Genomic DNA, 72,089 nt, shown 5'->3' on the forward strand with positions numbered 1-72,089 from the left:
CTGACGCGCTTACGCGCTAAAGGCCTTTCCTCGATTTTCACGCTGACGTGCAGGATTTTCACGTGCCAAATCACTCCGTATCAAGCTGGCCACGTGAAAACACACGGAAGACCACGCTCCTGCCCAGAAGGCCGAATTACTGCCCCCCAGTGCCCCGAGCAGCCTCCCACATGCCATCTGCTGCTGCCTGCCTGCCTGCTGCCACCGTGCCCTGCCATTTGGTGCCTGCACATCAGCCATCTGCAGGGGTCCAGTTGCTGTGTCACCCCTGCTGGAACAGAAGACTCCCGACTCGGATAACATGGCTCCACAGCCCAGCCCCAGGACCCAGTTGCCCACCCACTCCTGCCCCTGGGGTTGCCATGTCGGGCACATCCACATCTGGCACCAGTGGCAACCCCCGGCCAGAGAGGCAGAGGGGCACCAGCTTCATTGCCACCGAAGTTGGTGTCCTGGTGGAGCAAGTCCTGGGGCAGTATGATGCCCTCTTCGGATCGCACAGCCAAAGACACGCACAAGCCGAAACACGTCCGCCACACGAAGGCAGGCGGTAGCGTCCCTGCGCATTACAAAAGTGGCAACATACAGCAATTGTGCCTGTGCGAGCGGGGCACGTGTATTTTGGGGTTGCGCGGGAAGTTACACACGCGATTGAGCGGGGTACGTGTATTCCGGGGGTGCGCGGGAAGTCACACACGCGATCTGGCCTGGGGGAGCGGGAGTCTTTACTGCAGAAGATGGGCCCAACAGGGCAGACTTCAGCAGAGGACAAAGAGAGTGTCCTACTCTCGAAGGTCTTCGACAACGGTCTGCTAACCAACTTGATGGGCAAGAAGTTGGAAAGCACAGGTTAAGCTGGGAATATGGCCTCTTCGACAGTGAACCCACAGAGTCTACCCCTGGGGACTGCAAAAGAATTGTAGTGCCCCTTGCCAACAGACTCTGGTTCCTGCAGTTGGCCCATGAGATACCTTTGGCTGGTCATTTGAGTTTCAAAAAAACCAAGGAAAGGCTCTCCTTCTACTTCTACTGGCCTAAGATGGGTTCAGAAGTTGACAAATTCTGTAGGAGCTGCCACACTTGCCAAACCTCGGGCAAGAGTGGAGCCAAGAATGTGGCACTCCTGGTGCCTCTCCCAATGATGGGAGTTCTTTTTGAGAGGGTGGGCATCGAGATTGTTGGTCCCGTTGACCCTCCCACATCTTCAGGGAACAGGTTTATCCTTGTTGTAGTAGACCATGCTACAAGATGCCCAGAAGCCATACCTATGAGAACTGTTACGGCTAAGGCTGTGGCGAAGGCTCTACTTTGGTATTTTTACCAGAGTAGGGTTTCCTAAGGAAGTGATATCCGAGAGGGGATCCAATTTTATGTCCCACTACATGCAAGCCATGTGGAAAAACTGTGGTGTCACTTACAAGTTCTCTACAGCCTACCATCCACAAAAAATGGACTGGTAGAGAAGTTTCATTGTACTATGAAGAGCATGATAGGTGCTTTAGAGGAACCCCTTAAAAGAAAGTGGGACCTTCTACTGCCATGCCTTTTCTTTGCTTATAGAGAAGTCCCTCAGGAGGGAGTTGGATACAGTCCCTTTGAACGTCTCTATGGCCATTCAGTCAGAGGTCCATTGGCCCTGATTAAGGAGGGGTTGGAGAGTGTTCCCTCCCCCAAGCCAGTCAGAATGAGTGACTATGTGATAGGTCTCCGGAGGAGAATGTCACACATGATGGCAGAAGCTAGTGATAACTTAAAAGCAGGTCAGGCTCTGGTCAAACATTGGCATGACAAGAAGGCCAGCATGGTTGAGTTTACTCAAGACCAGCTTGTATTAGTTATGGTGCCAACAAGGCAGAGGGCCTTGCAGGACAAATGGATAGGACCCTTCAAGGTTGTGGGCAAACTTGGAGAGGTGAACTATTTGGTGGACTTAGGCAGACCTAAGGAAGCTCCCAGAGTCTTTCACACCAACCTTTTGAAGGCATATGTCTCGAGACCAGAAGTGGGAGCTTTGCTTCTGGCTTCAGCTCAAGAGGAGGAGGAGAGTGAACCGCTACCTGACCTCCTCAGAGGCCAAACTTTGGTTGAGAAAATAGGAGTCAATCTCTCTTCTCAACTGACTTCTGAACAACAGGAGGAGTGCAAAGTTCTGTTAAATCAGTTTGCCTCCCTGTTTTCACTATCATCAGGCTTGACCCCTTGGGGTCAGCATGATATTCTCACTGGTGACTGTCTACCTGTGAAAAGCAGAGGCTACAGAATGTCAGAACATGTGAGATCCCACATCAAAGGAGAGGTCAACAAGATGCTTGATCTCAGGGTTATAGAGCCCTCTCCAAGTCCATTGTCTAGTCCAGTTGTTCTAGTACCAAAGGCAGGATCCAAGGAGTTGAGATTCCATGTGGACTATAGAGCTCTAAATGCAGTCACTAAGACTGATGCCCACCCTTTGCCAAGGACAGATGAACTAGTGGATAGACTTGGTTCAGCCAAGTACCTCAGTACATTTGATCTGATGTCAGGCTATTGGCAAATAGCCCTGACAGACCATGCCAAGGAGAAAACTGCATTCTCAACCACAGCAGGCCTCTACCAGTTTAAGGTTATGCCTTTTGGACTAAAGAATGCACCTGCTACATTCCAAAGGATGGTCAATCAAGTTCTGAATCGGATGGAGGACTTCTGCATGGCATACTTGGATGACATCGCAGTGTTCAGTCCTACATGGAAAGAACATATTGATCACTTAGGATATGTTTTACAGGCTCTTGAGCAGGCCCATCTGACCACAAAGGCAAGCAAATGTCAAATTGGTCAGAGCAAAGTGGTCTACCTTGGTCATGAGGTAGGAGGAGGTGAAATAAGGCCATTGTCCTGCAAAGTACAAGCTGTGCAAATCTGGGCCACCCCTACTGCTCAAACCCAAGTGACAGCTTTCCTAAGCCTCACTGGGTACTACAGGAATTTCATAGCTAACTATGGGACCATAGTTTCTCCCTTGAATGTAATCTCCTCTCAAAAAGTCCCTAAAAAGGTTAGATGGAATGAGGAGTGCACTCAAGCCTTTGAAAACCTGAAGAAAGCCCTTTCTCAATCTCCAGTTCTAAGAGCTCCTGATTATCACCAACCCTTCATTGTGTAGACAGATGCCTCCAATACAGGTATAGCTGCTGTCCTTAGTCAACTGGATGAGAAAGGTAGGGCGCACCCCATTTGCTTCATCAGTAGGAAACTGAAGGAACCAGAAACAAGGTGGGCAACCATAGAGTTTGAATGTTTTGCTATTGTGTGGTCTCTGAAGAAGTTTAGACCATACTTGTATGGATCTACTGTTGTGATTCAGACAGACCACCAACCCTTGAGATGGTTAATGCAAATGAAAGGGGAGGACCCAAAACATCTGAGATGGTCAATCTGCCTGCAAGGGTTTGATTTCACCATTGAGCACAGAGCAGGATGTCAACACCAAAATGCTGATGGTCTCTCTAGGATGTTTTTAACTGACTAGAGGTAGAGATTCATCCAGGAGTGGATTAAATCCTCGTGTCCGTTAGTCTTGGGGGGGGGGGGTTTAGGGAGAATTCTTAGGAATGGCTAATTTTCCTTACCTACTGATTCCCTCAGCAACTTCGCTGGATTTCTAGGATTTTTCTTTCACCTGGTAAGAGTGTGAGCCCTTTTTTCCCACTCTTACATGTGTTTTGCTGTGTGTGTTTAACATTTGTGTGTTCATAGACCGTGGAGCCTCACCTACTCCACAGGGATCATTTTTTACTATGTGTTACACAGCACCTTCAGTGCAGTGACAAAGGGTTGTCTTTTAGACTTCCCAACTCAGACTCCATTTTCTGGGACTGACTACTGTCTCCCAGAAAATGTAAAGTGGCCATTGACTTTATTAGTCTTTTTAAGTGCACGGACCCAGTACAAACCATCTTATATGGAGTACTGGACAGGGTTAATACTTATCCCTTTTCAGCAAGACTTGGCTGGTGGCAGTGGTAACTACCCTATTTTTCCTACTGCGGTTATCTTAAATAAACTTAGTATTGTTTTAGGCTATCTTGGTAGCCTCGAACGTAAACCCGCTATACCATATACGTTCTTATACGGTTCTGGCTGGGTTTATTCGCCATTTCTTTTTGAAAATGTCTTTATCATGTTTTTCTCTGCGCATTAAACCATGTTTGGTTCCTTTGTTCACCGTCTCTTCACAGGCTTCTACACGGAAGCCCTCCATAGGCACCTGAAAGTCTGGGTGGGCAGGATATGAGGGAGGGGTTTTAGGACCCCTGCCATGGGTTCCCTTGGTAACCCAAGTCGCACTCCTGTTTGATTGGCTAGGTGACTGTCCAGCCAGCACAGCCACCCTTCTGTGTGATTGACAGCCAGGCTGTGTGAATGGGGGAAAACTGCATAAAAAGCAGGTCTCTGGGTCTGGAAAGGCAGAGTCGCCACTGGAACGAAAGAACCGATGAGGAGCTGACGGAAGAGGACCCCTTCCACGACTGAACCGCAGGGTGAAGCCCTGCTGCAGGTCCGAATCCTCGAACTCCAATGACAGAGAAGATCCTCCCGGAATCTTCTTCCCCTGAGCCGGTGGGACCAACCAGTTTGCCCAAACTGCAAGCCAGGACTCCCTCCTCTGGTCGAATTCACTGTACAGAGCTACAGTGGGCCGGATAGCCAGGAAGGTCGGACCCTGCTTGGGTTTTAAGGAGAGCATCTTTTAGTTGTTATTTTGCTCTGCTGCTGGTTTCTTCCCTGGGCAGTGCAGAACCCTCCAGTCTTCCTACTTCGTGTCAGTCCGACAGTCGCTTCAGGAACTGTGAGCCTGCAGGAACTGCCAGGAACGTCCGCCTCAGCTCAGCGTTTCATCCAGCCACGGTGAGGGTGTGTGAAACCTTTTGCCAATCCGAGGGCTTGTCCTTCTCTACTCTTTAAACTAACTTTTCTGCCGACCAACTTCGTCCGGAACTCTTGGCAAAGACTTAACCGCAAATTACCCTGAACTGTGTGATCTTGAGCAAAAGAGTTTTGTCCTATTGTCTTTGGCCCTAAGCCTATTTGATTTGATTCCATCACTGTAGTTCCTCTTTCTAGATTGCCCTGCTTACTTACCTGGTGGTGCTGCTCAATTTCTGCCTAACTTTGTCTTTCCCTCCCTTATTAATTACTAGTGTGCCATTTTTCTCCCACTTCTTATTGTGAGCTTAACTTGTCTGGAAACTATTGGGAGTGGTGTGTTGTATTAAGAGTGTGATTTTTCAACTGCTTTACTTTAGTGAGATGTTATACAACTGAGGTGTAAATAAATGTATATTCTTTTATTCAGAAACCTTGAGTCAGTGTTTGTTTGCATCATAGTAATTGCTGTCCTTTACTAACTATTGATGCTGCTCACTTGCTCTTGGGATAAGTCTGGCTGCTCAGCCATCGCTTCCACTTTTACTGTGTAGTACAGGCTTGTACCAAAGGTGAATTTGTACTGTCACTTGTAGTCTTAATTGTTTGTGGTGTTCCCAAATGGTACTGCATATAATTCTGCCTAACAATCTGCCAATACTAAAAGCTGTCATAAGATTATTGGTTTTCTTTCACATGCATTCTTTGTGAATTTAGTTACATGAATGTGAATACTATAGAACATGTGGCTAATATAGCTACATATGTACATAGATTATCCTTATTTTAATGAATGGTGCATCTTCATAGTTTACTTCAGCAGATCGGCTCAGAAAACTATCATTCAGACATGAATAGTTGTGCACAGTGAAGGTTTTCTTGTGCAGAAACGTTTGCATGTATGTTAGAGGAGGTTACACATCATTTGAGCACAATTCATCCTGCACTAGTGGATCTCTTAAATGCACACACACACACACACTTGCAACGTCATAAATCGATTTGTCTAGATGTGTTCCAGGTTAGTGAATCAAATTCCAGTACTCAAAAGTCTCCACTGTGAACTAACGAGAGACCCTACTCAGTGCAAAGACCCCCTCCCACCCTCTCTTGCGCTAAATGTGCTGCTTTCAGTGTAGCCCTGTAAAGTTGCCAGAGAAAAACAAACATATTTTCTGCTTTAGAAAAGTAGTATTTTTCTCAATGTGTATATTTCAGAACTTTGAGAAAACGCTACAGTAAAATGTCAAAATAGTTTTCATGTCTAGGTTAAATAAAGTATTGTAATCGCAGAAGTCAGAAGAAAGACTCGAATTGTGGTGTCTGTGGGCACTTTTTTCCACAGCTGTGGAGGAGGGGAGGAGCAGTTCCTCCTGACAAGTCAGTCCCTCACGGGGCTTTCGCCACAATCCGTAGTTTCTTTCTAAGTGACAGTCGATCGACATTCTAAAATGCAAACCATGTTTCTTGCAGAACTGAATGGGGTTTTAATTCCAGTTATCGTTCTGACATCTCTTTTCCTAGGTACCTATTATATCATGTATTACACATATTGATGCGACCGTGTGTCTTTGTATAAATATACCCAAATACATTTATAGAAATGATCGAATGACAATAATTCTCATAAATATTGATCATGTTTGTATGTTTTATTTCTAGCAGGTGCAGAGACCAGTAACCAGGTTATTCAGCCTTCAATGGTAGAATCTTCAGAAGGAGACACCGTGGAGATAATTTGTAACCACACCTTCACCACCTCTAACATTTTGATCTGGTATCAGTTTCTGCCAGGGGGATTCCCAAATCTCTTGATTTCGGGGGTTACCACTGCTGAAGACAAAGGACGCTTTTCGATGGTCATTGACAGGAAAAGCTTGACCACCACCCTTCTTATCCGTGGAGCAGAAGCCAGTGATGCTGCCGTGTATTACTGCGCCGTGAGGGACACGACGAGAGAAGCCCATGTTAAACTTAGACAAAAAGATCCAAACTAGCAAAGGGACATGAACAGCAAGTTCTCCTCACATCACGTGGGTTTACTGCCACCTGCAGGATTTTTGTATAGTATATCTGCAAATATTCTATGTACCTCTACTCCTAGAAAAGCGTCTGCCAGAACTTAAAGGAAAGTGAAAGGCCAAATGTGTATTTGCAAATGTGAATTAATTTCTTTGACAATTGCAAATGCATACTCAACAAGTATTGGCAAAGTCAACACATTTTACTTTTTTGTAGGCATGGGAAAGGCATTTTCAAAGCTCTGCTATAATGTAACTGCAAGGCCATAAGAGGCAAATATTTGGCAAACGGTGTTATCACCTCGATACATGAGAGTGCCTAGAAAATATTTAGCTAATGCCTATACGAGAGCAAGAACTGTTGGTGTTGCCAATTCGTGTTATTAACAGGAAATAAGTTCATGAGTAAATGTGGAAGAACAAAAGTATTGTTTATAAATCAAGTGGCACACTTGGTTGAGACATTTTTATTACACCAAGAGCTTATTAATAGCTGCAAATTAGCCATTCCCTTTCTGAAGAGTGCTCAGCACAGGAACAGTGTGGTCAGCATACCCTGTTAAAAGCACAGAGCTAGCTCAAAAAGAAACTGTGGGGTGGGTATTTTTCACTGGGAGGGGCAGATTTTGGTTGAGAATGACCATAGGGAATAGCATGGTCATGGGCAGTTAATGGGTGGCTACAAATCTAAACAGCAACCACAGGATATGTGTCCTCCCTCATGTCCCATCATCCTCCTTGCTTTGTTTCCCATGCCAATAGTTTTGGCTTACAGGCAGCACTTAAAGCACCAACTACCTGCCAATACTTTAAATATTTGCCGAATCATATTATAAGTCCTTTATATTATTGTTGTCCGACTTTACAAACTTGTCGTCTGCCTCCCTGCCACGTCAGGAGACTTAAACATTTGAGCTCGAACTTCCATGTTATCTGTGAGCTCAAAGGTACTTCAAGAAAGCATTTTGATTTACCTCTATCTAAAATCCAGTGGACAGGGCGGTGGGAGCACAGCTATATTGTAATTATCCCCAAGCCACCCGTCCACTTCAGCCCCCTCCCTCACTCCAATCTCTAAAACAGGGCGAACTGAAAATAAAAGGAATCATCATAAATATTTCAGGAAATGTTATGGAAAATTCAAGGATATGGAAGTTGGGAACTCAAAAAGCAGTCACAGAGAAACCTGTGCATAGGATTAGACAAACTGGGAAGGGATCACACAATACTCTGAAGACACATTTAAACTAAACTTTCTCTAGCCAACTATTTATTCCTCAATTCATTTGGTTTCTTCATCTGATATTCCAGGGATAACTCATTTATTTTGCTCTCCCCTACCATGCGGCAACGTAAATGGATTAACCCTGGACTATCAGATCCAGAAACCACATGAATTGTGGATTTTGGAAATATATTGGCAAAAAGTCTGAATTGATTGAAAAGTTGTTAAAGAACCAAAGTCTTGGGAGTGCGTCTGAAATACCTGACTCTCCAGAAAATGTGGAAAATAAGGAGGAGGATAATGTGTCTATTATTGATGAGTTAGAGGAAGTAGATTTGTCTCCAAATGTAGGCCTCACTGCTCCCTTGTCTGCCCAGCAACCTCAACCTTTGTCCACTGGGACCCCATAAGGTCCTACACTCTGTCCTGAATTCATTGCTCTAGATAAGATGAGGCTTGAATTGGAATTCAAACGTTTCAATGCTCAAACTGAACAAAAACACCAAGAACTTAAACTCAGAGAGATGGAGTTGAATCATGAACTAGAAATGAAAAGGTTAGCTCTTGAAAATGCTTCTCTCCCAGAATCTTCTTGGTCTTCCAGTCCTAAGAGACCCTGTATGCCTAAAGTCATTGCGGGTATGTATGAGGTTAAGCGTGATATTTTGGATTGGTTGGCAATGTTTGAATATAACCAAGGCATTCAGGGTCTTATAGGCTACCCACTGTTGCATCTGATGGTGTGATGGAGTTGGGGGAGGTGGATAGGATGGATTATGAGTGTGTGAAGGTAGCTTTAATTGTTAGATTTGGGAAAACCCCAACCCAGTACCTTAAGAGCTTTAGGACCCCCAAAAAGCATGATGGTACCCCTTGGGCTACCTGGGCATGTGAATCTTTGAAAAACTTAGATGGTTGGGTTAAGGGTTACAGAGTGAACACTTATGAAGGTATGAGAAATCTTTTTATGTTGGAGTCAATTTATGATGCCTGCACTCCTGAGCTCAGACAACACTTGGCTGATTCTAAGGAGATCGATCCAAAGAATTTAGCTAAGGCTGCTGACTTGTGGATTGCCAACAGGGCTACTCACAAGGATTCTGGGGAAACTCAGAACAAGGATGAAGGAACGCAGCCAAAGAAAGATAACAAGGAGAATTCTAATACCTCCCATCCAAAAGAGGGCCACAAACAGCAACATAAGGGTAAACCACAAGGGAAACCAAATCAGGCTAGTGCACCATCTGGACCCAAACCGGAGGGAGGTTAGAACAAACCCCATTCATCTAAACCTTTGGGAAATGTTATGTTTGTGGGTCAACTGACCATGCGAAAGGTGATCCCAGATATAAGGGTAAACCTTCAGAGCTCCACACTGTCTCCTTCTCCCCAGAGGAAGAAGTACCTATGGCAAGTGGAAACTTTCACCTACTGGCTGATGAACCCATGACAGTCTCAGCTAGTGTTTCTTTAGTGTCCCTGGGCTTGTGGGAACAACAGAATTTAGATGTCTATAATTCCAACGCAGATAATACTAAAGGGTATTATAAATATAGTGTTCTTGTGAATGGCAAGGAGAACCCTGCCATCAGAGACACTGGACCCAGCATAACTGTTGTGGATGAATCATTTTTCAAGGTGGATGATGTTACTAAGGCACCCAAATGCCTCACCAAGTTAGCTGGAGGCCCTGTGCAAATGCTTCCCCAGTTACCAGCTCTCATCCATTGTAATGATATGACTGTCAAAATACCTGTTAGTGTGCAGAGTGAAGTGCCTGGGAGAGTTCTGTTGGGTAATGACCTGAAAACACTTAGAGTTGTGCCCAGCACCCCCAGGCCTCCCAGTAAGAGGAGACAGGAGCTCACTAGGCCTACAAGGGAGAGGACCTTTGAGAGGCTCTCCAGAGGAGTTGATAGAGGAAACTGTCACTCCCACTCCACATGAGTTGCTCACTGCTATTTCTAGGAAGAAAGAGGCAAAGGGGAAACCCAAGACCTGTAGGGTATTTAGTATAGATCTGGGGCCTAGCGGTATTTTATTACCGCCAAAATGAAAATAATTCAGTAATAATCACTCTTTGCATTCAGATTAGATTTGGTACATAGTACTATAGTATACATAAATTATTTCAGCACACTGATACATTTAGAGGTATACATTATGTTGGTATGCGTTATTGGTGGTATTTATGGGTGAGCATAAATCCTTTGTTTTATATATGTGGCCACAATATTCAGAACCCCTTATTTTTGTTTAGTTTGTTCGTGTGTTCACTAGAGAGACCTCAGGCTTGCATTTCAGAAACACCACATTTCCAATTGAAGTGCCACCATGGGCTGTTCTCACTGACTTATCTACGACAGCAAGCTATATGTGGTATGTATCACCAACTTATTTACGTTTGGTGAGCTATGTCCAGGGCCTCTCTTCCTGCCGACTCATAGACCTTCGGCAGCCGGCTATTTCATCTTGTTATTATTATGTTCCATTCAGAAAACACACACACACTCATATACTGAATGGATTCATGTGTACACAGATACTGCCATGTCTTATCTTTTAGAAACTTTTAAAAATGACAATTGCACTGTGCAAAGATCTTCCCATATTCCCAGTGTTATAATGATAGATGCACAAAGGACAAGATAAAATGAAACACACTTCCCGCCTACTTTCAGGTAACTTTTTTGTATTATAAAACTTGCATTTCAACACGGGCTTACTTTTTTTTTTTACAGAAATAAATGGAAAGCTCACAGTAACAACATTATCTGTAACACAATGAAAGGAGAGTGGTGAGGAACAAGAATTCAATTTGCAACATTAACATGTAGTTAAAACCCAGGAATCTCCTCTCCTACTCTGACCGGATATTTTCGCACACATACGCACAGCTCCCACACTTCAGCGAGATAATTACCAGGCTTATTCAGCATGTAACTTCTTTGGCTGGTCGCCTTCTGGAGGGGTTCACCCAGCAAGGAAAAGCATTTGCTGTCGCTCAAACTGGGGCTTGTTGACTGGAAATCCCAGTCTCTCTAGCAGTATTGAATCTGCTTTAGGAATCAGGCATCCCCAGCTATCAACCCCGTCCTTCTCCGAGCTGTGTCAAGATGTCCTCTCCTAGGTTCTTCCCCGAGATTATACAAGAAAACTCTGGTTACCTCCTACCAAATGATCCTAACCAATGAAATTTTATCATGCCCTATCCACCCTCTGCGCACAATAGAAATCTTTTACAGTAAGCAACTGTAACAAAACTGATTTCCTGCTATTCGAATCCTTGCTTCCTGCAAAATACTGTGGACAAAGCAGCACAGAAAAACCAGAAGAAAAAAAAAAAATCTGCACACAGTCTGAAATGAGTTTCAGCCTGCCTCATTTTGCAGTGTAGAACACATTATATTATTAAGAAGTTAGAATCATGTTAGTACGGTTAATTATATTAGTTCATTAATCTTCAAATGTGTCTCTTGCAACATAGGCATTTCAGATGAAAAGAAAAAAAAATTGTGTGCATTTTGAATATGAAAAATAAAATGCGCTTTTAAATGAGAAAATGGTTTGTTTTTAACCTGTGTAGCCTGTCTTCATTTACATATCCATATGTTGCACTGGCAAGACATAGCTTGAAGCAATTGCATTAAACCCATGCAGTGGCGCTGCATAAATAAAAAAGGTCAATAACACTTGTCTTGCTGTACCACATTATATCAATGCATCAAACCCATGCAGTGGCGCTGCACTTCAAAAAACATGCTATACATTGATCCTGTGCAGTGGTGCTGCGCTCTGTGCTCCCAAAACACGCTAAACAATCCTACATATACCCTCCTTTTTTTTTTCGAACTTGGCTACGATCCAAGCCAATTTTAAAAAAACAACCTGCTTCTTTTCTTCTTTTCAAAATGTAACAATCCAATACAATTAGCATTCTTGTTGTGAAGATGAAAATTGACAAATCACTGTTCAATCAACATAATATTAAAATTCATCTGAATTCATCAATTCTTATAAAATGTTCTACATTTGCCTTCCCAATGGAAGTGTCCATAGTCCAGTGTTTCAATTTTATACTTGAAGTCAATTGAAAATAATAAAATAAAACAACTAACTAAAACAAATAATTAACATAACAGATTAAAACAATTAATTAAAATAATAAATACGTGGAACTCCATATGCCAGGACACTTGTCTGCCTCTTTTGGTTCATTCGGGTACTCTTTCATCTTGGTACTCTTGGATCCTTTTCTATAGAAGTCATCTTTTCTTTGGCATTCCGGTTATTTTGTCTTCACCTCCACCCGGAGGCAGGCATCTTTTGGTCTTCATCCAGGGGACTCCAGGACTCCATCGTCTCCCGTGACCTCCGGTACAAATATGTTAATATTCTAAATCAAATAAAAAAGAAACAGATTAAGTATATAGCACAATACCAATTTCACCCTTTTGCCAAAATAAAACACGCTCTGTAAAATATTTCGCTCTTTTTCTTTCGCCTTCTGAAATTAAACACAGGTTATAGAGAACAAGCATACATAAAACAACATTCAATGTTTAATGCATTTTCATTCTGCACACCGACCATGAGCTTCCATTATATATTTTTTTATTTATACTTTTTATATTATTTATACTTTATATATATTTACATATATTACAGTGTTTATGTACTATTTCAACCATCTTTTTTTTTTTACTTCTCTGTCACTGCCTTCTGACTAGACATAATCACTCCAACTTTTTATGTTCAAGGGACTTTATCTGTTTCTACATGCTCAAGCTGCCTGATCTCGTGTCTGGGATGACATGGCTTAATCTGATTTACATGCACAAACTGTTCAGTTACTATTTCACCTTCAGTCTTTAAAATTTTATAAACTACAGGAGAAACCTTATCTATAATTCGAAATGGCCCCATCCAGGCTGCTAGAAATTTAGAATTTTTCTGTTTACTTTTTCCAAAATGAAACCTATACACCTGATCCCCTACACTGTATTCTCTCACTGATGTTCTTTAATCGTAGTATGACTTTGCACTGTCAGCAGCCCTTTCTAGATTTCTCTGCACAAAAGCAAATGCATGTTGCAAATGCTTCCTCAATTCATCAATGTCATAAACTGTGGATGCACTCACAAGTGTCTGCTCATGTGTTCTGTATAGTAGGTGTTGTGGTAACACCATTTTCCTACCTGTTAAGACTTCATGTGGACTAATACCTGTTGCTTTGGCAGGAGTTGATCTGATTGCCATCAAAACCAACAGTAAACATATAATTCCACATCTTGGGACATATGTGGCCAGTAAACATAATCTTTTAGTATTGCCAATGTTTTTTGTGAACCTCTGTGGCCTGCAGTTATTGCATCATGTGCATGTTGTAGCATTAGCCCTCTGAATGAAAGGGGTACCACCCACTGTATTTGTCCTGTTATGGACTCTCTAATCATGAGTCCATCCTGCAGTCTAACTCGTTTTATGTTATTGCATCAATTTGTATTTCACCCAGTAAATCATCTATAGGTAGCAATTCTCCCATCACAGCCCCAATTTTAGCCAGGTGTCTGCCTTATCATTCCCTCCTTATCCTCTCCGGGTATTTTTAAATGCCCACACATTTTTCTCCAGTATATTGTCAAATCATTTTCTGACACCAATTTGTCTATGGCTTGTATCATTTTTCCATGTTTAAGTGGCTTTTTGTTGTATGTAACCATGCCTCTCGCTTTCCAGCCAGGTAAATACTCCACAAAGCTATTTCGTGCATAGTCAGAATCAGTCACCAGGACAATTTCACTGAATTTATTATCAACTGCAGTAGCAATTGCTTTATAAATGGCCGCCAATTCCGCCACTTGACTGCTTCTAGCTCCAATCCTCATCCCTACACTGGGGACGCCTTCACATTTCAACCAGACATTCCCTATTCCTGACACTAATTGTTTATTACTGTCATTTTCAATGTGAAAAGCACAACCATCCACATATACAGTTGGCAGATCCTTGCATGTTTTTTCATCAAAAGCTTTGTGTGGTGATTGTTCAAATTCCTGCAAACTAGGTTCCACTTCCATTTCGTTTGATACTTGTTCAGCTGCACAGTCATGTAAGTCAGCTAACCCTTGAGCAATTGGGCTCTTTTTATTTTGTCCATATCTCACTTCTACAAGAAAACCTTGTAATGCCAGCGTCCATGAAGTGATTCTGGACTGCGCTAGATTACCTGACCTAATTCTTTTACTCTCTATAAACTGCAAAGGTTGATGATTTGTTTCAATAATCACCTTTTCTCCCTGAACAATAGGGCGGAAAAGTTGTAGCGCCCACACAGTGGTTAATAGAGCCTTTTCACATTCATTGAATTTCATTTCAACTTTGGAAAATGCTTTACTTGCATATGCAATGGTTTTGTGATTCACATCATGTTTTTGTGATAACACTGCTGACATACAATGTTCAGAGAACCCTATTTCTATAAAGAAATCCCTATCCTTTATGGGGTATGCTAAACATGGTGCCTTTGTAAGACATTCCTTCAATTTAGCCACTGCCTCAGACTGCTCTTTTTCCCATATCCAGGGTGTATTCAGTTTAAGCAGTTTAGTCAATGGTTGAGTGATTTCAGCATAATTTTCAATTAACTTTCTGTTATAGCCTGTCATCCCTAATAAACTTTTTACCCCTTTCACATTTTTAGGGTCCTTTAGTTTTTGTATGGCCTCTATTTTCTTCTTTTGTGGATTTAGTCCATGTTCAGTCACTTCATGGCCTAGAAAGTTCACTTTTTTCTTGCACCATTGTGCTTTTTGTAAAGACACTTTGGCGCCTGCTTTCTGCAATTGGCCAAGCACATGTCTTATTTCATCAAAATGGCTTTTCAGGCTTTCATTTTTTATCAGGACATCATCCACATAACCTATGGTTCCTCTTTCCGCTGCATCTGGCATGGCCTTTCTCAAAAATATGCCAAATTCACTCCCACTATTGATGTACCCGAACGGAGCTCTAAGCCAGGCGTATTGAGTCCTGTCAAATGTAAAGGAAAATAAATTCTGTATCTCCTCCGCCAATGGCACGCACCAATATCCAGAGGTGAGATCTAATGTGGCAAACACTTTTGAACCATGTACCTGAGCTAGGCCCTGATCAATGAATGGCAGTGGCCATCTGGATACTGGCACTCTTTTATTTAACTCTGTACATATCCGCCATTGACCATTTGGCTTTAACACACCTAAAATAGGTGTATTGGATGTGCTATGAATGGGCCTGATGATTCCCCGAGCTTCCAAATTCTTTATAATCTCTGCTAATGATTCTAAACATGCCAGCGGTAATCTGTAGTCTATACTGGCGTACAAATACTGGACTTCTGCTACACCCTTCCGGAAGTGTGGCCACATGTAAATCAGTTAAACCGCAATCATAAGCATCTTTTGCAAATACATCTTTATTTCCATAAATATCTTTCTCAGTTTGTTCCTATCCTCATCGTTGTCACACGCATCCGCTAAGGAGATCTGTTCTTCTACCATTTTGGAAAATTCTGGAAAATCTTCTGGTAAGGGAATCTCAGCGCTTTCCTCTAACTGTGTGGCTGTGTCTTTTTGTAAAGCTGCCACTTTTAAATATTTTGGCATATCAGCTTCCACTTCAATGGGCTGATTTTCTGTTTTATTTTCATTTAAATTAAATGTTATGCGATCCTCTTGATGGCAGCACACTGTCTCATTTGAATCATAAGGATAGACAGAATTAATTTTAAATATTCCTTTGGGCTGAGAGTCCAGGTGTTCTGGCAACTCACCCTTGGCATCTACATACTTTTCAGGGATATTTCCAATCACCATGTTATTTAAATCTGCCGCATAATGTGATTTTTGTATGGCCATTCCTAATGGGGAGTTTTCCTCTAAATGAATATCCTGTAAACCTTTATTATTTACCATATATTTTACAGATCCTTCACCAATATCTAACAATGGAATGTATTCATAATCCAGGCCTTGCTGTTTTATGGATTCATTCAGGCATATAAATGCATCTGAGTCTTTCATCTGCTGTCCATTTTTGCATTTCAGTGTTATTGCAAACTGTTTTGTAAATGCAGGAATAATAGTATCTTTCCTCATTTGTAATTCGATTGCATAAGGAACCAGTTGTGCACAATGACAAGCCCTTCTTTTGTCTTCAAATTCAGGTGCGGGCCCACCTAGGCGCGCCCATATTTTTTGATTAAGGAAATCTAACACCATACACATTCTGTGCATGATGTCATTGCCCATGTAAAAGTCATTTTGTACTCCACTCACTATCCATACATTATGGTAAATTGTTTTCTGCCCAATGCTAATTTTAAGCATGCATCTGCCTGCAATTCGGTTTTCAAAGTCTGGACTGTCCAACCCAGAAACATATTGGTTTTTAATCCTAAATTTCGGAATCTCTTCCCTCTCCAATACCTTTTGCAACAATTTCTCATTAATGAAGCTCCTCTCCTGTTCAAGCGCTAAAGTGGCTTTTATTGTTTTAAAACAGTCATGTATACCAACATGAACCCATGGTTGCTCATCTTCCATGTGTATTTCAGCAAGAGTGGTAATGTGTTTTTCTGAATCTGTTTTAGGAGCAATATTCTGTTTGATTATTTTCTCTTTTAAATAAAAACGTAATGTGTGCTCATCTATGGCAGTCTGCCAATTTTTCCTTGGGTCCGAGTATATTTGTACAGGTAGTTTTTCATTGTCGCTCTGCATTTTGTCTTGACTATTCTGGAGATATACCTCCACAGCATCATTTGTTTTGGCAACGGTGTGACATTCATTTATGTTGCTGTTTTGTGATTTTAGTTTCTTAGGTCTCAATGGTTTTTTGGTTAAGGACCACAGCACTCCATTCACCCCATCTATGAGAGGAGACAATCTTTTCAGGCAATCTGTCCCCATCAGAAATGAAATTTCACAAATAGATGTGATCAATACCTCTTGTTTCATTCTGTGCTTTCCTATTTTTATGTCAACCTCAGTTACACCTATGATGGGCACCTCCTCCCCATTAAAGTTATGCACTGGACCTTGATTTTCCTTCACTGTGATCTGATTCTGTGGGGGTCTCCCTTCATTGATACTCTTTACCAGCTCCTTGGACATAATTGTGGCCTGTGCACCAGTGTCAATCATAGCAAATGTTTGGCATTTTTCTTCTACAGTGATGGGTGCATAATATCTGTCCTCAACTTCCTCTAATACACATAAGAAGTGTGAATTCTTACTGATTTCAGGGCTCACCTTTCTCAGGCCTTTTTCACTTTTGGCTAAGCACATTGGTAAATGGAAAAACATTTTTCCTACCTTTTTACCCATTTCTGCACGAGAGACTTTATGCATTTCTCCATGTTCAGTGGTTTTTTGAAGTGTGGCCACTGTTCGCCCACCCATCTGGGTATCATTAGGGACCACATTACAACTTTCCAACTGAACATGTGTAACAACATCATTTAGTAATTTGTCATTGTTTAATTCTGTGCATTTGTGATCATTTAGGGGCCGATTCATGGAACAAACGTGCGCCGAAAATCTTCGCGCAAGCAGGCGCAAGCAGGCGCAAGCGGAAAAAAACAGGCGCAAGCGATTCATGGAAGTCCCTGCGCGTGTTTTCCTCGGGATGTGCGCCAAACCCGTGCATGGCGCACACGTCACTGCAACATCCCGAAAGACGTGCGCGACGCGCACAGTGAAAGCGCACAACCTCTGCGCATACACTAGAAAGTGGGCGGAACACGGGGCGTAACGCGCAGAATGGGGAACAACACGCGAAAATAAGGGCGTAACTGGGGATGTACTGCAGGGAAGCAGACGGAATGCCCACACGCAACCGAACCACACGTATTCATGGAATCGAATAGGGCAAAGCCACGCACAGCCAAAGACACGCACAAGCCGAAACACGTCCGCCACACGAAGGCAGGCGGTAGCGTCCCTGCGCATTACAAAAGTGGCAACATACAGCAATTGTGCCTGTGCGAGCGGGGCACGTGTATTTTGGGGTTGCGCGGGAAGTTACACACGCGATTGAGCGGGGTACGTGTATTCCGGGGGTGCGCGGGAAGTCACACACGCGATCTGGCCTGGGGGAGCAGGCTACGTGTATTGCAGGGGTTCGCGTGAACTTTTTCACGCGATCGGCCCTGGGGGAGCGGGCTACGTGTATTGCAGGGGTTCGCGTGAACTTTTTCACGCGATCTGCCCTGGGGGAGCGGGCTACGTGTATTTCAGGGGTTCGCGTGAACTTTTTCACGCGATCGACCCTGGGGGAGCGGGCTACGTGTATTCCAGGGGTTCGCGTGAACTTTTTCACGCGATCGGGCCTGGGGGAGCGGGCTACGTGTATTCCAGGGGTTCGCGTGAACTTTTTCACGCGATCAGGCCTGGGGGAGCGGGCTACGGCGTGAACTTTTTCACGCGATCGGCCCTGGGGGAGCGGGCTACGTGTTTTCCAGGGGTTCGCGTGAACTTTTTCACGCGATCGGGCCTGGGGGAGCGGGCTACGTGTATTCTAGGGGTTTGCGTGAACTTTTTCACGCGATCGGGCCCGGGGGAGCGGGCTACGTGTATTTCAGGGGTTCGCGTGAACTTTTTCACGCGATCGGGCCCGGGGGAGCGGGCTACGTGTATTTCAGGGGTTCGCGTGAACTTTTTCACGCGATCGGGCCCGAGGGAGCGGGCTCCGTGTATTTCAGGGGTTCGCGTGAACTTTTTCACGCGATCGGGCCCGGGGGAGAGGGCTACGTGTATTTCAGGGGTTCGCGTGAACTTTTTCACGCGATCGGGCCCGGGGGAGCGGGCTACGTGTATTTCAGGGGTTTGTGTGAACTTTTCCACGCGATCGGGCCTGGGGGAGCGGGCTACGTGTATTGCAGGGTTTCGCGTGAACTTTTTCACGCGATCGAGCCTGGGGGAGCGGGCTACGTGTATTTCAGGCGTTCGCGTGAACTTTTTCACGCGATCGGGCCTGGGGGAGCGGGGTACCACTCACCGTCTGCCTTGCGTGTAGAAGAACGCGTAGCCAACACCCGCTGTGAAGTAATAGCATGTGAACCCCAACGGATGGAAAACACACGCACCGCACGAAAAGCACATACAGAACAGTGTAAAGGCACGCGGTATCTCCAAGCCCTGCCAGGGCAACGCCCGTGCGCAAAACGTCACAGACGCGCTTACGCTGTAAGGGCCTTTGTTCCAATGAAATCGCGTACGCGTGCTGACGCGCTTACGCGCTAAAGGCCTTTCCTCGATTTTCACGCTGACGTGCAGGATTTTCACGTGCCAAATCACTCCGTATCAAGCTGGCCACGTGAAAACACACGGAAGACCACGCTCCTGCCCAGAAGGCCGAATTACTGCCCCCCAGTGCCCCGAGCAGCCTCCCACATGCCATCTGCTGCTGCCTGCCTGCCTGCTGCCACCGTGCCCTGCCATTTGGTGCCTGCACATCAGCCATCTGCAGGGGTCCAGTTGCTGTGTCACCCCTGCTGGAACAGAAGACTCCCGACTCGGATAACATCGCTCCACAGCCCAGCCCCAGGACCCAGTTGCCCACCCACTCCTGCCCCTGGGGTTGCCATGTCGGGCACATCCACATCTGGCACCAGTGGCAACCCCCGGGCAGAGGGGCACCAGCTTCACTGCCACCGAAGTTGGTGTCCTGGTGGAGCAAGTCCTGGGGCAGTATGATGCCCTCTTCGGATCGTCCCGCGCCAACAAGGAAGGACGGGAGAGGATCTGGGCCGACTGTGTGGTTGCCATCAACGCGGAGGGGGTGGCAACCCGCACCATCCAGAAGGTCAAGAAGCGCTGGGAAGACTTGAGGTCCAGGACCCTCATAAAGGCCCGGCGCCTCGTGGAGGGGGGCCGGGGCCGCATGAGTTCCATCCAGATGAGGGTCCTGGAACGCGTACACCCAGCGCTCCACGCCCAGGTCCTTGAGAGGGAGACCCGTCTGGAGTTGAGCGGTAAGTGGCCAAGCATTGCTGTGTGAGACAGGGCATGTTGCAGTGTGCTGGTTGTCTGATACTTGCCTGTATGTGTGACATAGGCCATGTACGCATGTATGTGTGCAGGGACATCATGGTAATGCATGTGCGACCAGTAATGTGTGAACCGCACGGTTGTTGCATGTGTTTAAATGCGACATGGGGAGCCCTATGCAGATTGTACACATGAGAGCATGGCAGTCTCTGTTCCTGGACATGGGTGGGGGTGAGGGATGGGTGCTGATGCCAGGTACATATATGGTATCCATGTCTGTGTGCCTGACCTGCGTGTCTGTGACTTGTGAATGCCATGGATGCATGACACATGTCTGTGACAATGAACAGATTCACTGATGCAGCCTAGTCATCCTTGTATCCACTGTGATTGGGGTGTACGGGTCCAGATGGATGTGACTGAGGTGAAGTGTGTGCATGTGATAGGCATGACCCATGATGTATGTGAGTTCCATTACATTGTATGTTTCGAGAGTCCATTGGACATGTATGGAAATGTCCATGGCATGCACCATGACTGTCACTGTGTGTGTTTTGCCTGACTGACACATGTGTTGTGGAGGGACATGATGGAAGTGTACTTTGACAGTGGCACTCATCTGCTATTGCTTCCTGTCTAGGGGACCATTGTACAGTACCCTGATGCTTGTGTTCTATGTCTCCCTCTACGCAGCGGCTAGTGAAGAAGAGGGCGGAGACGGCGCTGTGGAGCAAGGCGGCGGGGATGCCCCCACGGCTGCAGCGGAAGGGGTGGGTGAGCCCCCACAGGGGCCTGCTACGGCGGAAGACGGTGAGGAGCCATCCAGGTTGGTGGTTTCCACAGAGGAGGAGGAGGCCGCCACTGAGGCGCACATGGGGCCTGTTGGGGGCATCCCTGCTGGTGCAAGTGGTGCAGTCCAGGGGCAGGGGCAGGAGGCAGCACAGGTCACCGTGGAGGGGCCTGTGCATGTCGCTGTCCCTGACCCTGTGGGTGCACCACCATGCACCAGCAGGGATGCCCCGTCCCAGGCCAGTCCGCAGGTAGAGGGGATGTCCATGTCATCTGACTCCCCTCCACCTGCGGACGAGGGGACCCCTGGCCGTATGGAGAAGGTCCTGATTGGGGTCGCGATGCGCACGGCTGTGATTCGTGATGCCGTGGGTGCTTCCCAGGAGGAGCACGCACGTCATCACGAAGAGCACCGTGCCGACGTGGCCCAATTGGGATCGTCCATGTTCGGGGGTTTCCTGCATGTGTCGGCCAATCTGGCGGCCCTCTCCTCCTCTGTGGAGACTATACGCCAGTCGTTCTCCTTGCCGTCTTTCGGCCCAGATGCCACCAGGGCCCCCTGTGGACCTGCCCTGACCAATGCAGCCAGCTCGGTGGGGATCCCATCCCTGCCACAGTCGGGAGTCAGAGGTCCAGCAGGGGTGGACACCACAGCAACTGTACCCCAGCAGATGGAGGATGTGCCGGCATCATCAGGCAGGGCACATGCACAACGGCGTCGGTGGATTCCATCAACCTGGATGCCGTCGTGCTGGCAGAGGCAGTGGCGTCGGAGGCAGCAGCGGAGTCAACGTGGGAGGCATCATGGCTCGGGGCCATCAACATCGGAGGGGCAGGCATCGGCCGGAGGGCAGGAGGACCCAGGACGGGAAGTGTCTTCCGTGTGGCAGCGGTTGGGCCATCAGATAGGTGCGGAGCGGCGGCGGGCGGAAGAGGCGCGGCTCACAATGGTCAGGGCGGAGAACTCCATGCGGAGGGCCCTGAGGCGGGCCGAGTGCCTCGAGGCAATCCGCAGGAGGTTGGAGGAGGAGACGGCGTCGTCCCTGCGGACCCTCAGGGACATGGAACAGGACCACCTCCGGGACATCGAACAGGTGTTCGATGATGCCCTGGCCCGGAACACCACGGAGTGAGCCGCTGGACTTGCCCTCCGCCTTTGTATATAGTTATATAGTTAGTGTTAGGTTTCCTTTATTTTATTTTTTATTTGGTTGCGATTGGACAATGCGCCACATTTTTGTATGTAGTTCAGTTTTTAGTTAGTTGTCATAGTTAGGTTTCATTTGGTTGGGCTCATGGACCCGGGATTATCTTGTAAATTGTTCTTCAATGGATTTTTCTATTTTTTGGATTTTTTTCATCCCCATGGAGCAATGGTTTTTGTTTATCATTTACACTTGGATTTCTTTTCAGACTGTGACTTTGGACACCATTTTTCTGGATTGTGCTGTGTGTTTTTGATTTTTTTCATGGACATTCTTCTTCTTTTGGTTGTTTTGCTTTGTGGTTTTTCTCATTTCATTTCCATTCAAGTTGATTTTAAATACATTTTTATTTTCATCCTTCAATGTGTCGTATCATCTCATTGCTTTCATGCATGTCATGTTGGGTGTTTTAACATTCACTTGCAGCCATTGTGTGTGACAGACATGTGTTCATTTGCATTATTTACATTGGGTGTGTAACATGTCATGGGGCCTCATTAGGACCCAGGCGGTAAGTTACCGCCTGGGTCATACCTTTACCACCATGGCGTAAACTACGTTTACGCCATGGTGGTTGGCGGACTTACCGCCCCATTCCACAGTGAGTGGGGCGGTAAGTCCCCATTTACCCATTTACCCTTCCCCATTCCCATTTTTGCCCCATAGGGCATAATGGGAGTGGGGAAGGCGTTAATTACGCCACCGTAAATTACGGTGGCGTAATTAACAACAAGGTCCCTTAGCGCCATGGATTTTAACACATGCTAAAAGCAGGTGTTAAAACCTCCATGGCGCTAAGGGACCTCGGAATCAGGCGGTAAGGGTCGGCGCTGTTTACGCCGCCGTAAACCCCTTACCGCCTGGGTCCTAATGAGGCCCATTGCCTTTGATATGTGGGTGGATGTGATAGTTGGTTGGGCTTTTTGGCAGGGGAGGATGGCCATTACGGACATGATTGGGGATTGGGTGGACCCAGGTGCAGGGGGGCATGGATGGGACATGGGTGGGGGCCTGTTGGTGGGTGCCCCACAGTGCTGGGGGGTGGGGGGTGGTGGGAGACATGAGTTGGACATGGGTGGGGGCCTGCTGGCAGGTGCCCCACAGTGCTGGGTGGTGGGGGTGGTGGGAGACATGAGTTGGACATGGGTGGGGGCCTGCTGGCAGGTGCCCCACAGTGCTGGGGGGTGTGGGGGTGGGGAACATGAGTTGGACATGGGTGGGGGCCTGCTGGCAGGTGCCCCACAGTGCTGGGGGTGGGGGGGGTGGGGAACATGAGTTGGACATGGGTGGGGGCCTGCTGGCAGGTGCCCCACAGTGCTGGGGGGTGGGGGGGGGTGACATGAGTTGGACATGGGTGGGGGCCTGCTGGCAGGTGCCCCACAGTGCTGAGGGGTGGGGGGGTGGGGGACATGAGTTGGACATGGGTGGGGGCCTGCTGGCAGGTGCCCCACAGTGCTGGGGGGTGGGGGGGTGGGGAACATGAGTTGGACATGGGTGGGGGCCTGCTGGCAGGTGCCCCACAGTGCTGGGGGGTGGGGGTGCTGGGAGACATGGGTGGGGGCCTGGTGGAGGCTGCCCCTGGTGGCTGGGGGTGGGGGTGGTGGGAGACATGGGTGGGGGCCTGGTGGTGGGTGCCCCTGCACTGCTGGGGGGTGGGGGTGCTGGGAGACATGGGTGGGGGCCTGGTGGAGGCTGCCCCTGGTGGCTGGGGGGTGGGGGTGGTGGGAGACATGGGTGGGGGCCTGTGGAGGGTGCCCCTGGTGGCTGGGGGTGCAGGGGGACATGCGTTGGTGGGCAGTAGTGCAAGTTGACATGTGGGTTGGCTGGGGGGCATGGCCATGGTGGATGGGGTGCCTGCAGGACATGTGCAGGTTAGGCCCCTGTGGTGTGAGCCACCTGCAGGGTCCGTGGAGGGTGTAGAGGGAACACCTGGGAGGACCCACACGTGCAATTCACGTGTGGTGCTCCCCGCGCACCCCTGTAATACACGTACCCTGATGGAATCGCGTGTGGAACTTCCCGCGCACCCCTGAGATACGCGTACCCTGCTCGCACAGGCCCAATCGCGTGTAGAAATTCCCGCGCACCCCTGAAATACAAGTACCCTGCTGATATCGCGTGTGGAACTTCACGCGCACCCCTGAGATACGCGTACCCTGCTCGCACGGGCCCAATCGCGTGTGGAAATTCCCGCGCACCCCTGAAATACAAGTACCCTGCTGATATCGCGTGTGGAACTTCACGCGCACCCCGAAATACACGTACCCTGATGGAATCGCATGTCGAACTTCCCGCACACCCCTGGAATACACGTACCCTGCTGATATCGCGTGTGAAACTTCCCCCGCACCCCGAAATACACGTACCCTGATGGAATCGCGTGTGGAACTTCCCGCGCACCCCTGAGATACGCGTACCCTGCTCGCACGGGCCCAATCGCGTGTGGAAATTCCCGTGCACCCCTGAAATACACGTACCCTGCTGAAATCGCGTGTGTAACTTCCCCTGCACCCTGAAATACACGTACCCTGCTGATATCGCGTGTGGAACTTCACGCGCACCCCGAAATACACGTACCCTGATGGAATCGCATGTGGAACTTCCCGCGCACCCCTGAGATACGCGTACCCTGCTCGCACGGGCCCAATCGCGTGTGGAAATTCCCGCGCACCCCTGTAATACACGTACCCTGATGGAATCGCGTGTGGAACTTCCCGCGCACCCCTGGAATACACGTACCCTGCTGATTTAGCGTGTGAAACTTCCCCCGCACTCCGAAATACACGTACCCTGATGGAATCGCGTGTGGAACTTCCCGCGCACCCCTGAGATATGCGTACCCTGCTCGCACGGGCCCAATCGTGTGTGGAAATTCCCGCGCACCCCTGAAATACACGTACCCTGCTGAAATCGCGTGTGTAACTTCCCCTGCACCCTGAAATACACGTACCCTGCTGATATCGCGTGTGGAACTTCACGCGCACCCCTGAAATACACGGACCCTGCGGAAATCGCATGTGTAACTTCCCCTGCACCCTGAAATACACGTACCCTGCTGATATCGCGTGTGGAACTTCACGCGCACCCCGAAATACACGTACCCTGATGCAATCGCATGTGGAACTTCCCGCGCACCCCTGAGATACGCGTACCCTGCTCGCACGGGCCCAATCGCGTGTGGAAATTCCCGCGCACCCCTGAAATACACGTACCATGATGAAATCGCGTGTGGAACTTCCCGCGCACCCCTGAAATACGCGTACCCTGCTCGCACGGGGCCAATCGCGTGAGGTACTTCCCACGCACCCCAGTGATACACGTAGCCCGCTTGCTGTGCTGGTACAGGGTTAGTGCAGCCCTTTGCGCTGGATTGGGTATATTGATGGCTTTTCCCTGCGCGAGAGGCGTTCTTGGGGGCGTAACTGGCGCTGCTGCAGGGTCGCTGCGCCTCTGTGCGCCACAGCTGGTTTTGGTGGCTGGAATCCATGAATACGCTGTGCGCGGAAATGGATTTTAGCGCACGCGGCTGGCGCAGGGATTCGCACGCGCACACTGTCGCCAGCCGCGTGCGCCACTTGTGCGCTGAATTCTATGAATTACCCCCTTAGTGTTTTACCAGCCCTTTCAGTTTCTTCAAAAATATGTGGCTCAAGGAATTCTTCAGGTGATTGATTTGTACCCTCCTTTTGAGTATTTCCTTTTTTTGTCTGTGTTTGTTCACCGTTTTGACTGTCCAGGGAAGGAGCTATAGCATCCCCACTTACTCCCTGTTCACTGGTATTCCCCATGCATGAGTCATTTTTCTTAAATCTGTCTCTTTGTTCTCTTGGAGTTTCAGGTTTTCTTATTTCAATTGTACAAATCTCCAATGTTTGATTTAGCTCTAGGTTAAACCGTACCTCTCTTTAAGAATTATTTGCACTTTCTATTACATGTTCATTCATTGGTGCTTTCACTTTTACATCATTAGGCATATCAGAGTCATTATGCAAAATTACATTAGGGCAATCTGTCTTTTCAGCGTTGTAGGTATCATGAGTACTTAGTCACTTTTCAGAAGAAGCCCCCCGGTCATTGCTATGGCCATCAGCCCCCTCTTTGGATGGTTGTTTTTGCGCTGTATAGAGCTTCCCTATTTGCTCAGCTAACATTTTCACTTGGGCCTCGAGGCACTGGAACCTTTCCATCTCTCTAGAATCCTCTTTCTGTGGCCTAGGTCGATATTGGTTGTTTTCCCCCTGACTGGATCTATTCTGATACCTCTCAGGTGAGTGATTTCTATTGGGATGGTTCCTGAACTCTTGATTCATTTGTGGAGAGGAGCGGGGTGCACTCATCCTTTGGTTGTAGTCCCCTGGTGGGGAATCATTGTACTGACGTGGAGTATAATTCATTTTCTGTCTCATGTCCTGTCTCTCATGTTGTGGGTACTGACCCCTATGTTGATTCCCATTATCAGCAAATCGATCCACATATCAGGGTCTATCCTGATTACCATATATCATGGCATTGGGATCAAATCTGCTCTATGTCCCCAATGTCTGGTAGGGACCCTCATTTCTTTGATCTTGATTTTGTCTTTGGTTATTATTCATACCTGAAATATCAGGCCGATATCCTGCCCGGGGTCTATCCCCTAAATACCTAGGGCTGATGTAGCTCTCCCTATTACTAGGATCATGTGAATGGAACATTGGTGCAGAGCGTGATGACCTTTGTTGATTAACCCTTTGTTCAGGTGCCAAATTATTTTTGCCTGGACTTTGAGCAGACTCAAGGGACATTTTGGCTGACCTGATTTCCATCACTGTGGCTGAGGGTTCTTTAGATTTAGGTCTAATATCTTTCATTTTATCACTTTCTCTACCCTGACAATAGAGTACCTCATATAGTTTTGTGCTTTGATGTACAATCCATTCAAGGGACTTGTCACGGTCAAATTCACGGACCAATTGTGATATGATGTCTTTCTGTAGCCCATAGAAGTAGGCAGTTTTAAACTCATTGGAATTGGGGTCAAAAGATACATCAAAGCGAGAAAATGCCCTTTTTAAGTCCTGTAAAAATTGGCGAGGGGATGTGTTAGGCCCAGCAGTGATTGTGTAAGCGACTTTCTTTGCCTCCTGCAATGACTGAAAAGGAGAAAAATGACGCCGAATTTCCTTTTCAAACTCCACCCATGTCATATTCTGCTGTTCATTTAATCCCCTTATGATGCTGGCCGTCGGGGCATCTAAAGTTAAATGAAAATATTGTCTGTACTGTTCCTTAGGTATCTGGAGTGCTTTAAAAATGTCATGAACCGTTTCTAAGTGATCCTCAATGCAGCATTCCCCTCCTTTTTTAAATGGTTTGATCAGGGCTTTAATGGATTTCATTATCTTTATGGGGCTACTTGTTGCAATACATGGAATTGCACCACTTTGTGATTCAATCCTGGTTTCAGGTGTATGGGATTGGTGGCTGCCCCCAATGGGAGTATCAAATCCCCCAAGGGCGCTGCAACCAAGTTCAGTCACCGGCCCAGTCACTGGAGCACTAGCTCTTTGGGCAGAACTAGAATTCATCTCCACTCCATTGAATGTAGTACCCTGCCGCCTCTCCTGTGACCTGGAAATGCACATTTGTTGTTCTAAGTCTTTGCACTTTTTAAGGAGCCTGAGTGCTTCATTTTTCAAATAGTTGTTTTCATCACTCATTTTATTTATTACCTCCTGCATGTCGCACATTTGCATTTGGCATTCATTGAATTCTTTGTTTCTCTTGTCTTTTTCTTGAATAATTTTAACCATTTCTTGCTCTGCACCTTGGAGATCACTTTCATTTTCAAAATGTTCTTTTTGTAAAATCTGCATTTCTGAAACAATCTCATCTTTATCCTGTCTAATGTGGTCCACTAAGGCTTTTAAGAGTACCAATTCTTGCACACTGTCCTCAAATTGTTTCTTGCTTTTGGACAACTGAGCATCAAAGTCTCTGCATTTTAATTTCATGTCTTTTTGGCATACATCCAATTCTGCTCTTAAAATCTCCTCTTTTTTGCTTGCCCCATCTAAATCAGTCTTTAACCTGTTAATTAGCAGGTTATCATTTTCTTGCATTCGCAGTGACCTATTCAAAATAAACCAGATCTTGGCGCATAGCCGTATTAAACAGTCTTTCTATGCAGTTTTATCGGCTGCATTCAATAACCTTGTAAGGCAGAACTGAATTATGCTGCCTTCTGCAAAAATATTGTCTAGTTTTTCTTTCTGCACCTCACCCTGAATGCGGTCATGCCATTCCAAGGTAGTGTTCGATGACCACGTCCCATGTGCAAACAACTTTGCCTCTAAATATTGCACTAGGTCTGAGAATGTGGTTTCCCTTTGTGACATTCTGAAATTCGTTTTTAGTAACACACTATTATAAAATGGGTTCCCTAAATGTACAGATGGCAGTGTGAGACACACTTGCCACGCCCAGTAGGTGCTCTGTGATCACTTTCCCGGCCTGCAAAGCACCATAAATATGTGGGGTATTTAGTATAGATCTGGGGGCTAGCGGTATTTTCTTACCGCCAAAATGAAAATAATTCAGTAATAATCACTCTTTGCATTCAGATTAGATTTGGTATATAGTACTATAGTATACATACATTATTTCAGCACACTGATACATTTAATGGTATACATTATGTTGGTATGCGCTATTGGTGGTATTTATGGGTGAGCATAAATCCTTTGTTTTATATATGTGGCCACAATATTCAGAACCCCTTATTTTTGTTTAGTTTGTTCGTGTGATCACTAGAGAGACCTCAGGTTCGCATTTCAGAAATACCACATTTCCAATTAGAGTGCCACCATGGGCTGTTCTCACTGACTTATCTACGACAGCAAGCTATATGTGGTATTTATCACCAACTTATTTACGTTTGGTGAGCTATGTCCAGGGCCTCTCTTCCTGCCGACTCATAGACCTTCGGCAGCTGGCTATTTCATCTTGTTATTATTTGTTCCATTCAGAAAACACACACACACTCATATACTGAATGGATTCATGTGTACACAGCTACTGCCATGTCTTATCTTTTAGCAACTTTTAAAAATGACAATTGCACTGTGCAAAGATCTTCCCATATTCTGTAAGGATATTTGGCGTGTTACAGCACAGAATACAGCACTACTGCACAGGTAGCATTTTTTTGATGCAGCACCACCACATGGGTGTGGTGCATTGCTATATGTGTTGCCAGAGTAACATGGACATATAAGTAAAGACAGGCTATTCAGTCAAAAACGATTTTTACATATAAGATGCAAATCTATTTTTACAGTTAAAAGCACACATGTGCACATTCAAAATGCACACTATTTTTCACCTGAAATGCCTATGTTGCAAGAGACACATTTGAAAATTAATAACTAACCTTATTAATAACTAACCTGACTAATAAATTTTCATTTAACATAACCCACTAATAAAAATGTGTCTCCACTGCAGAATTAGGCCTACTCTGAAAGTGAACTTTTAAACGCACATTCATTTTTTTTTCTCTGCTGCTTTGTCCACATAACTACAGGAAGCAAAGAGCTCGAAGGAACAGGAAATCAGTTTGTTACAATTGCCACTGTATAAGCGAGCCATTGTGTAGTGAGGGAGGAGATGACATGATTGATTCTGATTGGACGCTTGTTCTCACTGGGGTTGATTTTCAAGGGAGCCAAATTCAGAAAGAGAATAGCCGAAGAAAACTCATGCTGAACAGATAAGGTAATTATAGAAACGAGTGGGAGCTGTGCAAAAGTGTGCGAAACTGTTCAGTCAGTGTATTAAAGGGAGTCTAAGGGCCTCATTACGACCCTGGCGCCGACCCCTTCCGCCTGACTACGAGGTCCCTTACCGCCATGGCGATTTTAACGCCTGCTTTTTGCAGGCGGTAAAATCCATGGCGGTAAGGGACCATGGAGTTAATTACGCCACCGTAATTTACGGTGGCGTAATTAACGCCTTCCCCACTCCCATTATGCCCTATGGGGCAAGAATGGGAATGGGGAAGGGTAAAATGGGGATTGGGGACTTACCGCCCCGCCAAGGTCGGAGTTGGCAGCTTAGCTAATAGCACCATGGTCCTCCGCCAGGGTCGTAATGAGGCCCTAAGTCTCTTATCAGCATATTTAATGTTACCAATTGAATATATTCTCGCAGCTCTCTGTTCATTTTATCACAAATAATGTTGTACCATTTCATTTATTTCTGTAAAAAAAGTTAAACTGTGTTTAAAAGAAATGTCTATAATACAAAAATATTTGAAAACAGATAGCTAGTGTGTATTATTTCTCTCTTTCATTTTGCATGGGGAAAGGTTTAAACGTGGATAGATTTTTAAACAGTGCAATTGTCATTTTAAAACAGATGTGTGCATGATTCTATTCAGTATGGACAGTTGTGAGTGACTGTTTGTAGCATAGCCTGTTGGAGGTACATGAGCCAACGGGAAGAGAGACTCTCTGGACATAGTTCCCTACCGTATATAAGGTAGTGGAAATGACCACAAAAATACCACAATAGCCCATGGTGGCACACAACACTAACACTGAAAATGTGGTATCTCTAAAATGTAGGCCTGAGGTCTCTCTAGTGATCAAGAACAATCTAGATAAAAAACAAGGGATGTTGGATATTGGGGCCACAAATAAACCAACCACTATACCAACCAACCATGCAAATTACCGCGCACATCATCTAAATAGGTCTGAATTCTGAAATAATGCAATGTATTATTGTTATGTGTGACCCAATATGAATACGGAGAGTGATTATTGCTAAGGGTATTTTGGCGGTAATAAAATACCGCAAAGCCGAAAAATATCCACAAAATACCCAACAATTCCCAGTGTTATAACGATAGATGCACAAAGGACAAGATAAAATGAAACACACTTCCCGCCTACTTTCAGATAATTTTTTTGTATTATAAAACATTTCAACACGGGCATACTTTTTTTTTTTACAGAAATAAATGGAAAGCTCACAGTAACAACATTATCTGTAACACAATGAAAGGAGAGTGGCGAGGAACAAGAATTCAATTTGCAACATTAACATGTGGTTAAAACACAGGAATCTCCTCTCCTACTCTGACTGGATATTTTCGCAAACATACGCACAGCTCCCACACTTCAGCGAGATAATTACCAGGCTTATTCAGCATGTAACTTCTTTCGCTGGTCGCCTTCTGGAGGGGTTCACCCAGCAAGAGCAAGCATTTGCTGTCGTTCAAACTGGGGCTTGTTGACTGGAAATCCCAGTCTCCGTAGCAGTATTGAATCTGCTTTAGGAATCAGGCATCCCCAGCTATCAACCCCGTCCTTCTCCGAGCTGTGTCAAGATGTCCTCTCCTAGCATCTTCCCCGAGATTATACAAGAAAACTCTGGTTACCTCCTACCAAAGGATCCTAACCAATGAAATTCTATCATGCCCTATCCACCCTCTGCGCACAATAGAAATCTTTTACAGTAAGCAACTGTAACAAAACTGATTTCCTGCTATTCGAATCCTTGCTTCCTGCAAAATACTGTGGACAAAGCAGCACAGAAAAACCAGAAGAAAAAAAAAAATCTGCACACAGTCTGAAATGAGTTTCAGCCTGCCTCATTTTGCAGTGTAGAACACATTATATTATTAAGAAGTTAGAATCATGTTAGTACGGTTAATTACATTAGTTCATTAATCTTCAAATGTGTCTCTTGCAACATAGGCATTTCAGATGAAAAGAAAACAAAATTTGTGCATTTTGAATATAAAAAATAAAATGCACTTTTAAATGAGAAAATGGTTTGTTTTTAACCTGTGTAGCCTGTCTTCATTTACATATCCATATGTTGCACTGGCAAGACATAGCTTGAAGCAATTGCATTAAAACCATGCAGTGGCGCTGCATAAAAAAAAATGCTCAATAACACATGTCTTGCTGTACCACATTATATCAATGCATCAAACCCATGCATTGGCGCTGCACTTCAAAAAACATGATATACATTGATCCTGTGCAGTGGTGCTGTGCTCTGTGCTCCCAAAACACGCTAAACAATCCTGCAGACCTCAAGGAAAAAGACAGACGTCACCCCTGTGCTACCAATAAGGACATCCCCGAGATTGTACAAGATCACCCCTTTGATCCCTCCACCTGCTGAGGCAGAGTGTAAGGTGCAACCTTGTGTGGTTGAGCCAGTTTCTGAAGAATCAGATCTGGTAGTGGTTGAGCCAGTTTCTGAAGAATCAGATCTGGAAGAAGACACGGTTTTGGTTGGAGATCTTGACCCTGTTGACCATCCTGAGTTGCGGTCTTTACTGCAGAAGGTGGGCCCAACAGGGCAGAATTCAGCAGAGGACAAAGAGAGTGTCCTACTCTTGAAGGTCTTCGACAACGGGCTGCTAACCAACTTGATGGGCAAGAAGTTGGATAACACAGGTTAAGCTGGGAAGATGGCCTCTTCGACAGTGAACCCACAGAGTCTACCCCTGAGGACTGCAAAAGTATTGTAGTGCCCCTTGCCAACAGACTCTGGTTCCTGCAGTTGGCCCCACATAAGTGGGAGCTTTGCTTCTGGCTTCAGCTCAAGAGGAGGAGGAGAGTGAACCTCTACCTGACCTCCTCAGAGGCCAACCTTTGGTTGAGAAAATAGAAGGAGTCAATCTCTCTTCTCAACTGACTTCTGAACAACAGGAGGAGTGGAAAGTTCTGTTAAATCAGTTTGCCTCCCTGTTTTCACTATCATCAGGCTTGACCCCTTGGGGTCAGCATGATATTCTCACTGGTGACAGTCTACCTGTGAAAAGTAGAGGTTACAGAATGTCAGAACATGTGAGATCCCACATCAAAGGAGAGGTCAACAAGATGCTTGATCTCGGGGTTATAGAGCCCTCTACAAGTCCATTGTCTAGTCCAGTTGTTCTAGTACCAAAGGCAGGATCAAAGGAGTTGAGATTCCGTGTGGACTGCAGAGCTCTAAATGCAGTCACTAAGACTGATGCCCACCCTTTGCCAAGGACAGATGAACTAGTGGATAGACTTGGTTCAGCCAAGTACCTCAGTACATTTGATCTGACGTCAGGCTATTGGCAAATAGCCCTGACAGACCATGCCAAGGCGAAAACTGCATTCTCAACCACAGCAGGCCTCTACCAGTTTAAGGTTATGCCTTTTGGACTAAAGAATGCACCTGCTACATTCCAAAGGATGGTCAATCAAGTTCTGAATGGGATGGAGGACTTCTGCATGGCATACTTGGATGACATTGCAGTGTTCAGCCCTACATGGAAAGAACATATTGATCACTTAGGATATGTTTTGCAGGCTCTTGAGCAGGCCCATCTGACCATAAAGGCAAGCAAATGTCAAATTGGTCAGAGCAAAGTGGTCTACCATGGTCATGAGGTAGGAGGAGGTGAAATAAGGCCATTGCCCTGCAAAGTACAAGCTGTGCAAAACTGGGCCACCCCTACTACTCAAACCCAAGTGAGAGCTTTCCTAGGCCTCACTGGGTACTACAGGGATGTCATAGCTAACTATGGGACCATAGCTTCTCCCTTGAATGTAATCTCCTCTCCAAAATTCCCTAAAAAGGTTACATGGAATGAGCAGTGCACTCAAGCCTTTGAAAACCTGAAGAAAGCCCTTTCTCAAGCTCCAGTCCTAAGAGCTCCTGATTATCACCAACCCTTCATTGTGCAGACAGATGCCTCCAATACAGGTATAGCTGCTGTCCTTAGTCAATTGGATGAGAAAGGTAGGGCGCACCCCATTTGCTTCATCAGTAGGAAACTGAAGGAACCAGAAACAAGGTGGGCAACCATAGAGTTTGAATGTTTTGCCATTGTGTGGTCTCTGAAGAAGTTTAGACCATACTTGTATGGATCTACTTTTGTGATTCAGACAGACCACCAACCCTTGAGATGGTTAATGCAAATGAAAGGGGAGGACCCAAAACTTCTGAGATGGTCAATCTGCCTGCAAGGGTTTGCTTTCACCATTGAGCACAGAGCAGGATGTCAACACCAAAATGCTGATGGTCTCTCTAGGATGTTTTTAACTGACTAGAGGTAGAGATTCATCCAGGAGTGGATTAAATCCTCCTGTCGCTTAGTCTGGGGGGCGAGGGGCGAGTTTTAGGGAGAATTCTTAGGAATGGCTAATTTCCCTTACCTACTGATTGCCTCAGCAACTTTGCTGGATTTCTAGGATTTTTTTTTTCACCTGGTAAGAATGTGAGCCCTTTTTTCCCACTCTTACATGTGTTTTGCTGTGTGTGTTTAACATTTTTGTGTTCATAGACTGTGGAGCCTCACCTACTCCATCATCTTTTTACTATGTGTTACACAGCACCTTCAGTGCAGTGACACAGGGTTGTCTTTTAGACTTCCCAACTCAGACTCCATTTTCTGAGACTGACTACTGTCTCCCAGAACATGTAAAGTGGCCATTGACTTTATTAGTCTTTTTAAATCCACAGACCCAGTACAAACCATCTTATATGGAGTACTGGACAGGGTTAATACTTATCCCTTTTTTTCTGTTTCTCTTGGAGCATTGTTTTGCTCCCTTTTCAGCAAGACTTGGCTGGTGGCAGTGGTAACTACCCTATTTTTCCTACTGCGGTTATCTTAAATAACCTTGGTTATGTTTTAGGCTATCTTGGTAGCTTCGAACTTAAACCCGCTAGACCATATAAGTTTTTATACGGTTCCGGCTGGGTTTATTCGCCATTTCTTTTTGAAAATGTCTTTCTCATGTTTTTCTCTGCATGCCAAACCATGTTTGGTTCCTTTGTTCACCGTCTCTTCACAGGCTTCTACACAGAAGCCCTCCTTTGGTAGCTGAAAGTCTGGGTAGGCAGGATGTGAGGGAGCGGTTTTAGGACCCCTGCCATGGGTTCCCTTGGAAACCCAAGTCACACTCCTGTTTGATTGGCTAGGTGACTGTCCAGCCAGCACAGCCACCCTTCTGTGTGATTGACAGCCAGGCTGTGTGAATGGGGGAAAACTGCATAAAAAGCAGGTCTCTGGGTCTGGAAAGGCAGAGTCGCCACTGGAACGAAAGAACCGATTAGGAGCTGACGGAAGAGGACCCCTTCCACGACTGAACCGCCCGGTGAAGCCCTGCTGCAGGTCTGAGTCCTCGAACTTCAACAACAGAGAAGATCCTCCCGGAATCTTCTTCCCCTGAGCTGATGAGACCAACCAGTTTTCCCAAACTGCAAGCCAGGACTCCCTCCTCTGGTGGATTCACTGTACAGAGCTACATTGGGCCGGATAGCCAGGAAGGTCGGACCCTGCTTGGGTTTTAAGGAGCGCACCTTTTATTTGTTATTTTGCTCTGCTGCTGGTTTCTTCCCTGGGCACTGCAAGACCCTCCAGTCTTCCTACTTCGTGTCAGTCCGACAGTCGCTTCAGGAACCGTGAGCCTGCAGGAACTGCCAGGAACGTCCACCTCAGCTTCAGCTTCTTCTCCATTTAAAGGTAATTTGCAGATCCAGTTGTTCGTTTCGTCCAGCCGCGGTGAAGGTGTGTGAAACCTTTTGCCAATCCGAGGGCTTGTCCTTCTCTACTCTTTAAACTAACTTTTCTGCCGACCAACTTCGTCCGGAACTCTTGGCAAAGACTTAACCGCAAACTACCCTGAACTGTGTGATCTTGTGCAAAAGACTTTTGTCCTATTGACTTTGGCCCTAAGCCTATTTGATTTGATTACATCACTGTAGTTCCTCTTTCTAGATTGCCCTGCTTACTTACCTGGTGGTGCTGCTCAATTTCTGCCTAACTTTGTCTTTCCCTCCCTTTTTAATTACTAGTGTGCCATTTTTCTCCCACTTCTTATTGTGAGCTTAACTTGTCTGGAAACTATTGGGAGTGGTGTGTTGTATTAAGAGTGTGATTTTTCAACTGCTTTACTTTAGTGAGATGTTATACAACTGAGGTGTAAATAAATGTATATTCTTTTATTCAGAAACCTTGAGTCAGTGTTTGTTTGCATCATAGTAATTGCTGTCCTTTACTAACTATTGATGCTGCTCACTTGCTCTTGGGATAAGTCTGGCTGCTCAGCCATCACTTCCACTTTTACTGCGTAGTACAGGCTTGTACCAAAGGTGAATTTGTACTGTCACTTGTAGTCTTAATTGTTTGTGGTGTTCCCAAATGGTACTGCATATAATTCTGCCTAACAATCTGCCAATACTAAAAGCTGTCATAAGATTATTGGTTTTCTTTCACATGCATTCTTTGTGAATTTAGTTACATGAATGTGAATACTATAGAACATGTGGCTAATATAGCTACATATGTGCATAGATTATCCTTATTTTAATGAATGGTGCATCTTCATAGTTTACTTCAGCAGATCGGCTCAGAAAACTATCATTCAGACATGAATAGTTGTGCACAGTGAAGGTTTTCTAGTGCAGAAACGTTCGCATGTATGTTAGGTGAGGTTACACATCATCTGAGCACAATTCATCCTGCACTAGTGTAACTCTTAAATGCACACACACACACACACACACTTGCATCGTCATAAATCGATTTGTCTAGATTTGCTCCAGGTTAGTTAATCAAATTCCAGTACTCAAAAGTCTCCACTGTGAACTAACGAGAGACCCTACTCAGTGCAAAGACCCCCTACCCCACCCTCTCTTGCGCTAAATGTGCTGCTTTCAGTGTAGCCCTGTAAAGTTGCCAGAGAAAAACAAACATATTTTCTGCTTTAGAAAAGTAGTATTTTTCTCAATGTGTATATTTCAGAACTTTGAGAAAACGCTACAGTAAACTGTCAAAATTGTTTTCATGTGTAGGTTAAATAATGTATTGTAATCGCAGAAGTCAGAAGAAAGACTCGAATTGTGGTGTCTGTGGGCACTTTATCCCACAGCTGTGGAGGAGGGGAGGAGCAGTTCCTCCTGACAAGTCAGTCCCTCACGGGGCTTTCTCCACAATCTGTAGTTTCATTCTAAGTGACAGTCGATCGACATTCTAAAATGCAAACCATGTTTCTTGCAGAACTGAATGGGGTTTTAATTCCAGTTATCGTTCTGACATCTCTTTTCCTAGGTACCTATTATATCATGTATTACACATATTTATGCAACCGTGTGTGTTTGTGTAAATATACCCAAATACATTTATAGAAATGATCAAATGACAATAATTCTCATAAATATTGATCATGTTTGTATGTTTTATTTCTAGCAGGTGCAGAGACCAGTAACCAGGTTATTCAGCCTTCAATGGCAGAATCTTCAGAAGGAGACACCGTGGAGATCATTTGTAACCACACCTTCACCACCTCTAACATGTTGATCTGGTATCAGTTTCTGCCAGGGTGATTCCCAAATCTCTTGATTTGGGGGGTCAGCACTGCTGAAGACAAAGGACGCTTTTCGATGGTCATTGACAGGAAAAGCTTGACCACCACCCTTCTTATCCGTGGAGCAGAAGCTGGTGATGCTGCCGTGTATTACTGCGCCGTGAGGGACACGACGAGAGAAGCCCATGTTAAACTTAGACAAAAAGATCCAAACTAGCAAAGGGACATGAACAGCACAAGTTCTCCTCACGTCACGTGGGTTTTCTGCCACCTGCTGGATTTTTGTATAATAAATCTGGAAATATTCTATGTATCTCCACTCCTAGAAAAACGTCTGCCAGAACTTAAAGGAAAGTGAAAGGTCAAATGTGTATTTGCAAATGTGAATTAATTTCTTTGACAATTGCAAATGCATACTCAACAAGTATTGCAAAGCCAACACATTTTACTTTTTTGTAGGCATGGGAAAGGCATTTTCAAGGCTCTGCTATAATGTTACTGCAAGGCCATAAGAGGCAAATGTTTGGCAAATGGTGTTATCACCTCGGTACATGAGAGTGCCTATAAAATATTTCGCTAATGCCTATACGAGAGCAAGAACTGTTGGTGTTGCCAATTCTTGTTATTAACAGGAAATCAGTTAATGAGTAAATGTGGAAGAACAAAAGTATTGTTTATAAATCAAGTGGCACACTTGGTTGAGACATTTTTATTACAACAAGAGCTTATTAATAGCTGCAAATTATCCATTCTCTTTCTGAAGAGTGCTCAGCACAGGAACAGTGTGGTCAGCATACCCTGTTAAAAGCACAGAGCTACCTCAAAAAAAGATACTGTGGGGTGTGTATTTCTCACTGGGAGGGGCAGATTTTGGTTGAGAATGACCATAGGGAATAGCATGGTCATGAGCAGTTAATGGTGGCTACAAATCTAAACAGCAACCACAGGATATGTGTCCTCCTTCATGTCCCATCATCTTCCTTGCTTTGTTTCCCATGCCAATAGTTTTGGCTTACAGGCAGCACTTAAAGCACCAACTACCTGCCAATACTTTAAATATTTTCCGAATCATATTCTAAGTCCTTTATATTATTGTTGTCCGACTTTATAAACTTGTCGTCTGCCTCCCTGCCATGTCAGGAGACTTAAACATTTGAGCTCGAACTTCCATGTTATCTGTGAGCTCAAAAGTACCTCAAGAAAGCATTTTGATTTACCTCTATCTAAAATCCAATGGACAGAGCGGTGGAGCACAGCTATATTGTGATTAGCCCCAAGCCATCCGTCCACTTCAGCCCCCTCCCCCACTCCAATCTCTAAAACAGGGCAAACTGAAAATAAAAGGAATTGTCATAAATATTTCAGGAAAGGTTATGGAAAATGCAAGGATATGGAAGTTGGGCACTCAAAAAGCAGTCACAGAGAAACCTGTGCATAGGCTTAGAAAACTGGGAAGGGATCACACAATACTCTGAAGACACATTTAATCTAAACTAGGAAATAATCAAGGATGTAAACATTCTGGAGCAAAGTATTTATTCCTCAATTAATTTGGTTTCTTCATCTGATATTCCAGGGATAACCCATTCATTTTGCTGCGTCCTACCATGCAGCAACGTAAATGGATTATCCCTGGACAATCAGATCCAGAAACCACATGAATTGTGGATTTTGGAAATATCAGATGGCTCCCTAGTGAGCACTGTCACCATCACGGATTTAGATGATGATTACTTTATCGGCTTAAATAATTAACTCATAAACCCGCCTAAGGATCGACCAAAGTGGTGTTGAAACACGTGTATAGGTGTTGTTGCAATTTGAGGTGATGTTGAAATTGAAGGCAATCATGCATAATTTTAATTCATGAAAGGGACCCACCAAGGAGATGGTCATAATCTGGTTCATGAAATCTGTATACATTTCTTCTGATGATGAATACAAAAATCACAAAACAAACAACAATAAAAGAAATCGCAATTTTGGAAAAAAAGGAATCTTTAATTGATTTATTGGAAAGTTAAAAATTGAGTTAGTAGAAGTTGCCAATTAGGCGCTTGTCCCAGATAGCGACTAAATATTTTTCGAAATGCAATAATGTGTTCCTGCTACCCCAAGTGTGGAGACTTGAATGTGTGTTACGATGCTTAAGGGAACTTACTTCTTTATTCTTATATGAAATTGAGATGCCAGGACAGTGTGTTTTGGTCAGGGTGGGGTGGGTAATGAGTGGGAAGGGACAGTGTTTTTGCATGGCCATGGGCAGCCACTTGGTGGGAAAAAAGTTCTAAGAGTACCCACGAGCTTTGTGCCCCTCTTTACTTACCATGTCCCTCCTAAAGGCATGACCCATTCCATGTTATTATACATGCTACATGTTATCCTCATACAAGTTCAACTACTTCTCATAGATATTCATTCATTGTGTGGCACAGTCATCATTTTGTCTTCCGGACAATATTAACAGGCCGATTCATGGAATTAATGTGCGCCGAAAATTCCGGCGCAGAGGTGCCAAAACGTGCGAATCGCAGTGCAAGTGCGAAAATCGCAGGGAAACCAGCGCACATCGATTCATGGAAGTCCGTGCGCGAGAAAAATATTGGATGTGCACTGAAAATGTACGCGGCACATGCCGTCGCACAGGTCATCCAACGGCGTGCGCCACGGCCACAGCGAAATCGCACATAGCGCGGCGCACATAACAAAAGTAGGCGGAACACGGGGCGTAACACTCGGAATGGGGAACAACGCGTGAAAATATGGGCATCACGGGGGAAGTACAGGAGGCAAGTGCGCGGAACGCCCACACGCTCGCCTACAACTCGTATTCATGGAATCGAATAGGGCAAACCAGCGCATGGGCAAAGACGCGCACAGGGCCAAACAAGTCCGCCACAAGAAAGCAGGCGGTAGCGTCCCTGCGCCTGAAATAAATGTGTGCCAAAATGTGCGCTAACAAAAAGCACCTATATACAGCTATGATGAATGATCCATACTGTGGCCCTCTAGGAAAAATGAGGTGCAAAGGGGTACCGACAAACACGGACACCCGCTGTGTGAAAAATAGCATGTGTATTTCGGGGTGCGCGGGAAGTTCCACACGCGATTGGCCTGGGTACGTGTATTTCGGGGTGCGCGGGAAGTTCCACACGTGATTGTCCTTGGTACGTGTATTTCGGGGTGCACGTGAAGTTTCACACGTGATTTCAGCAGGGTACGTGTATTCCAAGGTGCGCGGGAAGTTTCAGACGCAAATTTGCAGGGTACGTGTATTTCGGGGTGCGCGTGAAGTTCCACACGCGATTTTAGCAGGGTACATGTACTCCGGGTGCGCGGGAAGTTCCACACGCAAATCCAGCAGCCTACGTGTATTTCGGGGGTGACGGGAAGTACTACACGTGAATTGGCCATATGGGTCCTCCCAGGTGTCCCTCTACACCCTCCACGGCCCCTGCAGGCGGCCCACACCACAGGGGACTACCCTGCACCCCTGCACATGTCCCACAGGCAGCCCATCCACCATGGCCATGCCCCCCAGCCAACCCACATGTCACCTTGCACTACTGCCCACCAGCGCATGTCTCCCTGCACCCCCACCCCCAGCATCCAGGGGCACCCTCCACCAGGCCCCCACTCATGTCTCCCAGCACCCCCACCCCCCAGCATCCAGGGGCACCCTCCACCAGGCCCCCACTCATGTCCCCCTGCATCCCCACCCCCCAGCAGTCAGGGGCACTCTCCACCAGGCCCCCACTCATGTCTCCCACCTCCCCACCCCCCAGCAGTCAGGGGCACCCTCCACCAGGCCCCCACTCATGTCCAACTCATGTCTCCCTGCACCCCCCACCCCCCAGCAGTCAGGGGCACCCTCCACCAGGCCCCCACTCATGTGCAACTCATGTCTCCCTGCACCCCCACCCCCCAGCAGTCAGGGGCACCCTCCACCAGGCCCCCACTCATGTCTCCCAGCACCCCCACCCCCCAGCATCCAGGGGCACCCTCCACCAGGCCCCCACTCATGTCCAACTCATCTGTCCCTGCACTCCCACCCCCCAGCAGTCAGGGGCACCCTCCACCAGGCCCCCACTCATGTCCAACTCATGTCTCCCTGCACCCCCAACCCCCAGCAGTCAGGGGCACCCTCCACCAGGCCCCCACTCATGTCTCCCACCCCCGACCCCTCAGCAGTCAGGGGCACCCTCCACCAGGCCCCCACTAATGTCTCCCTGCACCCCCACCCCCCAGCATCCAGGATCACCGTCCACCAGGCCCCCACTCATGTCTCCCAGCACCCCCACCCCCCAGCATCCAGGGGCACCCTCCACCAGGCCCCCACTCATGTCTCCCACCCCCCATCAGTCAGGGGCACCCTCCACCAGGCCCCCGCTCATGTCCAACACATGTCTCCCTGCACCCCCACCCCCCAGCAGTCAGGGGCACCCTCCACCAGGCCCCCACTCATGTCTCCCAGCACCCCCACCCCTCAGCATCCAGGGGCACCCTCCACCAGGCCGCCACTCATGTCCAACTCATGTCTCCCTGCACTCCCACCCCCAGCACTGTGGGGCATCCTCCACCAGGCCCCCACTCATGTCCAACTCAAGTCTCCCTGCACCCCCACCCCCCAGCAGTCAGGAGCACCTGCCTGCAGGCCACCACTCATGTCCCCCAGCACCCCCACCCCCCAGCAGTCAGGGGCACCTGCCTGCAGGCCCCCACTCATGTCCCCTTGCACTCCCACCCCCCAGCAGTGAAGGGCACCTGCCAGCAGGCCCCCACTCATGTCCCCCTGCACCCCCTCCCCCCAGCAGTGCAGGGCACCTGCCAGCAGGCCCCCACTCATGTCCCCTTGCACACCCACCCCCCAGCAGTGCGGGGCACCTGCCAACAGGCCCCCACTCATGTCCAACTCATGTCTCCCTGCACCCCCACCCCCCAGCACTGTGGGGCACCCTCCACCAGGCCCCCACTCATGTCTCCCACCCCCCCCCCACCCCCCAGCAGTCAGGGGCACCCTCCACCAGGCCCCCACTCATGTCCAACTCATGTCTCCCTGCACCCCCACCCCCCAGCAGTGCAGGGCACCTGCCAGCAGGCCCCCACTCATGTCCCCTTGCACACCCACCCCCCAGCAGTGCGGGGCACCTGCCAGCAGGCCCCCACTCATGTCCCACTCATGTCCCCCTGCACCCACACCCCCACCCCCCAGCAGTGCAGGGCACCTGCCAGCAGGCCCCCACTCATGTCCCCTTGCACACCCACCCCCCAGCAGTGTGTTGCACCTGCCAACAGGCCCCCACTCATGTCCCCTTGCACCCCCAGCACTGAGGGGCACCTGCCAGCAGGCCCCCACTCATGTCCCCTTGCACCCCCACCCCCCAGCACTGAGCGGCACCTGCCAGCAGGCCCCCACTCATGTCCCCTTGCACACCCAGCACTGAGGGGTACCTGCCAGCAGACCCCCACTCATGTCCCCTTGCACCCCCACCCCCCAGCACTGAGGGGCACCCTCCACCGGGCCCCCACTCATGTCTCCCACCCCCCCACCCCCCAGCAGTCAGGGGCACCCTCCACCAGGCCCCCACTCATGTCCAACTCATGTCTCCCTGCACCCCCACACCCCAGCAGTCAGGGGCACCCTCCACCAGGCCCCCACTCATGTCTCCCATCACCCCCACCCCCCAGCATCCAGGGGCACCCTCCACCAGGCCCCCTCTCATGTCCAACACATGTCCCCCTGCACCCCCACCCCCCAGCACTGTGGGGCACCCTCCACCATGCCCCCACTTATGTCTCCCACCCCCCCACCCCTCAGCAGTCAGGGGCACCCTCCATCATGTGCCGTTTGGGGCGTGTTTCGATGAGTGAGCCGAGCAAAATGTGCGGAAAATGCGTTTTTTTCCCCACATTTCGGACTTTGCGGGGGTGTCTGGGTAATACATTCTGGGGCGATTTAGGCATATCATACCTCTGCGGATTCCCACTGGTGTCCTTTTTTCAGAAATGCATGGGGTTCCCTGTTTTCCCCGGTGGCTGGACACCCGAGGCCCATATCTGTATGTTGTGCCGGTCGGGGGAGCGTCTCAAATTCCGGTCAGAAAACAGACTTGGGGTTACTTGTGTTTCAGGCTTTCCCCTTGGCGGCCATGTAGGTGCACCCACACACGTGAGGTACCGTTTTCATCGGGACACCTGTGGGAACACGGGACAGTAGGCCATGTGTTGTTGGGGGCGTGTTTCGATGGGTGAGCCGAGTGAAATGTTGGGAAAATGCGTTTTTTCCCCCACATTTCAGACTTTGCGGGGTGTCTGGGTAATAAATTCTGTTGCAAATTGCGCAAATCATACCTCTGCGGATTCCCACGGGTGTCTTCATTTCGGAAATGCATGGGAGTCCCTGTTTTTCCTGGTGGCCGCAACACCCCAGGCCTAAATCTGTATGTTGTCTCCCCAAACCCTTTGGGGGGGATAGCAGTGGTTTAGCCTTATTGCTTCGGGCCCAGGTAGGTGCACCACACATGTGAGGTACCGTTTTCATCGGGACACCTGTGGGAACGCAGGACGGTAGGCCATGTGTTGTTGGGGGCATGCTTCGATGGGTGAGCCGAGCGAAATGTGAGGAAAATGTGTTTTTTTCCCACATTTTGGACTTTGCGGGGGTGTCTGGGTAATACATTCTGGGGCGATTTGGGCATATCATACCTCCGCGGATTCCCAGGGGTGTCCTCTTTTCGGAAATGCATGGGGTTCCCTGTTTTCCCCGGTGGCTTGGACACCCGAGACCCATATCTTTATGTTGTGCCGGTCGGAAGAGCGTCTCAAATTCCGGTCAGAAAACAGACTTTGGGTTACTTGTGTTTTAGGCTTTGACCTTGGCGGCCAGGTAGGCGCACCCACACATGTGAGGTACCGTTTTCATCAGGACACCTGTGGGAACGCGGGACAGTAGGCCATGTGTTGTTGGGGGGCGTGTTTCGATGGGTGAGCCGAGCGAAATATGCAGAAAATGCGTTTTTTTACCCACTTTTCGGACTTTGCCGGGGTGTCTGGGTAATAAATTCTGGGGCGATTTGGGCATATCATACCTCTGAGGATTCCCACGGGTGTCCTCTTTTCAGAAATACATGGGGTTCCCTGTTTTCCCTGGTGGCTTGGAGACCCGAGGCCCATATCTGTATGTTGTGCCGGTTGGCAGAGCGTCTCAAATTCCGGTCAGAAAACAGACTTGGGGTTACTTGGGTTTTAGGCTTTCCCCTTGGCGGACAGGTAGGTGCACCCACACATGTGAGGTACTGTTTTCATCGGGACACCTGTGGGAATACGGGACGGTAGGCCATGTGCTGTTGGGGGCGTGTTTCGATGGGTGAGCCGAGCAAAATGTGCGGAAAATGCGTTTTTTCCCCCCACATTTCGGACTTTGCAGGGGTGTCTGGGTAATAAATTCTGGAGCGATGTGCACAAATCATAGCTCTGCGGATTCCCACGGGTGTCTTCTTTTCAGAAATGCATGGGGTTCCCTGTTTTCCCCGGTGGCTTGGACACCCTAGACCCAGACCCATACCTATATGTTGTGCCGGTCGGCAGAGCGTCTCAAATTCCGGTCAGAAAACAGACTTGGGGTTACTTGTGTTTTAGGCTTTTCCCTTAGCGGCCAGGTAGGTGCACCCACACATGTGATATACCGTTTTCATCATGACACCTGTGGGAAGGCGGAACGGTAAGCCATGTACTGTTGGGGGGGTGTTACGATGGCTGAGCCGAGCGAAATGTGCGGAAAATGCGTTTTTTTCCCCACATTTTGGACTTTGCGGGGTTGTCTGGGTAATACATTCTGGGGCGATTTGGGCATATCATACCTCTACGGATTTCCACGGGTGTCCTCTTTTTGGAAATGCATGGGGTTCCCTGTTTTCCCCAGTGGCTGGACACCCGAGGCCCATATATGTATGTTGTGCCGGTCGGCAGAGCGTCTCAAATTCCGGTCAGAAAACAGACTTAGGGTTACTTGTGTTTTAGGCTTTCCCCTTGGCGGCCAGGTAGGTGCAACCACACATGTGAGGTACCGTTTTCATCGGTACACCTGTGGGAACGCGGGACGGTAGGCGATGTGTTATTCGGGGCGTGTTTCGATGGGTGAGCCGAGCGAAATGTGCGGAAAATGCATTTTTTCCCCCCATTTCGGAATTTGCGGGGGTGTCTGGGTAATACATTCTGGGGCGATTTGGGCATATCATACCTCTGTGGATTCCCACGGGTGTCCTCTATTCAGAAATGCATGGGGTTCTCTGTTTTCCCCGGTGGCTTGGACACCCGAGGCCCATATCTGTATGTTGCGCCGGTCGGCAGAGCGTCTGAAATTCCAGTCAGAAAACAGACTTGGGGTTACTTGTGTTTTAGGCTTTTCCCTTAGCGGCCAGGTAGGTGCACCCACACCTGTGAGGTACCATTTTCATCATGACACCTGTGGGAACGCGGAACGGTAAGCCATCTACTGTTGGGGGCGTGTTTCAATGGCTGAGCCGAGCGAAATATGCAGAAAATGCGTTTTTTTCCCCACATTTCGGACTTTGCTGGGGTGTCTGGGTAATAAATTCTGGGGCGATTTGGGCATATCATACCTCTGAGGATTCCCACGGGTGTCCTCTTTTCAGAAATGCATGGGGTTCCCTGTTTTCCCTGGTGGCTTGGACACCCGAGGCCCATATCTGTATGTTGTGCCGGTTGGCAGAGCGTCTCAAATTCCGGTCAGAAAACAGACTTGGGGTTACTTGGGTTTTAGGCTTTCCCCTTCGCGGCCAGGTAGGTGCACCCACACATGTGAGGTACCGTTTTCATCGGGACACCTGTGGGAATATGGAACGGTAGGCCATGTGCTGTTGGGGGCGTGTTTCGACGGGTGAGCCGAGCAAAATGTGCAGAAAATGCGTTTTTTTTACCCCACATTTTGTAATTTGCGGGGTGTCTGGGTAATAAATTCTGGGGAGATTTGGGCATATCATACCTCTGCGGATTCCCACGGGTGTCCTCTTTTTGGAAATGCATGGGGTTCCCTGTTTTTCCCAGTAGCTTGGAGACCCGAGGCCCATATCTGTATGTTGTGCCGGTCGGCAGAGCGTCTCAAATTCCAGTAAGAAAACTGACTTGGGGTTACTTGTGTTTTGGGCTTTCCCCTTAGCGGCCAGGTATGTGCACCCACACATGTGAGGTACAGTTTTCATTGGGACACCTGTGAGAACGCGGGACGGTAGGCCATGTGTTGTTGGGGGTGTGTTTCGATGGGTGACCCGAGGGAAATGTGCAGAAAATGCGTTTTTTTCCCCACATTTTGGACTTTGCGGGGGTGTCTGGGTAATAAATTCTGGGGTGATTTGGGCATATCATACCTTTGCGGATTCCCACGGGTGTCCTCTTTTCGGAAATGCATGGGGTTCCCTGTTTTCCCCGGTGGCTTGGACACCCGAGGCCCATATCTGTATGTTGCGCCGGTCGGCATAGCGTCTCAAATTCCGGTCAGAAAACAGACTTGGGGTTACTTGTGTTTTAGGCTTTCCCTTTGGCGGCCAGGTAGGTGCACCCACACATGTGAGATACCGTTTTCATCGGGACACCTGTGGGAATGCAGGACAGTAGGCCATGTGTTGTTGGGGGCGTGTTCCGATGGGTGAGCCGAGGAAAATGTGCCGAAAATGCGTTTTTTCCCCCCACATTTCGGACTTTGCGAGGGTGTCTGGGTAATACATTCTGGAGCGATGTGCACAAATCATAGCTCTGCGGATTCCCACGGGTGTCTTCTTTTTGGAAATGCATGGGGTTCCCTGTTTTCCCCAGTGGCTGGACACCCGAGGCCCATATATGTATGTTGTGCCGGTCGTCAGAGCGTCTCAAATTCTGGTCAGAAAACAGACTTGGGGTTACTTGTGTTTTAGGCTTTCCCCTTGGCGGCCAGGTAGGTGCACCCACACATGTGAGGTACCGTTTTCATCGGTACACCTGTGGGAACGTGGGACGGTAGGCCATGTGTTATTCGGGGCGTGTTTCGATGGGTGAGCCGAGCGAAATGTGCGGAAAATGCATTTTTTTCCCCCCCATTTCGGAATTTGCGGGGGTGTCTGGGTAATACATTCTGGGGCGATTTGGGCATATCATACCTCTGCGGATTCCCACGGGTGTCCTCTTTTTGGAAATGCATGGGGTTCCCTGTTTTCCCCGGTGGCTTGGACACCCGAGGCCCATATCTGTATGTTGCGCCGGTCGGCAGAGTGTCTGAAATTCCAGTCAGAAAACAGAATTGGGGTTACCTGTGTTTTAGGCTTTCCCCTTGGCGGCCAGGTAGGTGCACACACACATGTGAGGTACCATTTTCATCGGAAAACCTGTGGGAACGCGGGACAGTAGGCCATGTGTTGTTGGGGGCGTGTTTCGATGGGTGAGCCGAGCGAAATATGCAGAAATTGCGTTTTTTTCCCCACATTTCGGACTTTGCCGGGGTGTCTGGGTAATAAATTCTGGGGCAATTTGGGCATATCATACCTCTGAGGATTCCCACGGGTGTCCTCTTTTCAGAAATGCATGGGGTTCCCTGTTTTCCCTGGTGGCTTGGACACCCGAGGCCCATATCTGTATGTTGTGCCGGTTGGCAGAGCGTCTCAAATTCCGGTCAGAAAACAGACTTGGGGTTACTTGGGTTTTAGGCTTTCCCCTTCGCGGCCAGGTAGGTGCACCCACACATGTGAGGTACCGTTTTCATCGGGACACCTGTGGGAATATGGAACGGTAGGCCATGTGCTGTTGGGGGCGTGTTTCGACGGGTGAGCCGAGCAAAATGTGCAGAAAATGCGTTTTTTTTACCCCACATTTTGTAATTTGCGGGGTGTCTGGGTAATAAATTCTGGGGAGATTTGGGCATATCATACCTCTGCGGATTCCCACGGGTGTCCTCTTTTTGGAAATGCATGGGGTTCCCTGTTTTTCCCAGTAGCTTGGAGACCCGAGGCCCATATCTGTATGTTGTGCCGGTCGGCAGAGCGTCTCAAATTCCAGTAAGAAAACTGACTTGGGGTTACTTGTGTTTTGGGCTTTCCCCTTAGCGGCCAGGTATGTGCACCCACACATGTGAGGTACAGTTTTCATTGGGACACCTGTGAGAACGCGGGACGGTAGGCCATGTGTTGTTGGGGGTGTGTTTCGATGGGTGACCCGAGGGAAATGTGCAGAAAATGCGTTTTTTTCCCCACATTTTGGACTTTGCGGGGGTGTCTGGGTAATAAATTCTGGGGTGATTTGGGCATATCATACCTTTGCGGATTCCCACGGGTGTCCTCTTTTCGGAAATGCATGGGGTTCCCTGTTTTCCCCGGTGGCTTGGACACCCGAGGCCCATATCTGTATGTTGCGCCGGTCGGCATAGCGTCTCAAATTCCGGTCAGAAAACAGACTTGGGGTTACTTGTGTTTTAGGCTTTCCCTTTGGCGGCCAGGTAGGTGCACCCACACATGTGAGATACCGTTTTCATCGGGACACCTGTGGGAATGCAGGACAGTAGGCCATGTGTTGTTGGGGGCGTGTTCCGATGGGTGAGCCGAGGAAAATGTGCCGAAAATGCGTTTTTTCCCCCCACATTTCGGACTTTGCGAGGGTGTCTGGGTAATACATTCTGGAGCGATGTGCACAAATCATAGCTCTGCGGATTCCCACGGGTGTCTTCTTTTTGGAAATGCATGGGGTTCCCTGTTTTCCCCAGTGGCTGGACACCCGAGGCCCATATATGTATGTTGTGCCGGTCGTCAGAGCGTCTCAAATTCTGGTCAGAAAACAGACTTGGGGTTACTTGTGTTTTAGGCTTTCCCCTTGGCGGCCAGGTAGGTGCACCCACACATGTGAGGTACCGTTTTCATCGGTACACCTGTGGGAACGTGGGACGGTAGGCCATGTGTTATTCGGGGCGTGTTTCGATGGGTGAGCCGAGCGAAATGTGCGGAAAATGCATTTTTTTCCCCCCCATTTCGGAATTTGCGGGGGTGTCTGGGTAATACATTCTGGGGCGATTTGGGCATATCATACCTCTGCGGATTCCCACGGGTGTCCTCTTTTTGGAAATGCATGGGGTTCCCTGTTTTCCCCGGTGGCTTGGACACCCGAGGCCCATATCTGTATGTTGCGCCGGTCGGCAGAGTGTCTGAAATTCCAGTCAGAAAACAGAATTGGGGTTACCTGTGTTTTAGGCTTTCCCCTTGGCGGCCAGGTAGGTGCACACACACATGTGAGGTACCATTTTCATCGGAAAACCTGTGGGAACGCGGGACAGTAGGCCATGTGTTGTTGGGGGCGTGTTTCGATGGGTGAGCCGAGCGAAATATGCAGAAATTGCGTTTTTTTCCCCACATTTCGGACTTTGCCGGGGTGTCTGGGTAATAAATTCTGGGGCAATTTGGGCATATCATACCTCTGAGGATTCCCACGGGTGTCCTCTTTTCAGAAATGCATGGGGTTTCCTGTTTTCCCTTGTGGCTTGGACACCCGAGGCCCATATCTGTATGTTGTGCCGGTTGGCAGAGCGTCTCAAATTCCGGTCAGAAAACAGACTTGGGGTTACTTGTGTTTTAGGCTTTTCCCTTGGCGGCTAGGTAGGTGCACCCACACATGTGAGGTACCGTTTTCAACATTACACCTGTGGGAACGCAGAACCGTAAGCCATGTACTGTTGGGGGTGTGTTTCGATGCCTGAGCCGAGCGCAATGTGCGGAAAATGCGTTTTTTTCCCCACATTTCGGACTTTGCGGGGTTGTCTGGGTAATACATTCTGGGGCGATTTGGGCATATCATACCTCTACGGATTCCCACGGGTGTCCTCTTTTCAGAAATGCATGGGGTTCCCTGTTTTCCCCAGTGGCTGGACACCCGAGGGCCATATATGTATGTTGTGCCGGTCGGCAGAGCGTCTCAAATTCCAGTCAGAAAACTGACTTGGGGTTACTTGTGTTTTAGGCTTTCCCCTTGGCGGCCAGGTAGGTGCACCCACACATGTGAGGTACCGTTTTCATCGGGACACCTGTGGGAACGCGGGACGGTAGGCCATGTGCTGTTGAGGGCGTGTTTCGATGCGTGAGCTGAGCAAAATGTGCGGAAAATGCGTTTTTTTACCCCACATTTCGGAATTTGCGGGGTGTCTGGGTAATACATTCCGGGGCAATTTGGGCATATCATACCTCTGTGGATTCCCACGGGTGTCCTCTTTTTTGGAAATGCATGGGGTTCCCTGTTTTTCCCGGTAGCCTGGACACCCGAGGCCCATATCTGTATGTTGTGCCGGTCGGCAGAGCGTCTCAAATTCCAGTCAGAAAACTGACTTGGGGTTCCTTGTGTTTTGGGCTTTCCCCTTAGCGGCCAGGTATGTGCACCCACACATGTGACATAGAGTTTTCATTGGGACACCTGTGAGAACGCGGGACGGTAGGCCATGTGTTGTTGGGGGTGTGTTTCAATGGGTGACCCGAGGGAAATGTGCGGAAAATGCGTATTTTTCCCCACATTTTGGACTTTGCGGGGGTGTCTGGGTAATAAATTCTGGGGCGATTTGGGCATATCATACCTCTGCGGATTCCCACGGGTGTCCTCTTTTCGGAAATGCATGCGGTTCGCTGTTTTCCCCGGTGGCTTGGACACCCGAGGCCCATATCTGTATGTTGCGCCGGTCGGCAGAGCGTCTCAAATTCCGGTCAGAAAACAAACTTGGGGTTACTTGTGTTTTAGGCTTTCCCCTTGGCGGCCAGGTAGGTGCACCCACACATGTGAGGTACCGTTTTCATTGGGACACCTGTGGGAACGTGGGACGGTAGGCCATGTGTTGTGTTTGTGTGGTTTTCATAACGTTTTGACCCATTTGCTGGTGGCCTTTGTCTCACAACCCTTTCATTTCCCAAATGAGACCTACATTTAGTCGCTGCTTTAGACACCATACACTTTTGTAACCTACACAAGTCACCTACCCTTGAAAAGATCTTCCTGTGCTCTTTCAAAAAACGTATACTCACCGTTCCTCACCACATTGGTTTTCCCAATTTACACATGCTAAGTGCGTCTGGTCAGGCCGTGAGCGTTAATCTCCTGGCTCAGTGTTTGGCTTGTGCTATTGCTTGTTTTGTATAACACTACAAAAAATGTGTGCCCTCCTAACTGCAAGAGGCATGGGAATGTATTGGAGCATTGCTTTTCTCAAAATTCATAGAAGCCATTGCCGTACCAAGCCAACCATGTCCAACACATACCTTTTTTTCGGTCATTTTCCCGCTTTTCCCCCAATCGATGGCAGTTTCCCCTACTTAGTTGTTGCCTGACCTACGTAAATCACCCCTTCCTAAACTTGGAATTTTGTCTACTTTTCAGAAACATATGCCTTTCTGTCCTCCAATTCGGCTTTCCTACCCTTCCATGAATGTCCAATTGGCAAAAATTGCCAAAATCGCCTACCTCTCACAAAACGGTTGATAACCACATCAAAATATTTTTTTCCCATTTCCACTCAACCTGTTCTTGAAAACCAGGAAACTGGGGAACTCAGCACAGCAAACCATTTGTTCCTAGCTCTTACAAGGAAAAAACCACAGGCTTCTTTGTATATCATTTTATTGGCATTTTTTGAAAAAACCCAACATGTTCTCACTTTTTGCTTATTTTCTCTCACCCCCCTACAGCAACCTAGTATTCCTGGGGCGTGTTACGACCGCCTACATGTGGGAAAAAAGGAAGCCAAATTTGGCCGAGATATCTCGTCTAACAAAAAAGTTACAAGCCGTTGATTGGCCACATACCGAAATCACCAAAAAAGGCCCTGGCACTGGGGAGAAATACCCATGGCACTTAAACGGTTAAGACTGAAAAGAATTTCCATCCCCATGACCGTAATAAGCCCCAGAACCAAGCACTAAGATCCCAGTTTCCCTCGGCAACATGTACTTCTGTACTTAGGACGTGCAGATTTTGTATTGCCTTGAATATGGTAGGGGAGGAGGCAGATACGAAAACGCAAAAAGCAGATCCCACCAATTGACATACTCCACCACGCTCAACCAGGATGACGTCTAACTCCATCCGGTTCTGTAGAGCCACTAATCTAATTGCTTTCTGTTCTAACGTCATGTTGTAGAGTATATCGGTGGTCCGGTTGATGGTTCTCTCCAATACTCTTGCTAGTCTCCTAATATCCTAGGAATTCATGATCTGTCCCCAAAATGGCACAAAGGATTTCGCCACATCACCCATGACTTGTGAAGGAGTATCACCGTTCTCGTCCCGCCTTCGATGAGCCCTAGAGACCTCAGAGGTGCTAGCTACATATACTCATGGTAGCAAGATACCCAAATAACAAGTACCCTGCCAATCCCTAGGTAGCCAAGGATAAGCTTCATTGCCACAAACGAAATAAACAGTATCACCTACATACAAGGGTCTGTCCTCACTAGTCAAATTCAAAATATTGGTACAACCCTCAAAAGTACCCATTGACTGAGAACCATTCCTTTGTATGCGTATGCAGAAGGAAACAGAGTTGGGGCTGTGATTGATAGTGTAGGAAGGAGGCAAGGCATCTCGGTTGCCTACAGGAGCCATCTTGAATGAAATTAGCGATTGGAAAGGTCTAGAAAGTCTATCGGAAGGCCTAATAGAAGCAACATTAAGCTTGCTCCTATTTGTAAAAAGGGAACATCCCAGAGGCATCAGGACTCGCCTTTCAAATTCATTTAAATTAGTCACATCAAAGTTCCCTGAGATGCTGTCATTCCAACGACCAAAGAATAATGCCCATAGAGAGGCATAGCATGCAGTAGTTAGAGGCAAAGGATGAATATACCAGCCCAACTCTTTTTCCCCATGTTGTGGCACATGTGAACATATCCAGCAATTAGTTCTGTTCAAAATCGCATGGGTCGCATTTGCGATTAACAAAAGCGTATTGTTGTGATAACTCTGTCTGTGTTGGGAATCCCTAGAGGATAGAGTGTGCAGATGCACGAAAGGAGGAGACATAGAGGGAACACTCTCAGTGGGTATCAAAGTTTCAAGTGGACGCACCCCCTCAATGTACCAAAACCCAAGAACAATTACTACTGTCAGACCAGTTAACATAATTACGAGAAAACAGTACGTCCTCACGGAACATGTATTTTTCTGTCCAATGTCTTTGTTAGCCACACAATCGATTGGTTTCTCCGTACGAGTGGAGATAGCGACAGGCATTGTTCCTCAAAGCTCTTCTCTGGAACATTTCTGCGATAGACTCCGTAAGTTTGCTGGTTGGTGATCTCCTGACCACGTGATTTTTTCTTAATTGAAGATAGCTCTTGCCGGTCCCATCCACTCACTTATGTTTCAGCGTGAAAGTGGCAAAGGACGAGCTCAACAGTCATTTCCTGTAGGCACAGCTGTGCTGTTCTGTAAGTCTAGTGCCGTGGACGCAGATCATACCTTAAGACTCCAGGCACTGCGTGATCTGCAAACAGTGTGTCGTTGCTTCCTGATGGAAGTGGTGAAACAGAGGCTAGGTTGCTCAATGGTGCAGAAAGATCTGAAGAAGAACTCAGAGACAAAGCAGCAGTCTCCCCAGGCCCCACAGGCTCAGTAAGAGACTCCGAAATACCCTTGATGTTGTTCAAGACCGATTGATCACCAGAAACAGAGCAAGTAGTTTCCTTCTTTTCTTCTCTGTCGTGTGGCAAAGGGAAAGGTATTCTCTTGATGTGTGTAGCATGTATCCAGTGTTTTCTTCCAGCTACTCGTTCAGCAGTATGTGTGGTTACAGGACCTGAAACGGTCCTCTCCAGCGCGGTTCAAGACTGGATGCTCTCTCAAATGACTTCATGAGCACCCATTCACCGGGTCGAATTCTGTGACCTGGCCCCTCGTATTTAACTGGGAGGGCTTCTTGCACCTGTTGATAAATCAAATACAAGTTCTGAGTTAACTGGTGAGTATTCAGCAAGAAGCAAATGCTCCACATCTTTCCACACTTTGGGTCTCGATACGTTCCAAATATTTGCTGGTCTCCCCATTAGAATTTCATAGGGGGAGAGTCCAGTTCCAGTCTGTGGGGTTGTTCGCATGGACAGTAGCGGTATAGGTAAGGTGTCTGGCCATTTCAAATAACTGCTGGCACATACCTTTGCAAGTTTATTCTTCAAGGTGCCATTATGGCGTTCTACAAGTCCAGCACTCTGAGCATGTCTAGCCGAATGGAACCGTTTATCGATCTGTAATCCCGTGCATACTTGCAGGATGACAGCAGCGATAAACTGTGGACCATTATCCGAACAGATGACCCTTGGCAAACCAAACCTAGGAAAATATTCCTTAAGCATGGTTTTCGCCGTTGTCATTGCTGTAACATCTTTCACAGGGAAGGCTTCAACCCACTTGCTAAAGGCACAAATGACTACCAAGACATACTTGTAGTTATAACAGTGCTCCATCTCGATGAAGTCGAAATGAATCACTTCAAAAGGCACAGAGGGTGGACCAAAACTACCCCTCGGTGTCGTTGTACCCTTCCCCGCATTATGCTAAAAGCAAACCATACAACTCTGGACAAAACGCTCAGCAGTTTTTGAGATGTAGACATTCAACAAGACAGATTCTAATAATTTACAGATTTTCCTAGCACATATGTGAGTGGGACCATGAGCCATTGTAACCATGGCAATGACATATGCATCCATTTTCCTTTTGAAATGTCTACCCAACACCCTCCCTCATCGAAACTTGCTAAACCCTCAGCCCAGTGTTTAAGTTCTTCTGGAGCAGCATCAGCTTGAATATGCTTTATCGAGTCAATCCCTTTATCTACTGTACAAGTATTTGTGGTTTCTTTTATAACATACATTTCTGAAAATAATTGAGTAGCAATCTGTTTAGCTATCCTGTCAGCAAAAGTGTTTGCTCTCCCTACATCATCTGTTACTTTATGATGTGCAGTGAACTTCATTATTGATAGTTGAGTAGGAAGCGCAAGTGCTGAGAGTAGCCGAACTATCAAGGTGCCATGTTGGATTTTCATTCCGTGTGAGGTCAGGAAACCTCGTTCTGCCCATAGTCTCCCAAAGTTGTGGACCACCCCAAAGGCATACTGGCTATCGGTAAATATATTCACTTTAAGCCCTTCAGAAAGTTCACAAGCTCAAGTCAGTGCGATAATCTCTGTGGCATGCGCGGAGTTATGCGAATTTCTCTTGGTTTCCACAATCGTGCTTAGTATAGTGATGGCATAAGCAGCAGTGGATGTACCATCCGGAAGTTTGAAGCAGGAGCCATTGCAAAACAGCTCCCCTTGTGGATCATTCAGAGGCGTATCATTTATATCAATCCTGCCTTTAGTTTCTTGCTCTGTGGTATAGAGGCAGTCATGTGACATTTCATCACTGCAAGCTATATCTTGCGGAAGAGGTAACCATTCATCCGGATTCAATACGCAACACCTCTTAATTTGGATATGTGGTGCAAATAGGATCAGTTAATATCTTGTTAATCGTGCGTAAGTAAGGTGTGCGTTTGAGTTCTATTTAATAGAACGTCTACAGAGTGAGATACCACCATGGTTAAAGTGTGCCCTAGAACCATGCCCTCACTTTGTTTTACAGATGCAGCAGCAGCGACAGCTCTCAAACATCTCGGCAAAGCGCATGCAACAGGATCAAGTGTGGAGGAAAAATAACCGCACGGTCTATTCTTCCCCTCATGTTCCTGCGTTAACACAGCCAAAGCACATCCATCACATTCATGCACATACAATCTGAAGGCCTTATCATAATTTAGTGTGCCCAAACCAGTGTTGAACACAGTGCAGTCTTGAGCAGATCAAAAGCATTCTGTTGTTCAAAGTTCCACGGTAGTGGCAAAGAAATGCCCTTCTTTGTCAATGCCAACATTGGTTTTATTACTAGTGAAAAGTTTGGGATCCACTGTCTACAGTAAGAAGCCATTCCTATCAAGACTCTGACTTCTTTCTGTGTATTTGGGACAGACATGCTAGAAATGCTTTTAATTCGTTCAGGTGTCAATCTTTTTCCCTCCTTTGACAGTTGATAGCCTAAATAGGCGACCTCCTTTCGAAAATACTGAAACTTTTTCAATGAAGCTTTATGCCCATGCTTTGCTAGATGAATAAGCAATAACACAGTGCCTTCTTTCCAAGCACTTTATGAGTCTGCAGCTAAGAGGAGGTCATTGATGTATTGCAACAATGTACAAGTAGAAGGCAACTCAAGTGTATTGAGCTGCTCTTTCAAAGCCCTATTATAAATGCTCCGTCTCTCTGTGTACCCTTGTGGTGCACGGATGAATGTAAACGACCTTCCCCCTAGGGTGAACGCAAACAAATATCTACTATGCATGTGTATGGGAATGCTAAAGAAGGCATTCTTAAGATCCACCACAATGAAATGAGTAGCAGAAGCTGAAATCATTGTTACTATCGTTACATCAGGCACAATTGTAAATTGTGGAGCAACAATCGTATTGATAGCGCGCAAATCGATAATGAAACAGAACGGAATCGCATTAACCCCTTTTTTTAAATCGGGCTATTGCACAAACTTCCTGCAATTTCTTCGATTACTTCACGGTGTACACAGTCAGAAACTACACACTTCAAAGCTTGCTCACCATCAACTGAAATCTTGTATTGTGGAATTCGTGGCAACTTAACTCCTGGTTTCAAATCGATAATGAAACGGAACGGAATCGCATTATCCCCTTTTTTAAAATCGGTCTATTGCACAAACTTCCTACAATTTCTTCGATTACTCCACGGTGTACAAAGTCGGAAACTACACACTTCAAAGCTTGCTCACCATCAACTGAAATCTTGTATTGTGGAATTTGTGGCAATTTAACTCCTGGTTTCAAAACAATGTTAACAGGCTGAATTTGAAAAATACCATCATCATTGTCGTCAACCGCCCATAAACACACCGGAACTGCACTAAATTCTAGCAGCAAAGGTCTAGTCAAAAACTGTGAGGCAGAAGATTACTGAAGTGAAATCGTCAAACGGACTTCATCCGACGAACAATGAATTACCGCATTTAATTCCTTCAACCGATTCAACCCCAACAAATTCTCTCCACAGTTCGTTGTTAGAAGAAATGGACAGTGATCTGTGAATGGCCCCAGTGAAATAGGTACCGGCAGAGAAACCGGACTAACTGCTAGTATGCCAGAAAACCCTACAGAAACGTTATTCTGCCCTGACAGTGGAATGTCTGGAAACCGTGAATGATCAATGGAACACTTCTGTGCTCCTGTGTCTATCAAAAATAGATGCTTCCTATTCCCCACCATCATATCAATGTGGGGACCTTTCTGATTAATGGGAATAGGCGTTGGTTCTAGACCCTGCTTCGGACTGTCCTAACAAAACAATATATCCTCAAAGACAAGATCTTCAGAAAGATAGGCAGTTGAAGGATTATCATAAATATTTCTACTATCAACACTAGGTTGCTGATTATCTTGCGAAAATGTCTGAGAATTTTGAGCGAACTGGTTTCTACCAGGACCCCCTACTCCAGGGCGGCCTCTGGATCATCTACCCGTGACACCATATGTGTTATTCGACCTTTGCTGAAGGATCGGGCATTGTGCTCGCCAATGACCCTCTTGTCTGCAATAAGCACATTGGTTTGCGACATAAGCCAGAATATCAAATTTAGGAACGAATGTCGGAGGAACCTCTCTCATAGGCAGCTGAGAAGTAGGCAAATCCGAACGTTTACTAAGCAACAGAGCCAAATCGAGTGCTAAAGTGGCGGAAGCAGTATCAGATGTAAAAGCTCTCTTATAAATATTCAATAATTCTGCGGGACAACAAACCTTTTTCTTTATACATTCATCCTGTAGGTATTCTACCATTACCTGTAACACTTTCCTCCGCATTTCTGGAGTATACTGACTAAATGCATCATATACTTCTACGGGAGATATCGACATGTCTGAAATCCATCTAAGTGCATCCATTGTGCAAATTCGCGTGTTTCTTCACTCGTTGACTTACAAGGAGGAAGGAACCATTTCTGCACATAAAAAGCGTCCAAATTCTCACCATCTATTTCATCATTCTGTAACCGTTCTAACTCCCTTCTGAACTCAAAAACACTCTCGACATTCTCATATGCTTTCGCCGCAGTATCCCTTGAATAAGCTAAAACATTCAAATCTGTTAACCCTTGTGGGACATCTGTGTCCGTCAATCTATTCCACATTACAGCCAAATGTATCCCCATCCCCTCAATAAAGACATTCTGATCGGGAATACTTTCTAGATTAGGGAGTGTAGCTAAAACAGTAGATGTTTCTCCTTTCTCTATACATTGCTTAGCCCATACATTCAAATCTTTCTTCTTTTCTTTGGAAACTGTGTTCCGAGTTACAACTTTAGATTCAGCACTCGCCCCTTCATCAGCTACAAGCGGAGCAGAACCGCTTGGGAAAGAGAGAGTAGACAAATCCTGTACAACAGGTAGTGGAGACACTATCACTGGCAACAAAGACAGTAACAGTCGGTAAAGGTGAAGGTACAGGCAGAGGAACAACAACAGGAAGTGGAGCAATAACTGGCGGCAGAGGAGCAACAGGAATAACAGGAATTGCTACGTGAGGAGGAGTGACAGCAGAAAGAGGTAAGACAGCGGGATTAGATACATAAGGAGGTGGTGCAGTGGCACCAGGCCTACGTTCATTTAAGAGTTTATCAATTAGCTCATCTGAGGCATGAAAATCTTTAGACGGATATATTTTCTGTATACCAAGTTGAAAAGCCCTATCCATGTTTCTAAAAGACTGTTTTCGTTGATCATACAATAATGCCTTTTCTGAATTTGACATATGGCGACGTGCATGCTTCTCTTTACTCTTAAATTGCTGCATAGCTTCCTTTTTCCAATTTTGTATTACATCAAATGCTGCAGGTCTAGCTTTTTTCTTTAACGATATGGATTCTAAAAACTCAATCTCAAAACTACCATTGACTGGCCACTGAAGTTCGGAAGCATGTCTAGTTTATCTGTGCTAAATATCGTTGAGTACTATACTACCAATGCTGTACTTACAGTACATAGTACATGCCGGCGACCCCTCCTGTGCTGCCGGTCGGCCAAATTCCAAAGTTTCTCTGTCTCTGCGGAATAAACCCCTGAAACAGGCAGACAATTTCCCAGGCATGTCAGATTACTGGTGTTAACTGGCGTTGTTTGTGATCGCCAGTACAAATCTACAACCAAATATCAGGATACTTAGGAATCTGGGCACGACTCACCTGATGCAAAGGACAAAGGGAGGTCTGATCGGATTGCAAAGGACAAAGGACCCTTGTGGTTGGTTATTTCGGCAAAACTGCCCGCCTCGATATATAGTCCCTCGTCAAGATGCCGTCTTGGACCGCGTGCTCACCGTCCAGGGATCGGATCATGCAGTACTGTTGAGGTGTCGCATCTCATCCAAAAGGGGCCCCCTTTTTCTCACCGTTGATCCCGGTCCGATAGCCGTGTCTACTCTTCAATGAGGTGGCATCAATTTTGAGGGTCCCTATTCAGGCGCCATCTGAAAGAACAAAGAAATATCAAGGCTGAGTACCACAAAGGAAATACACAAATCACAGGCTAAAAAGATTCACACATCTTGTATTACAGTACAGTTTACAAAGCAAAACAGATAGTTATCTGGCTCCCTCGCAGTGTGTACCAGTTGACAAAGAGAGGCGAGAGAGTGCTGAACATCTAAACACTAGCATATTTATACATTTCATACAATATTGTCCAGCCTCTCTTCATGTTAAAATGTGTGGTCTAGAGTTCGTCCCTAGTTCGCATACAGATTTTACAATATCATGCGAAGGATTACATAAATTTGTATTTCCATGAAGACACAATAGTGATGTATGTTCTCGGACCCCGCGGTAAGCCTTATTCCAAGTTTCCTCACAATGTAGTTCAGCTAAAGCATACGCTTGAGGTTTGTTCTTCATTGTTCCAATGTTTATAAAAGGATGAGGCTTGTGAACGCAGACAACACTTGAAATACAGTTCATATGAAGCGTAAGGTCTCTTTGCTCAGTTTAAACAGTTGGCTCTCGGACAACCTAAACATTAACAGAACTCAAAGGTCGAAAGGCTTTCCTGCAAATCGAAAACATAGTCCACCATTTTAGAACGGAAAACACATGAGTGAAAATCAAAATGGTGGATGAATCTTAAAATGGCGATGAAGTTAACCCAAAAATCAGAACTTTGCAACGTGGTTTTTCGTGTAGCGCGAATAGGCTTAGGCCAATATAAATACTAAGGAGGCACTATATAATTACCGTTTAACAATCCTAGATGCCCAGCTGGAATAAGAAGAATTGCTGCTGCTTTCCTTTGACCCAATCTAAAAGCTGTCAAGTCTTTCGAGGACTGGTCTGAGAGAGGACCTGGCTAGAAGACCTCTCCCGAGCTATGAGGGAACATTGTGCAGAATTTGATCTTCATCGAGGTACCCTGGAAGCCAGTCCCGAAGGCTGTCAACCTGAGAAAGGGTTTACCGATAATCTCAAAGTAAAGCACCCGGACATCGAGGACATCGAAGCCCACTGCCATCGACCGGGGTTCAGAGGATTTCCATGACTGCTGAAAGCCCATCGAGTCATGTTGCCAAGAAGCGGGACAGCTTGACTCTGTGCTGCTCGATGAAGCTCCACCTTTTGCCTAAAAAAATGTTAAACAAAGAGCTCCCTTGCCATCACCATCGACCGCTTTGTCAGGCAGGAGAAACTCGAGGTCATCAACAACCTAGGAGAATCTGTCAGTGGGTTTCTTGACACCCGAAGTCCACAAAGACGCTGACAAGTGAAAATACCAAATCCAGCCATGGTTGAGTCCTGATCGTCGATGCTGACACCCGACCCCTGCTGCCGGGCCTACGTTCTTCACAGAGTCTTCTTTGCGGCACCGAACACTTTGCATCAAGGTGCACCACACACCTCATCTTCCCAGGACGGCCTCTCACGATCATCAGGGAGCACCGTGAAGGTCAAAGCTGCAGTCTCGACACCAGTGTTCACAGTTCTTTGACGAATCTTGACGCCCTATGGCTCCTGATTTAAAGGGAGTTCATTCTCGAGGGATATGTCGACGAACCATCAAAGAAACTCTTCTAACTCAGGTACATTGGGGTAGTCGAACATTTTAATCAGTAGACAAGACTATTTAAACATGAATAGACTGGTCTTGTTAATGCTCTTTATTACAGGTTGCCCAGGTGGGGGGATCCTCACACAGAACTGAGTCTTAGTAGCTAAAGTCCCAATCTGCGATTGTTTGATCCAACTTGTCTTCCTTCCCATGATCTATGCTGACACACATTGTTATATGCTTTGTATGTGATTACAACTGGCAGCAATGGATACATTTTAATGGAGTCAATAGCTAAGTGTGGTACCACATAGACATTGGGGGTCATTCCGAGTAGGGCGGTAAGGGTTAATGGTCACCGTTAACGAGACTGGTGCTGTTAAACCCTTACCGCCCTATTCCGAGTTCCCTTTGCGGGTTGGTACTTAACGCCTGCTTTTTGCAGGCGTTAAAAAACCAACCCGCAAAGGGACCTAGGAGCTAATTACGGCACCGTAATTTACGGTGCCGTAATTAGCGCCTTCCCCATTCCCATTGAGCCCTATGGGGCAAAAATTGGAATGGGGAAGGGCCCTTGGTGAATGGGGAATTACCGACCCCGCCAACCTTGGAATGGGGCGGTAATTACACCATTCACCATGGCGAAGTCGGAAAAATAAAGGCATCAACCAAGGCGCTAATAGCGCCTTGGTTAACGCCAGGGTCGGAATGAGGCCCATTGTATATATTTGCCATATTAGAATTGCCAGAGTACAAAGTGTGTTATCAATTGATGTATATATTGAACCTTATTTATATATAAAGAACTGTGTTAGCACATAACATAGTGTGTGGACATTCCTTTGTGCAGGGCTTGGGGACTACACTGTACTTAAGAACCGGCATCATCTCATGAGAGCTTAAGCCTTGGTTGCTCGTCCATTTTGCCATATAGATAATCTTGGCTGGGGTGCTCTGTGCTTCTACTCTGCCATATAGAGGGCATGAGTACAAGTACCCCCTCTAGTCTTTACACCATGATACACAGAGAAACCACACCTCATATATTTCATATCTTTTACTAAATTTGAAAAATACTTCCCAAACATGAATACCATTATGTGTGCATTTTATACCTATTATGATCGCCTCTCATGGCCACCATTCATTCAGCTAAACTCCACGTGCACATATTGATCGCCTGCTTCACCTGAGTGGGGAGGGGGCCTCCTTGTGACAATGGTCCTCATTACGATCCATGCGTTAAGGGGTTAACGGTGCCGTAAAAGGTTGCGGCGCCGTTATCCCCTTAACGCCTTACTACGAGGTCCCTTTGCGGGTCCTGACCTAAACGGCTGGTCTGTACCAGCCGTTAAGGTAGGGACCCGCAAAGGGACCTTGAAGGTAATTATGGTACCGCAATTTGCGGTACTGTAATTGCCGCCTTCCCCATTCCCATTGAGCCCTATGGGGCAAAAATGGGAATGGGGAAGGGCCAATGGTAAATGGGGAATTACCGCCCCACCAACCTTGGAATGGGGTGGTAATTTCCCATTTACCATTGGCGGAATCGGTAAAATACCGGCGGCAACCATGGCACAACTAGCGCCATGGTTACCGCCTGGGTCGTAATGACCCCCAATGTATCAAAGTCATGTTTCTGTGCACACGCAAATCTACAGATGTATCTCCTCTCCAAAATATAACACAAAGTAACCTAAATGTAACACTTATCCCATTTACCAAATTGCAAGAGTGACAGAAATGACGATGATGACGTCTCAAACCCCCCAGTCAGTGGTATGGCGCATGAAGTTTGAATTATTTCAATTTCCCAACACGTGTTTAGGGCAGAGATCTCCAGAGCGGTTAGCCTCACTTGATCGTCAAGTTCCCTTAAGGTATAATGCAATCCGTGCAGCAGGTTACTGGCCCCAAATCTCGGACAGCCCCATCCTCCACTACCAGGCCTGGTCAACTAATCTGATATTCTGTCAAAGAGATAGCATTAAATCATCCTCCAATGGGGCATTCTGAGCCGCCTGCCCATCTCCTTCCGTTAAAACCATTCTGGTAACATGTGCCTGCCTCCAGCAGATCCATTGCTATCAGGCTTTGATCGCTGATGAAATTGCTGGCCACTCCTGTTTGGACCTTCCTTCTCCACTCAGGCCTGATGCTTGTACTTGTCCATGGATTGGCAGGATTGCCCGACCACTAACAAAGTCTCACATCCTTTTTTTTCCAGATATTGCTTTCTGAATATTCATTGCGGGTCTGGAAATACTTTTGCCCCCCAAGTTTCCCTTTACTTGTAGTGTCGGAGTTGATACTCAGGTCATGGACAAACCCTTTCAGGGCTTTTACCTCCTAACCTGTCTCAGCTCCCAGAGCAGTAATTGGTGAAAGGGTAACTCGCTGGACTGCTTTGTGTGTTATCCAGACCCTCATAAACTCTCTGAATACACTAATTCTCACGCTTTCCCAACCTGCTTTCTTCTGCCACTAGAGGGCCATTTATTAAGTCACTTAGAGAACGTAGCATGCTTCTGTCCCCTTTGCCCTTATGCTCACCTCCTTGAGCAGGCACTTTTTTTTCTCGTACTTTCAGGCAGACTCAAGGGGGGCACACTGTTTATCTGGCTCAGAGGTAGTTCTATTTAGCCCTTGAATCGCCCGCCCCCCCGGAGTCTCAGGTTGGCATAGCCCATTAAAAGCCCTGTTAATCAGCCCAGTCAATGAGTCCCCCTTGGGGAAGTTTTGCAGCAGATTCCCCTGACTCAAGGAGTTATGTGATGTCCGTTGTGTCTGCCATAATTTTTCTTTGCAAATTATACATATTTTTATAACAGTTAAATTTTTAGCTTTGACAAGCTCTCCTTCCTGCTCGGTACCAGTCAATACTTCACCCACAAAGTCGAGAGAGGCACTGAGAAAAGGCTATTCGGAATAGAATTGGGGCAAGTGATAAAAGTACAAAGTCACATTCAGTTCACTGCCATGTACAGTTCAAGTAATAATGAATTACTTTGCCGTGCAGCTTTCTATAGGTGCTTGCACTTCCATTCTTCAAGAAGGATTTTCAGGAGTGCCGAAGTCTCTGATGGAACAAAGCCAGGAAGGGCTGTTCAATAATGAGCAAGCCCCAGCCCCCATTCCTTCCCGGCAGAACACGGCAAACAACCTATCGCCACTTGTCTGTGCCGCGCTCCACGTGTACTGAGTGTTTTTAAAGTTGAACAGCAGCAAGTCCTGCACAGGCTCCACCTCCAGTAATAGAAAGAGAAAAAACAGTATCCAACACGGCAAAACACTTTTTGACATTTGTCCGCGCCGCGCTATGCGCATACTGAGCATGGTTAAAGTTGAACAGCAGACAAGACCTGCAAAGGGACCGCCTCAGTAATAGAAAGAGAAAAAACAGGGTTCACCACGTCAAACCACTTTTTGCCACTTGTCTGCACCACACTCTTCATGTTCTGAGTGTTTTTAATGCTGAACAGCAACAAGTCCTGCACAGGCACCTCCTCCAGTAATAGACAGAGAAAAAACAGGGTCCACCACAGCAAACCACTTTTCGCCACTTGTCCACCAAATATGAATATAGTAAGTATGCATGGAACATATCTGCAAAGTCAGCAATTATCCAGAATATCTGCCATGTTTGCAGCTCTGAATGACCATAAATTTAAGATGTTCCTGACACAATGTCAGTTGTGTCATCCAGGTAGTTTATCCACTATTCATCAGTAGATTGTTGTATTAATTATGACATATTTGCGAGGATATCCTTCTGCCTGGTAATTTAAAATTTCGATTTAATTTGGAAGATTTTGCAATCTAATATTCCTGACTTTTACATCTAGGCTTCACATGATTGTGCCCAGAAACCAATTTAGCAAAATGCTCTTAACCATCACACCAGGCTACCTCATTTATATAGGGAGTATGGAGGAAAAAAGTATTGGTCGAGAAATTGCAGTAGTTGGTGCATCTTTGTTGAGAGAAAGAATCACAATAATGCCATTGATTTAGCAAACACATTAAAACTGTCTGTTATTCATCTATATCTGTAGGCTGCTATTTCTTTTGAACTATATCCACTAAGTAACTCAGGGGCAAAATTACATATTTCTTTTAATTTACCTTTTGTCCCACCAATGCACCAGAAATGCATTTCTTATGTATATATATTCAGTGAAAAAACTTTGTTAACGGATGTTATGGTTCAGTTGAGCTAATAAAAACCTATCAAATTCAGTGAAAATTAACATTGTTAAAGGAATATCATGGTTACAAGTAAAACCCCAGAAATGTCCCCGTTATGGTAAGCTAAGCAACCATAACTCGCGCCACCACTGTGCACTGCTAAGACTAACAACCACTTGTATCCAGCGAGGTGGAGATGGCAGGAGCCCCCCTTAACCCCTCACCTGCAGCCACAGAGGAGCCACGAGGCGACCACATCGGATCGACGGCGATGGCCATATGCAGCAGCAGACACAATGCAGGGTGGGGCCCACACTTCATATTCTGCATTCAATGCTCCAATCCTCCTCCTTGTGCCATAATATATGCCCCCATACCTTTTAAGCAGTTCTCGCATCTTGAAACAGCCGATTCCATGCTATTTCATTTCAACAAAATGCCGGCCGCTGTACGGCACCATAATGAGGCTTGATTCTGTTGCCTATCAACGCCTGATTACTTGAACTATCAACTGTTTGCCGTGCGAGCATAACTAGAAAACCACATTGGCTACTCTGAATACAGCCAAAACTATCTAATATGGACTAGCATCGACCCGGTCAAACCTTATTGCGGTGACCTGACAGGAATGCGCCTCTTCGTTGTGACATGAACCCAGATAATTCAGCCTACCTAACTGCCTGTCCCTGCTCCCTTTTAATAAATGTACTCTGACAGTTTACTTCTAATTTGCACAACATGCTACCTCATCCACCATCATTGCCACCCACAGACTATCTCCTAACACTGTATGCTCAGCATACACCCCTATTCTCTTGTTCACCTGTACTAACATACCACTTGCTTACATTGCTGCCACCTACGCCAAGTTACTCACCTGCTCCCACATTGAATGCATCCCTCGTTCACATAGTGTGCCTTGACTATCTGTTGCCATCCTTGAAATGTACTATTCAATGCTAGGATTGGATAGGCTTCCTTCTTGTCAGAACTTACCCCAGACATTCCGATAAAAAGTATAGTTGCACCACCTTGTCTCACTAGAAACAAGCTGAGGCTATCCTACCCCTAGTATTGCCTATAATTAATGCCTTACCTCCCACGAAAGACATTGAATCTGATGGTAGATAGGTACAATGAAGCCATGACCAAACCCATTGATATTATAGCCCCACTAAAACTGTGAAGTGGGAAACCTAGAGCACATTTGAACTCTTGGTTCACCCCTGAACTCAAACTACTACACACAGAAAAGAGGACATCGGAAACACTCTGGAAGAACACCCCTTTCGTCAAAAAAAAATCTAAACTAGCAAAAATCACAGCCACTTAAAAAAACGAGATCTTTCGCACAAAAGAAGAAACATTCAATGACAGGATAAACCAAGCAAGTTCCAGTTCAAAAGAACTGTTTAACATTCTAAGAGAGCTGGAAAATCCTAACCCACCTGCAGACACCTGCCTTAAGGATAACCCTTGGTGCACCAGCATCCGAAATGCGCTCACTAACAAAATCACTGGCCCCCAGATGAAAATTGCCAACAAACGGCACCAACTAACCTTCGTTAATCAAAGTAGTCTGATTACGCCCGCCTCTATAAACTCCATTTCAGGCTTCAAATTTTTCAATGTATCAGTTTCAGAGGTACAAAAAAATCATAGCTTCTTTGAAACTCTCTAACTGTAAGGGAGATAGTTGGCCAGCACAGATCATAAAAATGCGGCCAGAGATTTGGCCCCTTTTATCACCAAATTAATCAGCTCTTCATTCTCTAGCAACTCTGTACCATGCAACCTAAAGGAATCATAGGTGCTCCCATTACACAAGAAACAAACTCTAGATCCATCTATACCTACAAACTACAGACCGATCACTAGGGTCCCTTTTCTTTTAAAAATATTAGACAGGGTTGCATACTTGCAAATCCAAGACTATCTTGAGACCAACAAACTACTTGGATCACGACAATCTAGCTTTAGACCGCAACATGGAACGTAACAGCCCTTGTTGACCTCAAAAGCCAGATTGACGAACTAAAAGACAATGGTAGAGTGGCCATCCTACTTCTCCTTGACATGTCGTGGCCTTCGATCTGGTCGACCACAAGGTACTTTGTGACCATCTCGTATCAGCAGCTCACTTTTTGATTTCAGCCATCACATGGATTCAATCATTCCTTAACATTAGGACCATGCGTGTCTTCTCACCCACGACAGCTGCTGACCCTATTCCCATTACTTGCGGCGTGCCACAAGGTTCATGTGTCTCACCCACTTTATATAATATTTTTACAAAGCCCCTATTTGATAAACTGGATCGCTTGGGTGTCATATACACAAACTACGCTGACGATGCCCAGATACTCCTACCCTTATCTGGTACCTACGACACTGATGTATCACAGATTAATGAAATCTACACCATCATTCAGGCATGGATGGCCCTCCACGGCCTCTACCTGAAAGATGATAAGACGGAGATTCTACTGATCAGATCACATTCCAACCTACAGAAACTCAGCCCTAATTACACCAGCATTTGTATAGACGGGAACAACATACCCATTGCCAAAGATGTAAAAACCTTAGGCTTTTACTTCGATGCAAACTCCACTCTGACTAAACATGTAAATATGACTGCCTAAGCTACTGCCTATAATGGCAAGCTGATCAGGGCTTGCAGACCTTATTGTCACCCAACAGCTGTCTCATACTAGTCAGAGCACGTATACAATCCAAATTGGACTACTGTAACGTTCTCTATTTAGGCGCTAACAAATCCATCTTGAACAAACTACAGATTCTGCAAAATAATGCTCTTAGAGTCGCTCTAAATATACCCAGAAGAGAGCACATCTCATCAACTAGAAAACTTTGCAAAGGGCTATCCATACAAGACAAAATCAACTTCAAAACTCTTTGTCTCACCCATAAAGCATTGAACCACCGAGCCCCTACAAACCTCCCTGACAAATTCACTTTGAGATCTTCCACCCGTGCTACAAGATCCTCTAAAACCTCCTGCCTACTGGTACCAAAATACAACCTCAAAAGAGCAGGCGGCTCCAGCTTTCCGGTACTGGCCGCACAACTATGGAACACACTTCCGCAAGACATTAAAACTATCCAAGTCTTCAATAAATTCAGAAGCTGTGCCATCACCTGGCTACTGAATAAAAACTAACCCTATTTCCCGATCATAGTCTTCTGCACCATACTTACCCATGCATACCACTCTTGATCATAGTTGACTATACCTATACCATTGCCATGTATCCTATGCCCTATGTACTACTATGTATGATCTGTGTCAAGTAACATTTGCCTACATGTACTATCTGGTTTTGAACTGTAACCTGTAACCATTATCCTGTAATCTGTACTATTATCCTGTAACCCGTAACCTGATCTTATCCTCCACTACCCAGATACCTTTGGGTCAGATGCGCTATATAAATAAAATAAACAAACAAAACAAACAAACCATGACATCAATGATGACATCACAAATGTCGTTATATGACATCACTGATGACATCACATGTCTGGCCCCTGGTTTGTTGTTCAATGAAATATCTAGGCCAGGTGGTTTTGTTTACTGACAGTCAGAAGCTGAAAATGCAAAAGGTACTGTATTTGCAGACGTTACCCTTCTGATATGCTCTTACAATACTTTCCTTACGTTGAGTTGCATCTTGTGATGCATATACTTAGGGGAAGAAGCAGGCCTGAAACACAGTTATCATTTCTGTACATCAAGATAACCATTTAAGTTATGAACATTTTCTGATGATACTGCTTCTCTTTGGGTTACTTTATATTCCCTCTGTATGCCGCAGACCAGTATGCATTGCAGTATCTTTATGTTTTTTTTATATCAGTACAAGTGTGTAGTAAGTGATACATTATTAGCTACTTATTACATGTTGCACAGTATGCAAAAGTCTGATACGGAAGCATTCACCATTTTACAATCCAACATTGCAACATTATAAATATTACACCTCTATGGTGCATGTTGCAGCCAATGCGTATGTTTCTGTATGGGTAGTTTGCTGAACTAGAAAGAACACTACAATGTTACATCTTAAATTTTAAAGATATTTATATTGTGCACCATCACCAACGGAGTTGGTCCCCAGGCACTCTGGCAGATCTGTAAACAAGAGGGGGTGGGGGGCTTTGGTTAGTCAGGAGAAGAGGGAGTAGGACAGTGAGAGAGGTGGTGTGCTGTTGGTGGCTGTTGGTGTTGTTTATGTGTTGTTTGTTTCTTTTTGTGGTGAAGTGTGTGCGGTTTGCTGGGCGAGAGTAGGTTGTGTGAATTTTTGGGTGAGTTATGTATCAGAGTTTTGAAGGTACGGTTAATGGGGTGAGAATCCCGGTTATGACACATCTTGTTCGGTTTAAATGATATTACTACTGGTGGGATTAGTTGCTACTATCCTTTCTTGACCGTCTGGTTGTAGAGGGTTTTAGCGTGGCGCACTCCCCGTTGTATTTTAATGAACAATGTATAGTGAGGTTCGTGTGTCTATTCTCCTCCTTGGGTGTCAGAGTGGGAGTTGTGGTGTCCTCTTTTCCTACTATCTATGTGCATTTTTTTGCTGGAACTACGGGTGTGGTACAGGGCTGGGATGCTATGCATGAGTCGTCTAAGTGCTTCCGTCTTGGTCTGTCTATGTGTCCAGTCTTTAGTGTCCTCTTCTTGTGGCTGTCTCTCGTCATGTCTTATGGTATGTCGCAGAGAGCGTTCCTTGGATTCTGTTTGTATTTGGTTGCTTGGTGGGAGCCGGGATCGGTATCTTCCTTCATCATTGTTTTAGAGGTGTTAGTGTTCTTTTGGGTGGTCTTTTAGTTACGCAGTTAAGAGCCAAGATTTGAGCAGTTTCCTGAATAATAGGTGGTTTCTGGTGTTCCGTATATCCTTTGGTAAGTCATTCCAAGTTTTTGGTGCCTGGTGAGAAGAAGAGGATCCACCAAGTTTTCTTCCGTTGTAGGGTTTCGGTTCCAGGCGGATGTCGTTGCTTGATCTGAGCGTTCTTGTCAGCTGGTGTAGGCGTAATTTATCTCTCAGGAATTCTGTGCCTTGGTTGTGTATTTCTCTGTGCGTGATGCACATTGATTAGAATTTTATTTGTTGTTTTATTGGTAGCCAATGTAGTATTTTTAGTGCGGGTGTGATGTGTTCTCTTTGGGGAAGTTTGAGAAGGAGTCTGGCTGCCACATTTTGTATGAGTTGTAGTTTTTTAGAAGTTGTTCAGGCATACCCAGGTATAGGCTATTGGCATAATCTACTCTGGACATGACCAGAGCGATGATGGTAAGTGTTTTGTTGGCGAATGACAGGAACGGTAGGATCATTTTTGCTGCTCGCAGGAGAAAGAAGTATTTCTTCAGTAGAGAATGTACTTGCGGCTCTAGAGCAGAGGCCTTCAAACTGTGGGGCGCGACCCCCCCAGTGGGGTGTAGCCTGTAAAGACCAGTAGGGGGTGTCTGTACTTCCGCTCCCTATATGGTAGAGGAGAGGCACAGCGGACCCCAGCCAAGATTCTCTATAAGGTAGCAATGGACGAGCAATCAAGGCCTAGCTTCCCAGGAGGTGATGCAGGCTGGTTCTTAAGTACAGTGTAGTCCCCGAACCCCCACAAAGGAATGTCCACACACTGTATTACTGAAAACACAGTCTTTATATAATTAATATTCAAAGTTATGTACACAATCACAATAACACACTTTGTACTTGGAAGTCAATAATGATAAATATATACACGTCTAGAGTGGTACCACTAATGTTATCAAATCTCATTAAAGTGCATCAACTGTCCGGTTAAAATGTCACACAGATCAATAACGAGTAAACCAGCAATAGAGATAGGAAGGAACGCAAGATGGTTGAAACAATAGGCAGAATACTGACCCCTATCAATAGGGACAGTTCTGTGTGGAGATCCCCCCACCTGGGCAACCTGTAGATAAAGATATATAGCACCAGCCCAGTCCAACTTTTCAATAGTCTTACTTCTTCCTCTTAAGGTTTTACCCCCCAATGTACCTGGTGGAGTAGAGTTCTCCGACGATGCGCCGACCAATCCTTCTTGAGTGCCTCCCTTTCAGGTGGGAGCCACGGATCGTTGAGAGGTGTCGGGGAACTTGGCGTTCGGTGTCGGGGAATCGACAGCCCTTCTTGAGTGCCCTCCCTTTAAGGCAGGAGTCACGGGTTAT

Source organism: Ambystoma mexicanum, chromosome 13, assembly GCF_040938575.1.
Source record: "Ambystoma mexicanum isolate Mex_15411 chromosome 13, UKY_AmexF1_1, whole genome shotgun sequence".
NCBI lineage: Eukaryota > Metazoa > Chordata > Amphibia > Caudata > Ambystomatidae > Ambystoma > Ambystoma mexicanum.